General features: G+C 39.5%; 1 protein-coding gene and 1 long non-coding RNA gene across 2 annotated transcripts; one reads left to right on the top strand and one right to left on the bottom strand.

The window, feature by feature from the left end:
* Positions 1-21,916: 21,916 nt before the first annotated feature.
* Positions 21,917-44,237, bottom strand: tmem170b (transmembrane protein 170B). Its single transcript, XM_007241261.4, has 3 exons — positions 43,716-44,237; positions 28,861-29,031; positions 21,917-22,140 (listed from the first exon to the last, which is right to left on the bottom strand). Exons 1-3 carry the CDS (start codon positions 43,894-43,896, stop codon positions 22,010-22,012), a joined length of 483 nt encoding a protein of 160 aa, XP_007241323.3. The 5' UTR covers positions 43,897-44,237; the 3' UTR covers positions 21,917-22,009.
* LOC125799274 (uncharacterized) lies at positions 25,892-26,480 on the top strand. Its single transcript, XR_007438121.1, has 2 exons — positions 25,892-25,976; positions 26,406-26,480. It is a non-coding gene; the product is annotated as an uncharacterized LOC125799274 (long non-coding RNA).
* Positions 44,238-72,089: the final 27,852 nt, after the last annotated feature.

Raw genomic sequence — 72,089 nt, 5'->3', positions numbered from 1 at the left:
CCTTAGTGACAAGCTATCTAAAATGCTAATGCTATCAGGGAAAGAGCTATCATTAGTAATAAGCTAGCTAACCTTAGTGATGAGCTAGCTAAAATACTAATGTTACCTGGGAGAAAACTAAAGCTAGTGACGAGCTTGCTAACCTTAACGACAAGCTGGCTAAAATACTAATTCTATCAGGGAAAGTGATGAGCTAGCTAAAATACTAATGCTACCGGAGAGAGAACTACCATTAGTGACGAGCTAGCTAACCTTAACGATGAGCTTGCTAACCTTAGTGATACGCTAGCTAAAATGATAATGTTAATAGGAATGTAACTAAAGCCACAGATGAGCTAGCTAACCCTAGTGATGAGCGAAATTACACACTAATGTTACGTGGAAGAGAACTTAAACTAACAACGAGCTTGCTAACCTAATGCTACCGGGAGGGCGGGAGAGAACTACCATTAGACAAGCTAGCTAAAATGCTAATGTTACTGGGGAAATAACTAAAGCCAGCGACGAGCTAGCTAACCTTAATAATGAGCTAGCTAAAATACTAATGCTACCGGGGAGAGAACTACCATTAGTGATGAGCTAGCTAACATTAGCAATGAACTAGCTAACCTTAGTGACAAGCTAGCTAAAATGCTAATGTTACTGGGGAGAGAACTACCATTAGTGATGAGCTAGCTAACCTTAATGATGAGCTGTTTAAGGGCAAATTGTTTTTTCATTTAAGAATAAAAATGCATGGAATTTGAATTTAATTTTTTTATTTTTAAATCTTAATCTTTTTCCCAGTCTTGGTCTCGGTTTTGAACTTGGTCTCCAGTCAGTGTATTGTTCTATCTAGCTGATTTAATTGTTTGGTGCAGAGAGTCTGATTATATTAGCAGTACTTTTCTCTCTATAGGGGTGTATTTTATATCACGCTGTTCTCTGAATGAGGTCAGTCTCTGCAGATCATGTGACGGTTCTAAAGATCTGGTTGGATTCCAGACATTGTTGAGGAGCTCCTGAATGCGAGTGACTCTTTGTCTGGGACTTCAGTCAGCAGAGCTTCCCCTCCGGAAACTATCAGACAATGGAGCCGCCGGGACGCAGTAAATAAAGCAGAACTAAGCCTCCTCTAACGCTATATATCAAAAACTTAATGACAAACTTACCTTATTTGGAGGAATTCTGAGTCGGACTCGGGCCTGTGTTATGTAAAAGGGTCGTAACACAGCTCTGCTGGAGTTATGAGGTTTTATCATGAAGAAAACAGCACTACAGTGGAGAGTCTGGACTCTAACTGTCCCTTTGTGTGATAATATAAACAGACAGGGTGTGTGTTCATATATCTTCCATCACATTCCTGTTTATAATTATATTATATATATATATATATATATAACAGATAAAAACACATTGTTTCTTACTTTTAAAGTGGGCATGAAATAGAATTAAAAGTATTTAGTATAATTCACAATTTATATAGTATATATTTTTTTACTCTAACACATCTTATAAGTTTTAACAGCTGTCAGTGAAACTGAATTAAAATAATAAGCTAATCTAAATGTCATTTTTTAAGTAAGTGTAGCGCCATCTTAGCTAGCTAATTAGCTAACACTAGCTATGTTAAGATAGCTAGCCAACTAGCCAACGCTAACTAAATGAAGCTAGTTCAGTTTGGAAGTCTAGTTAGCCTTGGCTAACTTAACAAAGCTAGCGTTAGCTAATTAGCTAGCTTAAGAGGCGAGATATGAAAGTGAAGTCTTTTTCTCATTCTTCACTCTGTAAAATACAAAAGTGCCCCCTTTGCATCGATTTTTGGTTTGGCTTTTATTATCGAATGAGGATCATAACTAGTGTAGGCTCATAGTTCATGTTAGTTAGGTGTTTAAGAACCAACCTCGTGACGTTTGGAAGCTAGCTCAGTTCAGTTTGGAAGTTAGAAGGCTTGCTGGGTAGCTAGCTTCATCTAGTTAGTGTTGGCTAGTTAGCTAGCATTGGCTAGTTAGCCTTGGCTAATGCTTCAGCGCCGCTAGCCAATGCCGAAAAAAAACAACGTCCGCTTAAGAGGCGAGATATGAAAGTGAACAGTATTTTTCTTATTCTTCACCCTGTCAAATACAAAAGTGCCCCCTTTGCATCGATTTTTGGTTTGGCTTTTATAATCGATTGAGGATTATAACTAGTGTAGGCTCATAGTTTATGTTAGTTAGGTGTTTAAGAACCAACCTCGTGACGTTTGGAAGCTAGCTCAGTTCAGTTTGGAAGTTAGGAGGCTTGCTGGGTAGCTAGCTTCATCTAGTTAGCGTTGGCTAGTTAGCTAGCTTTGGCTAGCTATCTTAACATAGCAAGTGTTAGCTATTTAGATAGCTATCTTAGCTAGCTTCATCTAGTTAGCGTTGGCTAGTTAGCTAGCTATCTTAACAAAGCTAGTGTTAGCTAATTAGCTAGCAGGTAAGGATTTAATTAATTAATTTAATTAATTTAATTAAGCAGGTAAGGATTTAATTCTGACAGCGTTTATTTAAAGCGACGGAACGTTTATTGTCTTTGCAGCGCAGTAAACTTACAGACCAATCACGTGTGCTGTAAGATCAGCAAACGCTCTCCTCTACCAATCAGATCTGTGCAGATGCCAGAGGGCGGAGCCACACAGGCGAAGCAGGCGGTGAGAAGTGGGAGAATAAAGCGAGAAAAGATGAGAATACAGATGGTGCGCACCAGAAAAAAATTTAAATACTACCTTTATAGAACATATTAACAGTAATGTAACCTCGTGGTGTTACTTGGAGGAATTAAAGAGAAACAACCGAGACAAGAGTCCAAAATATTCCACTTTACTCCACCTGATCAGAAAAACTCTCTCTACTCCCAAAACAACCCTACCTCAAAACTACGGCAACCCCCAGGGGACAAAAAGTATTGGCAACTTCCCCCATCAGTTTTACCCACAACATAATAAAGTCTGATACAGTAATAATATTAAATAAAACTAATGTTTTTAAAAAAAGCTGATATTTTGGGCAAGTTTAGCAAACATTTCTCCATATATTGTACGATTTATCATTCATGTAATTATTATCATGACAGGCAGGCCTAAATCTAATATAAATAAAAATTAAATAGAATAAATGTAGCATTTTGAAACAAAGTTAACATCCAGATTCACATTAATAGACTCGATAAGTTCAGGCTGTTTCCATTTATTTTATAATAGGTTGATAATGTAATTATTGTGACAGGTCTATTTAAAACAATACATATTGTTGAAATATACTAGTATGTGTAATTTGTTTTGTCTTTCAGTTGTTGATAGAACACTGACTGAACTACTATAGGCTTCTTCAGTAAACAGAATTAAAACACTGAATCATAACGCAAGTTAAAAATGGCGACGGTCCGGACCTTGGACTGAAGAAATTAAAAAGTCTCTAACAGGACCAAACTGAAATCTAATTAAATACCCCTGGTCTACAAAACAAATAAAAAAAATTAAAATTAAATGTAGGAGATACGTTTTTTAATTGTATTTTTTATTTTTTAACAATATTTTTCCACATTTTCTCAATATTTTCTGATTTAAAGTTGTAACTCCACAGATTTTACTGGAGAACTTTTGCTAGAAAAACTATGTATTTTAAGAGACTACTTATATCAGAAGCCATAAAACTTCTTAATCATAATTTATAGAGTTGTTTTTCTGGAAATGGTGAAGATCAGTGCAAATACAAGTTCTTAAAAAACATCTCATTACTTGTATTTGGATTTATAGTGCAGACAAATAGCTTTTTAAGAGTCCTTCTCATTCCGAGGGTATAAATTCTGGATAGTAGATCATCTTAATCTTTAATTTTGCTCTTATTTATTGATAAACATGATTAAAAACACAGAAAACATGTCACTCTAGATTTTATCTGATTAATAATACAAATGTAAGGAATGTCTGGATCTGCTGCCTGGAATGTTTAACTAATAAAATGTGATCTACACCAACAATAATAGAGGATTTTTGACAAGAGTACACTTTTTAGGCTCTATCTTACATCCTGCACGAGGTGTGTTGTGATGCTTATTGCTATCTTTCACTCCACTAACAGTCTATTTTCACTTCTTTCGCCTGAATGTTTTAAATAGCAAGATTTAATTTTTTTCTGTGGAATCTCTTCAGTATCGGTATTACGATATTTAAGCAGGTATCGTTGGTTGCTCTGCACAGTGTGAGTTTAAGAAATGAAACTTATTTAGTAAAGGAACTCAATTGGTCGTGAGGATGTAAGAGAGGTATTTTATACGATTGTCAGTTTTTGTCAGTGTAAATACTGTATCTTCAGTGTTGGGAAGTAACGTATTACATGTAACGGCGTTACGTAATCAGATTACAAATTATGAGTAACTGTAATCCGTTACAGTTACTGCTTCAGTAAGTGGTAATCAGATTACAGTTACTCTGCTAAAATAAAAGGGTTACATTGCGGTACTTTCCTATTTTTGCTCTTCCAATCCACATACCTGTCAAGTCTCCCGTTTTGGCCGGGAAACTACCGTATTTTACTCCTCTTTCCCGCCGTCCTCCCGTATTAGTATTTTCCCGTAAATTTCCCGTATTATATTATAATAAAAAAATATATATTATTGAGGATACAGGGAGCTGACTGCTCTGTGTCTCTTAACCAATCGTGCAGCCGGTTCAAGGAGAAAGTCCCGCCTTTCAGGAGAAACAGCCAATCAGCTTGCAAAGGAGGGTCAGTGTGGGGAAGCCACAGGCAGCTAGTCGGAGCTGCTGATGTTAAAACAGATCTGGATATACAGCGATTTTTCTAAAAGAAAGGTAAGGGTAGGCTAATCATGTAAACTGTGATGAGATTTTTCTGATAGCTGCTTAAAAATACTCCGAAATAAAACACACAGATTAAACCTTTTAAAATAAAAAAAAATACAGCTTGAACTAGAAATGTTAAAAATGAACTAAACTGATCAGGGGTGGAGTGATCAAAAGATTCAGTTTGCAGAATTTGTGCACCCTTTGTTCAATTTTAAATCCATTAAATAAATAAAAAATATATTATAAAAAAGAGTGCATTTATGCCAAAAAGACATGAAATCTTAACTTTTAAAAAAATATTTGGAAAAGTGTTTTTAATTTGGCTGTATTAAAAGAATGACATATGTAGGAATGTCCACAACATGTTCAGATTCTGATAATCTAATTGTAGTGTGTAAATGGTTCACATGTGGTTATTTTAGATTTTTTTTGTAAACCTGTCTTAAAATGAAAGGGATACTGAACCTTCGTTGGGCTGGTGGGACAACTTTAAGCGGACAGAGGAAAATATCCCTTATTTTTTAATCTAAAATTTGACAGGTATGGAAGTCTCTCAGTACATCCTGAGAGCATCTCTACAGGACAGTGTGTGAATGTGTGTTTTTGATCTCATTTATAGACTGTAGCTCCAGTAGGTGTGCTGGGTTAATGCTGGAGATAAAACTAGATCATTTAAAGGCTGTTTTTGCATCTACAACTCTGTTTAAACTATAATTTAACTATTCAGATGTTTTATGACCTGATTTCTAGAGCAAAATTTTAAATGTAAAATATGTATAGTCACACACCTACAATAATAATAATATACATTAAATCATATATAAATATATTTCATTTTCAAACATTAACAAAATTACTCAAGTGGTTATTAAACGTTTCATTTCGTATAAGTTGTTAGAGCCATAAATAAGATTTTATATTTGTTTTATTTGTTTTTGAGTATTTTGTAATATTTGTATTATTTCAAGAAGGTAATCCTAATGCCAGTGGAACTGTAAATTTATTACAGGACTCTTATTTTGATAGTGAGCAAAAGGATGCTCTTGAGCTGGTAGAGCACTAGCTGATTTAGTGAAGGATTGGAGAGCACGGATTCACACAGTTTTTTGACAGTTACATTTTTCTTATATAAAGACTCTTTTTTTGTTGAACTCACAGTTTCACGCGTCCATTATTTTTCTGAGTGCTCTTAAATCCTGAATGACACAGATACTGGATCTGCTGCCATAACATAAGTGTATAGTTAATAATTCAAGGGAACTGACGAAAAAGCATTTACATTTACACCCTTTACATTTTAGTCGACTAAATTTACTGTAATTTTAGTAGACTATATTCTTATAACATTAAGTTGACAAACATTTCAGATGACTAAATTGTGACTAAAACTAAATGCTATTTTCGTCACAAGACTATGACTAAAACTAAATCAAAATTTGTTGTCAAAATTAACACTGGTGGCAAACCTGCAAGTAGATAGCGTACAGTTGTTGTTACATTGTTTGGTTTTAAATTGTTTTATCATCAATTTATAGAAGTGTTTCATAAAACTGTTTGATGAAATGGTTTCATAAGTATTTTTATAGAGTGATTGAAAAGGCTGTTTTATTTGTTTATCTATTTGTTAACTGGAAAGAAAAATAAAATAATAATATGCGATATGTGGTTGCTACATTCATTCAGGCTTAAAAAAATGACAATATTTAAAGTAATCCAAAGTAATCAGATTACGTTACTCACTTGAAGTAATGTAACTGATTACGTTACAAATTACATTTTGAGTAATGTAATCAGTAATCTGTAAGGGATTACATTTTAAAAGTAACCTTCCCAACACTGTGTATCTTAAAATATTTTTAATTCAGATACATATTGTGATTTTTAGTTTAGGGTAAAAGTGTTTGTAATGCAGGTTAATGTAGAATCTGGAGAGCCCTGGCATTTAAAACGAGGCATTAATAACTTAAAAAGTGCAGAAGAAGCTTCTTAAAAACACTGTTTACATCCTCCGAGCGCCGCCATCACTGTACTGATAATGACATAGACATATATATATATATACATAGACTTTACATAGCCTGCCTCCTGGCCACGGCTGCTACGCTATGTGGAGTCTATGTATATATATATATGTCTATGTCATTATCAGTACTGTGATGGCGGCGCTCGGAGCTCCTCTCGGATTCTAGTAAGGAGGTGTGGAACTACTTTGAGCTGGATAACGGTGTAAAAAGTGATTTATCAGGGTAAATTATGCCCCGTATCTCCCAGTCTGAAGGGTGTTTGTTGGATAAACTGTTAAAATTCATCAAAGATAAGAACTTTTTATCATGTTTTACTACAATAAAAGTACATTTTACACCTTTAGAGTTCTCCTTTAACCTAGTAAAATATGTTTTATCTGATTACTCAAGGGAATTTTCAGTGGAACACTGGAGTACTAAAATATTTAATAGCTGCAACCCAACATTTAACTTTATATTTAACTTTTTACAATTAATTTTACTAAGCAATCAGAGAAATCCTCAGTTTCAGAGTCTCAGTCTGCTGATTTCCTAAATTCCTGCAGTGTGTCTCTATTGTCCTGATCCAATACTCTCTGAGGGCCTGTGTTTAGACTAATGAGCGCTGTGCCCGCTGATGGGCGCTGGTGCCAGGCGTCGGTGCCAGGCATTGTGCGGTAAACAGAGCCGGGTTTCAGAGGCTTCAACACAGGATGCTTCTCCTGCGGTTGATTGTGTTTCTGGATCATTTTAACCAATTCTTTGATCAGCTGAACTCAAAACAGCTGAAGACAAAACAGCTGCAGGGAGACTGAGCTGCCCTGAAGAATGCCAGCGTTAAAAAGTGTCTCCTGGGTCTATTAGAGGGCATTCTGCTCTCTGATTGGGTGGCTCTGACCCCTGGTGACCTGGGCCGGGCCAGTAAACGTCTTTACTGTAATAAACTCCAGACTCCAGCAGCAGGATGCAGGACACGTATCATACAGGACGCTCTATAAATAGCCACACCCCCTCCCTCCTGAAGACTCCAGAGGTGCGGGTCCTCCCCCGGGACTCGACACAGGACTGTTGAGGGGCGAGGCGGGCACACCATGGCACTGCCATCCTGCACGTCTTGAGGAAACCAACCGCTCACCTTAGGCCTTTAGAGGTGATATATTTATTACAAAAAATCCACCCTGTTACTGGCACTCAGTCGTTACTGGAACTCATTCCTGTTACTGGCACTCACTTCTGTAACTGGCACTCATTCCTGTTACTGGCACTCACTCCTGTTACTGGCACTCATTTCTGTTACTGGAACTCACTCCTGTTACAAGAACTCAGTCCTTTTACTGGCACTCACTCCTGTTACTAGAACTCACTCCGGTAACTGGCACTCATTGCTGTTACTGGAACTGACTCCTGTTACTGGCACTCATTCCTGTTACTGGAACTCACTCCTGTAACTGGCACTCACTCCTGTAACTGGCACTCACTCCTGTTACTGGCAGTCACTCCTGTTACTAGAACTCACTCCTGTAACTGGCACTCACTCCTGTTACTGGCACTCACTCCTGTTACTAGAACTCACTCCTATTACTGGAACTCACTCCTATTACTGGAACTCACTCCTGTAACTGGAACTCACTCCTGTTACTAGAACTCACACCTTCTACTGGAACTCACTCCTATTACTGGAACTCACTCCTGTTACTAGAACTCACACCTTTTGCTGGAACTCACTCCTGTTACTGGAACTCACTCCTGTTTTTACATTGAATTTACATTACATTTGGCAGACGCTTTTGTCCAAAGCGACTTACAATAATTCATGTTACTGGAACTCACTCCTGTTACTGGAACTCATTCCTATTATTGGCACTTATTCCTGTTACTAGAACTCACACCTTTTACTGGAACTCATTCCTGTAACTGGCACTCAATCCTGTTACTAGAACTCGCCCATGTTACTTGCACTCACTCCTTTTACTGGCACTCACTGCTGTTACTAGAACTCACTCCTGTAACTGGCACTCATTCATGTTACTGGAACTCACTCCTGTTACTGGAACTCACTCCTGTTACTGGAACTGGAATCTTTATTTATAGTTGATTTTTAGATGTTTAATGGTGTTTCAGTGCATTATAATCAAAAGACGAGCCCTAATGAACTCATTATGGTGCGAAAATGATCACAGGACACCAGCGCTGGTTCGACTTTACTGCAAAAGGTTTTATTGTATAATTTCAATCGACAGCAGATTATTTACAGGAGAGCTATTTGTACATAAATAGGCAAGTTATAAATCCCAGCTGTCTGCTGATACAAAATTAAAAAAAGGAAAGGAAAAGAAAGGTATATTACACTATCTACACGTGCCGCTGCGCTGGCTTTACGTACGGCAACGGTAAAGGAGGATTATACGAAGTTCGGTGTCGTCGTTGACGTCATCATCATAGTCGTCATCGTTTTTGGAGTTTGTTCTGCATGCAGTCACTCCAACACCATCACCTGTACTGTACTGACCATACCGGACGGTGGGCGTGGTCAGATTTACAGTAGTATATAGTGTAGTGTACATGTGCAGATTGGAACACGTCCTTTACAACGAGAATCACGTACAAAAACACACACAGGCAAGGAACCGGGTTCAGGTTTGTTTTTTTTTAAAGGGGAACATATATAGCTAAATATAGCTTTTATGGCATATCTTTTTCTCATATGGCGTTACACTGAGCATTTATCAATAATAATCAATAATAATCATTAATAATCGTTAATAATTGTTAATATTGCTTAAAAAATGAATACTTCAACCTCCATCTGCTGCTTTCAGATTCTTTATATCTTAAAAATAACGATGCTACCAAGGGTTAATTGGGCGACGCCATTAAAGAACCAATTTTTTATATTTTTTTCTTCCATTTTTTCTCAATTTATCTTGGCGAATACTCAACTAGTGATGCCCCAACACCAGGATAATAAAGACTAGCACACGCCTCCTCTGATACATGTGAAGTCAGACTCCGCCTCTTTTTAAACTCTTTTTGCCGAGTAGCATCACAGAGCTAACGCTCGGAGGAAAGCGCAGCGACTCTGGTGGTTCTGATACATCAGCTCACAGACGCAGCCTTGTGCTGATCCACATCACCCTAGTAGTGATGAATAGGGGAAAGAGTGCCATCTACTGTACTGTACCCACCCAGAGAGAGCAAGGACAATTGTGCTCTCTCGGGGCTCCGGCAGCTGATGACAAGATGATGGCAAGCCATATAAGCACCTAATGTGGTTCTTCTACAGCATCCTCCAAAGAACCCAGAAAGATGCAGCTAAATAGGGGGCACACTGACATGCCAAAAGTCATGGGACAGCAGTCTGTAATCCTGTATAAGTTGTGAGGTGCTATCTAGTGAATGAGGTTGATTGGGGTTGACTGGCGTCTGGCTCGATATATAGTACATATATATACACAGATTCTACATCCACATTCAATGCAGCAGACCCCTCCCAAATCCACATATCCCACAGGTCATGGGGCATTACATAATAAAAGTCCCCGTCCCATGATTTTTGGATTTGATAGTGTAATTGAAATTGACAACACAACGCACAGAAAAAGTGTTTAAAAAATTATATTATAAAAGGTATTCCTTAATTTAAAAACCATTACTGCAAATAGTTACCACAGCTTCAGCCAATCACACGCCAGTCTCTCCACAAGCCACGCCTCTCCACAAGCCACGCCTCCAATCAGGGCACATTAAATCGCATACGTACTGGAAATGGGACAGACGGAATGTAATACTGTATAAACAGTACAATAAGCATATTTCAGAAACACCCCATTAAAAAAGTCCCATTCACTGTGCAAACCAACACAAAATAAAGAAAAAAATACATAAATAATATAAAATAAATTAAATAAATAAAATAAAATAATGGCCCTTAGGACTCTGATTAGGAATTGCAAAAAAAATTGCAAACTGACTAAAAAAAAGTCCAGTGTTTTCGAATGCAACTCTTTTTTTTTTGTTAAAAGTAGCTCTTTAGTTTTTGAGTTAAATAAAAGAATTGAAACCCTTCAAACACCCTGATATACAGCTATAGCAGTAGAGTGCTAAAGTTTAACTAGCTAATTTTAATAGAGCTCTTTTATATCTCCTCAGAAAGGGGTTAGATGATGCAGTATTATTAATTATGAATGAATTATTGTCTATTCCTTAATTTTTTCCTTAACTCCTTAATTTTATTAGCTTTTATTTTATTTGATTACTGTTGCACCATTTAAGGTGGAACAGGAAAGTTAGCTATCTAGCTACTGAGATGCACTGCTCTTCGTAACTTTGTAAATCTTGTTATAAAGAAAATGGTAATATTGTGGTTATTGTCATTTTTAACCAGGAAAATACTCAAATTTGTGGGTTTCTTTGGTCGATTTGGTGCTGCACCATCCTGTCACTGATTTTCATAACCCTCTGTTTGGAGTGTTCCTCTGAAAAAATTCCCTAAAAAAAAAGCCCTAACACTCCCCCTAACCTACTAATGCATCTACCAACTGGTACTTTTGGCAGTGTGTGGGCAGTGTGCCAAGTCCTGCTGAAAAATGAAATCCGCATCTGAATTTCCTCTGCTGACAACTTTTATGGAGGTGTGGATTTCATTTTCCAGCAGGATTTGGCACACTGCCCACACTGCAGAAAGTACCAATTGGTTTTATATAATATTCAAATTTTCTAAGACAATGATTTTTAGGTTTTCATTGGCTGTAAAATTAGCTGTAAAAATGATGCAAAATAGCTGTAATTTTTTGGTCAATAGAAAAATGGAAGAGATGTTCTCATCAATGTTCTTTATGAGCAAATTCCTGATCAGGGCCTTCAAACTCAACCAAAATCATCAATAAATAAATCAAAAATAACAAAAACAGAGAGGAATATGGTATATATGAATGTTGAACTCTCATACTCAGCTCACTTTAGTATAAAAGGCATTTAGAATTAGTTTTAATCAAATTCTAAAGGAACATACATGGTTTTTCGGCGTTAAAACTAAATCTGACAAATCCAAATTACATCAAGTTACACACACCACCACATACACACCTACTTACAAACACACACTACACACACACACACACACACTAATCATCTCAACACCACTGAAAGAAAACGCTAGTGCTCCAACACTTAGTCCTTTACCAGAAACACACACTTCAAATCATTAAATATTCTCATTTTTTATAGATATGCTGAAATTCTAATATGTAACCCCACAATCTTGACCCTGCTTTACATATACCAGGAATTTACACCATCATCAATCATAATTCAATATTTGTGTTTTTCCTAGATATCAGATCAATAATCAATACAAAATTTACGATTTTTAGAGGTTTAGGTGCTCCAATCACTTCAAAACCCCCCTCAATCCTTACTTTTAGTAAACTTTACTTCATTTATTTTTACTGAATCAATCCTTTCTTTTAGTAAACTTTACTTCATTTATTTTTACTGAATCAATCCTTTCTTTTAGTAAACTTTACTTCATTTATTTTTACTGAATCAATCCTTTCTTTTAGTAAACTTTACTTCATTTATTTTTACTGAATCAATCCTTTCTTTTAGTAAACTTTACTTCATTTATTTTTACTGAATCAATCCTTTCTTTTAGTAAACTTTACTTCATTTATTTTTACTGAATCAATCCTTTCTTTTAGTAAAGTTTACTTCATTTATTTTTACTGAATCAATCCTTTCTTTTAGTAAACTTTACTTCATTTATTTTTACTGAATCAATCCTTTCTTTTAGTAAAGTTTACTTCATTTATTTTTACTGAATCAATCCTTTCTTTTAGTAAACTTTACTTCATTTATTTTACTGAATCAATCCTTTCTTCTCAACACATGGATGGCATGTTTTTAGTATACTAAAAAGAGTGTATTAAATGCCATCCATGTGTTGAGGCAGTGTAATATGTGTGTTTTAACTAATAATATTTAAATTATAATATATTATGTATCATAAATTATTTGAGTAATACTGTATGAAATTAAGCAATTGTAATTAGGTAATATTGTATGCAGAAATGAAGTAAAGTTTACTAAAAGAAAGGATTGATTCAGTAAAAATAAATGAAGTAAAGTTTAATAAAAGAAAGGATTGATTCAGTAAAAATAAATTAAGTAAAGTTTACTAAAAGAAAGGATTGATTCAGTAAAAATAAATGAAGTAAAGTTTACTAAAAGAAAGAATTGATTCAGTAAAAATAAATGAAGTAAAGTTTACTAAAAGAAAGGATTGACTGAAGTTCAGTTCTCTTATTTACTCTGTGTACAATTTGAAACCGAGTTGAAGTTACTTATATTTATCTGAAATTAAATTTACTTTAATAAAAAGGAAATGCAGAAAGTTGTGAAACTTTTTTAAAGTAAATTTTACTCATTTTTCAGTGTACACCAGGCTTCTCAGCAATTCTTATTCATCAAAATAAATAAAAATTAATTTTAACACTGTCTGTCTGTCCTAATAATGTTTTCTACACAATAAAACACATGTATTAACTAAGAGAATCAGAATCTACAATCATTATCCATCTCTCTCTCTCTCTCTCTCTTTCTTGTTCTCTCTCTCTCTATTTCGCTCTATCTATCATTCATCTAACCGGCTCTATTCTGCACGTTTTCACCCCCCTCTACTGAACACTGCCGGTACTGAAGGTGAACAGTGACGGTTATATAAATACAGAAATAATAAACACATGTCCTCCAGCATCCAGTGCATTCATTCACAAAACTCAACCACGAGCAAAAACATCTGAAAAGTGGCTCAAAGTTTCAAAGTAATAAAATATGCAACATTCATACATGATTTAAAACTTAAGAAATGGCTAAAAACACTGAAGAATTAAGGAAGAATTAAGGATTTCTAAAAAAAAGAATACTAAAAACACTTTGGCTTAAATAAATACTAATTCATGATTAAAGTCACTTCTGATGTCACAAAAGTAAAAAAAAAAAAAGTTTTGTAGAAAAAAAAAGTAAAATTTAGTAAAAATGCAGAAATTTAAAGAACGGCAGATAAAAGCTAAAAAGTATCCGGAGCCCCTAAAGTGACAGCATGCAACAAAAAATAATGCGTGGAACGAGATCCTAAGGCGTGGGGATGAGATAATTAAGGCATGGGAACAGTGTTGGGCACGTTACTTTGAAAAAGTAATTAGTTATAGTTACTAGTTACATCTCCAAAAAAGTAATTGAGTTACTAACGGAGTTACTCCACTATAAAAGTAACTAGTTACCAGTAAAAGTAACTATTGCATTACTTTTGTGTTACTCGCCGTAGCAACGGCGTTTATTTCAACGCCGTTATTCCCATCACTGCATGGGAACGAGATAATTAAGGCGTGGGAATGAAATACTAATGCATGGGAACGAGATCATTAAGGCGTGGCCATGACTTATTAAGACGTGGGAATGAGTTAATTAAATGGAAGCTATTACGGTGTGGCAGCTCTCAAAGTTTGTGCATCTGAGCCAATCAGCTTTTAGTATTAGAATTAAGAGTCTTTTACTTAGAATTATAACATGTTTTACTGCAAGAGACTCTAAAATATCACTACAAGAAATTGAAATAAAAATAGATAAAAATAATCCAGTTCACTTTCCATTTTTTTACTAAAGATTATCCTTGGTTTAAAAGAGCTTTGATGTGATATTCAGCTTCTTCATGAGCATTAATTTACCTTTTTTTATCCTCCGGCTAAAGTTCCCACGCCTTAATTATCTTGTTCCCACAAGTTAATTAAATGGAAGCCGTTAAGGCATGGCCAAAAGTTCCTTTTGTTTCACAGCGAACAAATTGAGCGTAAGGAAGCTAAACAGGTCTGAATACTGTCTGCATCTGAGCCAATCAGCTTTTAGTATTAGAATTAAGAGTCTTTTACTTAGAATTATAACACATCTCACTGCAAAAGGCTCTAAAATATCACCATAATTCATTCAGAGATTAAAATAAAAATAATCCAGTTCACTCTCTGTTTAATTTTACTAAAGATTATCTTTGGTTTAAAAGAGCTTTGATGTGATATTCAGCTTCTTCATGAGCATTAATTTAGCTTTTTTACTCTCCAGCTAGATTTAATTAACTCGTTCCCACGCCTTAATTATCTTGTACCCACAAGTTAATTAAATTGAAGCCATTAAGGAGTGGCCAAAAGTTCCTTTTGTTTCACAGCGAACAAATTGAGCGTAAGGAAGGTAAACGAGTCTGAATACTGTCTGCATCTGAGCCAATCAGCTTTTAGTATTAGAAATAGGAGTTTTTTACTTAGAATTAAACCACGTCTCAATGCAAGAGACTCTAAAATATCACCATAATTCATTCAGAGATTAAAATAAAAATAGATAAAAATAAATCAGATCCATACTAAAGATTATATTTAGATAAAATAGCTTTGATGTGATATTCAGTTTTTTCATGAGCATTAATTTATAGAAATGCAAGCTTTATTATTCTCCGGCTAGATTTAATTTAAATTGTTCCCACGCCTTAATAAATCGTGGCCACGTCTTAATGATCTCGTTCCCACGCATTAGTATCTCATTCCCACGCATTAGTATCTCGTTCCCACGCCTTAATAAACCTTTCATCCAGTCGAAAGTTTGGACAAACATTCTCATTCAATGTTTTAATTTTTCTCTACATAGTAAATGAATAGTGAATCTATCAGATTATGAAGGAACACATAAGGAATCATGTAGTAACTTAAAAACAGTGTTAAACAAACCTAAATACTCTGTTTCTAAGGCTGGTAACTCTGAAGAACAGAGAGGGAACTCTTGCTCTTCTATCCTTTCCTGGGGTGGAGTCCTGATGAGTGCCAGTTCCATCATTGTAATGTTTTGATGGTTTTTGCAGTGACTGCACTTGAGGATACTTTCAAACTTCTTGAAATTCTTCTTTTTGTATTAACTGACCTTCATTTTTCTTTAATTAAAAAATATATTTTTTAATTCTTTATTTAGATTAGTTATTTAGTTAGTTGTTGTTTCTCATAATCTGAATTATTATAGAACATTACTCAAATATTCACTATTCACTGTATACCTGTAACTCTACCTCTTCACTACTTTACTTTAACTGATGCTCTCAAACACTTTATTAAGAGACAAGAAATTCAAGTAATTAACTCTTGATGAGTTCAGCACAGCTGTTAACTGAAAGCCTGAATTCCAGGAGACTCTACCTCATAAAACTGAGAAAATCCAGCAGCAAGAGGTTTAAAATATAAAACATATTTTGGTTTGTTTAACACCTTTTATTATTTACTAAACAATCCCATATGTTTTTCTTCATAGTTTGGATCAGTTTAGTATTAATCTACAATACAGAACATTTTAAAATAATGATAAAACACTAAATTTAAGGTGTGTCCGGACTGTCCAGAAGGTGGCACTGTTTCAGCAACTTTTGAATTGAATCATAAAACAGATACAGAATTTGTGAATGTGAACCGTTAAGATCTGAGCAAAATAAAAGGATGTGAACTCTGGGATTATACTTGGATTTCTGCATAAATTGGTGATTAAATGTGTTCTGAGCTTCATCTACATCACAACAATAGACAAACACAGTCTCCTTAAACTAAAACCATTTTTTTGTCCTAATTTTTTTATATATTTGCATGTTTTTATTGAACACAGCATGTTAATATTCACAGTGAGAGTAAATAAAAGTATGTGAATCTTTGGATTTAATAACTGGTTGATCCTCCTTTAGCAGCAAAAACCTCAACCAATGGTTTCCTGTAGCTGCAGATCAGACCTGCAGAACGGTCAGGAGGAATTCTGGATCATTCCTCTTCACTAAACTGTTTCAGTTCAGCTATAATATTATGGGATATCTGGTGTGAATCTCTCTCTTGAGGTCATGATGCCGCAGCATCTCAGTTGGGTTCAGGAGGTCAGGACTCTCCAGAAGGAGGATTTATTTATTTTCTTCTGTTGAAGTCGTTCAGTTGTTGATTTACTTCTGTAATTCAATGTTTTGGGTCGTTGTTCTGTTGCATCATCCATCCTCTGTTGAGCTTCAGTTGGAGGACAGATGCTATTGAGTTTTCCTGATATCTATAAAATATCTTGGTAAACTTGGGAATTCATTTTTACATTGATGACGGCAAAATCTGTCCAGATCCTGAGGCATCAAAGCAAAGCAGCCTCAAACCATGATGCTCCCTCCACCATGTTTCACAGTTGGCATGAGGTTTTGATGGTAATGGTGTGCTGTGCCTTTTTTATTTTTGTCTCCACACATAGCGTTGTGTGTGTTTTCCTTCCAAACAACTCAATTTTAGTTTCATCTGTTCACAGTAGTATATTTAGCCAGTAGTGCGCTAATAGTGAAACATCCAGGTGCTCTTATCAGGTGCAAACTTCAAACGTGCAGCAAAAAATGTTTTTTTTTTTTTTTTGGACAGCAGTGTCTTCCTCCGTGGTGTCCTCCCATCAACTCCACTCTTGTTTAATGTTTTTCTTATTGTATTTATTGATTTGTCATTAAGTCTGTATTAAGTCTTCAGCTGACACTCTAGGATTCTTCCACACCTCATTGAGGTGAGGCTCATTCTGCATGTGCTGTGCTCTTACAGTCATCTTTACAGGACTTTACCACGCCTAGAGAGAGTAGCTCCAGTAACAGTGCTGAACTTTCTCCATTTGTAGAGCGTCTGTCTTGTAGACCGTGGACACGTGAACATCAAGGCTTTTAGAGATTTTAGAGACTTTTATATCCCTTTCCTGCTTCATGCAAGTCAAAAAAACTCATTAGCCCAGGGGTTCACATATTTGTCCACCTTGCACTGTGAATGTTAACATGTTGTGTTCAATAAAACCATGCAAACATATATATATATATATATATATATCATTGTTTGTGTGGTATTAGTTAAAGCAGACTGTGTTTGTCTATTGTTGTGACGTAGATGAAGATCAGAACACATTTAATGACCAATTTATACAGAAATGTTAGAGTTTTATGCAGAATAAGGTTTGCATACTTTTTCTTGAACTGTATATGAACTAAACAATCCTTTCTAACCGTTCTTATCCTTTCTAAAACACCCTGAAAAGGAGGGAAGGTAAAATCAGCAGTGCAGTTTTACAAGGTCGTACATCTAAACTGTGTACCGGCGAGGAGAAACGAGGCGGCGGCTGTTTTATTACAACCAGACAGTAAAAATCACGATGCTCAGGTAAAGGGAGCGGAGTCACATCGCTGAAGAGTGAAGAGAAGGTGCACGATCTTCTATAAAGAACTTTTTTTATAAAGCAGCAGTGCACCATTTATACACAAGAAGACGCACTAAATTCATACTGGAGTCGAACACAAAACACTGAAACTCTGCAGTCACGCCTTTAAGGCTCGAGGTAAAATGAAAAAGATATATATATATATAAATACAGAATATAGTCTGCATATGCAATCAAGCCTCATGGAACTCATTCAGACTATAGAAAAAAAATTCAACTTCCTCTGAGAGCCACAAATATACAGAATTATCCAACAAATCCACATTCATTATAGCAAATAATGTGAGCAAGGAGAGCAATAAACTGCTGGTGATTCACTGTAGCTCAATCGCTAATGATTTTTGGGAATACTCTGATGGATAGTGATTAAGCAGAACTGCTGTAAATGCTAATTTTGGGATTTTTAGCCTGATCTCTGTATGAACGTTTAAATATACAGCTCTGTAAAAAATGAAGAGAGCACTTCAGTTTCTGAATCAGTTTCTCTGATTTTGGCTATTTACTGGTTTATGTTTGAGTAAAATGTTAGAAACAACATTGTTGTTTTATTCTATAAACTACAGACAACATTTCTCCCAAATTCCAAATAAAAATATTCTCATTTAGAGCATTTATTTACAGAAAATGAGTTTTCATGCATCTCGGCATCATGTTCTCCTCCACCAGTCTTACACACTGCTTTTGGATAACTTTATGCTGCTTTACTCCTGGTGTAAAAATTCAAGCAGTTCAGTTTGGTGGTTTGATGGTTTGTGATCATCCATCTTCCTCTTGATTATATTCCAGAGGTTTTTAATTTGGTAAAATCAAAGAAACTCTTTTTAACAATTTTTAAATTGTCTCTTATTTTTTATTTCTAAATACCAGATTAGCATGACTCAAAGGGGACCTCAACCGTTTAGCTTAATTGCTAGCGAACACAGTTAATGGTAAATTTAGCAATATAGCACAAAAACGAGCAGTTAGCATCATTTTAGCTTCCACTTCTTGATTTACTCTCATTTTAAAATGTTGACGTCTTAATCAGTGTGTGGAAAATAATAAAAAAATAAAAATAATCCAATGTCTTGTTATAATACTCGATTATTAATGTTGAAAAATAGCAATTAGCCATTACTAGCAATGGTCTAAATATCAGATTTCATCACTTACAGGAATAGTTTAGCCACAAATGCTAACAAGGCTAAACTTAGCATCGTTATGCTAACTGTTGGAGCTGTTAGAGCTAAACCTGCAGGCAGACTGCAGAAAGATTATTAGCATTTTAAAAGTGTGTTGTTGAGCATTAGCGACACTGTGATACTGGAATGGAAAGAAGCCTGAATGATTAACTGATACACAAAACAAGCTCATCACCTGACCTTTACCTGACCTTCACCTGACCTTGACCTGACCTTCACCTGACCTTCACATCACATCTTATCTTCTTATGTTCAGTTTTTTTTAATAAAAGAATACAGTATAGTTCATCAATACACTCAGTGTACTGTATGATTGATCTTTGTGTGCTATTTGTGTACTGTTTATTTAATGGGGTGTTGCTTCTTAATGTATGGGTATAGTATACTGTATATATTTATATAGTCTTATTCTGGATTACCATATATTTTTCGCACTATAAGGTTCACTAAAATCCGTTAATTTTCCCAAAAATCATCAGAGCTCCTTATAATCTGGTGCTCCTTATGTATAAATTCTTTCAGTCAGGTATTAAGGAGCAGTAAAGCCACTCTGAACACTGAAGTACAGAGTTATACAGGAGTTTCAGTAAAGTTTCTCCAGCACTAAGGCTGGAGCAGTATTAGCATTAGCATTAGCCACTAACTGTGATAAGCGCTAGTTAGCTTTTTCTCCGTTCAGAGGTGAGTATATCAGCTTGTAGCCTGCTGCTCACCATGGCTAGCACTGCTAGAGCAGCATTAGCATTACCCGCTAACCACGTTAAGCGCTAGTTAGCTTTTTTGCCATTCAGATGTGAGTATATCGAACTGTAGTCTGCATGTTTACTGTGTTAAAACAAGCTACATGGAACAACCCGCTAGCTAACATCACCCTAGCTTACCTGAACACTCAGGGTTCCTCAGTGTAGCCATGGTTAGCGCTAGCTGCTTATGCTAATGCTGCTGCACCCAGCCTTAGTGGAAATCTGTAAATCTAAGCTTACTGTAAGCAAATGGAAGCGCTACTTTTTTCTCATCCAAATAAACAGTTTTCAGGAGAGAAATCCGTGTAGATTAACATACAGTTAGAAATACAGTTTTGTTTACTTAACTTATTTACCTCCTAGAAGGGAAACATGGCGACGCCCTTATTCCTTACTAGTGTCGCATGATGCACGATATAATCCGGTGCACCTTATTTATGAAAATAGACCAGAAAATAGATGTTCATTGCTGTCAATAAACCAATAGTATGGCAACATCCATACGTCCACATGTTAGAGTTTGAGTATGTTTAGGTAGGTCTGGGACAGTGACAAATATTTTGCATTTAGAAAGTGCAAAGCATTTGAGCCATTTATTCATATATATATATATATATATATTTATACAGGGTTTGGAGAATGAAACTGAAACACCTGGTTTTAGAGCACAATAATTGATTGTGGTGACGGACAGTTCTGGTGGAAACAGGAGAGTTGAGGTGCACATTGAATTCTGCGTGATTTGATCAGCCGTGATTTTATGTTTTTTGGATACAATCCGGGTTAGCACCCGAACATCCCTTTCAGACAGCTTCCTCTTACAGTATCCACAGTTAATCCTGTTGGATGTGGTTGGTCCTTCTTGGTGGTATGCTGACATTACCCTGGATACCGTGGCTCTTGATGCATCACAAAGACTTGCTGTCTTGGTCACAGATGCTCCAGCAAGACGTGCACCAACAATTTGTCCTCTTTTGAACTCTGGTATGTCTCCCATAATGTTGTGTGCATTGCAATATTTAGAGCAGAACTGTGCTCTTACCCTGCTAATTGAACCTTCACACTCTGCTCTTACTGGTGCAATGTGCAATTAATGAAGATTGAACACCAGGCTGCTCCAATTTAGCCATGAAACCTAAAATCCCACACTAAAATGATGACAGGTGTTTCAGTTTCATTGTCCAAGCCCTGTATATACACATTTTGTAGATATGTGGGTATCCACACTGCAGTTGTACTGCTGTAAAATGTATAAATCACACAAATAGAAATGGTTCAGGACGTCCGGTTCGTTATATGTGTTGTAAGAAGGTTAAGTATGGTTGGCGCATTGCTCATAACCTTTCAGTAGGTCCTCAAGTGAAAGCTCTGGTTCTGGTTTTACTTCTGGTTCTACAGGTGAGACGAGATTATCCAAAACAGTTTGGACAGAAGGTATTTCCGGGAAGTGAGACAGATAAGAGACAGATAAGAGACAGATAAGGACAAACTTCCAAAGTATCAGTAGCAACAACTCCAGCGTTCCTCTTTCGGTTTCGGTATTAGTCAAGGCAGTCGGCACGTTAATTGAGTTTCCTTAATTGACTTTCCATAATTGAGTTTCTTTAATTGACCATCAACCTCTAAAACATCGTGTTCCATCCAGAGAGACGTCGATCCTCCTCAGATCTGCTCAGTTGCAAATCTTCACGAGTTCACAAGGTCCGACTTCCTTGGCGTGTGATTCGCTCTGCTCTGCCATCTACACCGACCCTACATGTCTCACCTGTGGCGTCTTCGCCACGCCCACATCACCTAGAAGAGATGTGTCTTATTTAGAGAGAGAGGCCCATGTGTCACGACTCGTCGCGTCTTCTCGCATCTCGCCGCATCTCGCCGCGTCTCGCCTCGTCTCATCCCGTCTCGCCTCTCATTAGCTAACAAGCTAGCTAATTAGCTAGCTAGCCGTCTGGCTGTAGTTTGGGTCCTCCAGTGGCGTAGCGTGTCCTCTCAGAGCGTGGCGAGGACTCGGGAGAAGGAGATGATGATGGAGAGCGTGGTCTGACCCACACCAAACACCAGAGCTTCCAGAGGAGCCATGTCCTTCCCCGCCACTCGGTACACCCACGCCACCGCTGCACCTGAGAATAACAAATTAAACACTCTTTAAAAAACATTATATTCTCACTTTTTAGTTTTAGTCAAACATGTGCGTCCACCCTTTTACAGCAAACTGAGCGACAGGATGGACAATTTGACCAAAATCTGATTTTTTTTATTTGATGGAAGCATCGTTGAGCTAGAGATGCAGACATATTGAATATATTGAATAGATTGTCCATGATGTTTTACTTCTGTTTCAAAGATACATTGTATACCGCGACAGGATGGACACTTTTACCTAAATTTTACCCAAAATTAATGGAATTTGAATTTGTTCTGTTTTAAAGATACATTAATATTTATATACAATTATTATTACTGCCGTAATAAACTGTATACCGCGACAGGATGGATAATTTTACCAAAAACTTTAATGGAAATTAAAGAAAACGTCGTAAAGCTACAGCTACAGAGATACATTTATATTATACAATACTACAGTTATTATTTATATATAGAATAGATAGAATTTGATGGAAAAGTGGTTGAGCTAGAGTTGCAGACATAGTAAATTGTTCATTGTATTTTTGTTACATTTAATATTTACTTCAATTATTATTAGTCCCGTGATAAACTGTACACTGTGTACTGCGACAGGATGGACAATTTTACCAAAACCTAATGGAATTTGAGGAAAATGGTGTTGAGCTAGTGTTGCAGAAATATTAAATTGTTCATCATGTTTTCATGTTTTTTTCAGTTTCAAAATACATTTAAATATTAATATTTACTATAGTTATTATTAGTCCCGTGATATACTGTATAACGTGACAGGATGGACAATTTTCTCAAAAAAAAATACGTAAATTGTAAGTTAATTTCCCTCACATGTGAATTGAGTAGCACTGCTGAGGTAAATGTACAGTATTTAGCTTAAAAAAGGTTAAAATGTATGTAATTAATATGTATATATTTGCATTATTTTTTTAAATATTGGTCAATTTTACTTGTGTAATTGCTGTTTATTTAAAAAGCAATACAAAACACATTTAGGTCATTAAGCTCATTAATCAAATAGTGAAAAAGTGGCATTTTGTTTTATTCACCTAACTTAAGTACAGTAAGTGAAATAAAGCATCATCCTCTTTTCCTTCATTCTTCATCCCCCCATCCGCTCTCTTCCTCTCCGGTCTTTATTTAATGGAAAGACTATTAATGATTTTATCTCTTTGTGTTTAAAGGTCATAAATCAGCCGTATCTGTTTAATGTCTCCTAATTCATATATTCATAACTGCAGCTCATCTCAATCCATTATCTCTCTCTTACACACACACTACACACACACTACACACACACTACACACACACTACACACACTACACACACACACTACACACACTACACACTACACACACACACTACACACACACACTACACACACACTACACACACACTACACACACTACACACACTACACTACACACACACTACACACACACACTACACACACACACACACTACAATACACACACACTACACACACTACACACACTACACACACACACACACTACACTACACACACACACTACACACACACTACACACACTACACTACACACACACTACACACACACACACTACACACACACTACACACACACTACACACACACTACACACACACTACACACACACTACACACACACACACTACACACACACTACACACACTACACACACACTACACACACACTACACACACACACACACTACACACACTACACACACACTACACACCACACACACTACACACACACACACACTACACACACACTACACACACACTACACACACACACACTACACACACACACTACACACAAACTACACACACACTACACACACACACACACTCACACACACTACACACACACTACACACTACACACACACACTACACACACTACACACACACACTACACACACACACTACACACACTACACACACACTACACACGCACACTACACACACACTACACACACTACACACACTACACACACACTACACACACACACACTACACACACACACTACACACACACTACACACACACTACACACACACACACTACACACACTACACACACACACTACACACACTACACACACACACTACACACACACTACACTACACACACACTACACACACACACTACAATACACACACACTACACACACTACACACACACACACACACTACACACACTACACACACACACACACACTACACACACACTACACACACACACTAACTACATTACACACACACTACACACACACACTACACACACACACACACTACACACACACTACACACACTACACACAAACTACACACACACTACACACACACACACTACACACACTACACACACTACACACACACACTACACACACACACACTACACACACACACTACACACACACTACACACACTACACACTACACTACACACACACTACACACACACACTACACACAAACTACACACACTACACACACACTACACACACACACTACACACACACTACACACACACTACACACACACTACACACACACACTACACACACACACTACACACACACACACTACACACACACTACACACACACACTACACACACTACACACACACTACACACGCACACTACACACACACTACACACACTACACACTACACACACACACTACACACTACACACACTACACACACTACACACTACACACACTACACACACACTACACACACACTACACACACTACACACACACACTACACACACCACACACACACACACTACACACACTACACACACTACACACACACACACACACACTACACACACACACTACACACGCACACACTACACACACACACACTACACACACACTACACACACACTACACACACTACACACACTACACACACACACTACACACACTACACACACTACACACACACACACACTACACACACACTACACACACTACACACACACACACACTACACACACTACACACACACTACACACTACACACACCACACACACTACACACACACACACACACTACACACACACTACACACACACACTACACACACTACACACACACACACTACACACACACACACTACACACACACACTACACACACACACACTACACACACTACACACACACTACACACACACACTACACACACACACACACTACACACACACTACACACACACTACACACACTACACACACACTACACACACTACACACACTACACACACACACTACACACACTACACACACACACTACACACACTACACACACTACACACACACACTACACACACACTACACACACACTACACACACACTACACACACACTACACACACACACACTACACACACACTACACACACTACACACACACACTACACACACACACACTACACACACACACTACACACACACACACTACACACACTACACACACACACTACACACACTACACACACTACACACACACACACTACACACACTACACACACACACACTACACACACACTACACACAAACTACACACACACACACACTACACACACACTATACACACTATACACACACTATACACACACATTACACACACACACACTACACACACTACACACACTACACTACACACACACTACACACACTACACACACTACACTACTGAGTCACAGTTCAATGGAGTTAGTTTGGTCAGGGAGAGAGAAGTACAAGCTGTGTGTGTCTGTTCCTCCATGTTTTACCCCCTTTGTGTGTGAAGTATGCGTCCTTGACTTGAAGTGAGTGGATTACCTGATGTTTAAAGTGGTCAAGAGTAGATGTTTTGATACTGTTGATATTTTGGTTAATATTCTAATGTTAGCTATCTGTTATAAATGTGTAAAATCCTTTCTAGTAATGTCTTAAGGCCACCTAGTGTGGATTAATCGTTAATGGGGAGTTCTATTAAGTGTATGGTGTGTATTTTGGCTTATAAAATGTGTGTTAGCTCCATGTTGTACTACTAGCAAGAGTTCTAGAACCTTCTGTGCAGAAAATAGGTGAATTACCGCCTTTACCCCACTAGGGGGCACTGTTAGGCCACTCAAGTAGCTGTTTCCTGTATTATTTGCCAAAGAGGTTATATGTGAATGTAACTGCCACAAATGTTATGCTTAGTTCATTCTAAACATTTATGTAAATGTTTTTGCTATTTTCTTTTGTTCCAGACCATACTTTTCATACTTTACAAGCTCTGTATTCCACTAAGCCTGTGTGCAAGTAAAGTGCTGCTGTGTAACACACCTGAGGTGTCAGTACAATTAATCCTTAATCACCACTAACACCAGTGTTCTGACCGACACTCCGAAGGAGGACAAATCATATAGAGCCAGCCTTATTATACAGTCCATTTAACTAACCTCTATCGAACACACACACTACACGCACTACACACACTACACTACACGCACTACACACACACTACACTACACGCACTACACACACACTACACTACACGCACTACACACACACTACACACACACTACACACACACACTACACTACACACACTACACACACACACTACACTACACACACTACACACACACTACACACACACTACACACACACACTACACTACACGCACTACACACACACTACACACACACTACACACACACACTACACTACACGCACTACACACACACTACACACACACTACACACACACACTACACTACACGCACTACACACACACTACACACACACTACACTACACGCACTACACACACACTACACACACACTACACACACACACACACTACACACACACACTACACACACACACACACACACTACACACACACACTACACACACGCACTACACACACACTACACACACACTACACACACACACTACACTACACGCACTACACACACTACACACACACTACACTACACGCACTACACACACACTACACACACACTACACACACACACACTACACACACACACTACACACACACACACACACACTACACACACACTACACACACGCACTACACACACACTACACACACACAACACACACACACACACACTACACACACTACACGCACTACACACACACTACACACACACTACACACAACACACACACTACACACACACTACACACAACACACACACTACACACACACTACACACACTACACGCACTACACACACACTACACACACTACACACAACACACACACTACACACACACTACACTACACACACACTACAAACACACTACAAACACACTACACACTACACACACTACACACACACACACTACACACACACGCACTACACACACTACACACACACTACACACACACACACTACACACACACTATACACACACTACACACACACACGCACTACACACACTACACACACACTACACACACACACTACACACACTACACACACACTACACACACACTACACACACTACACACACACACACGCACTACACACACACACACGCACTACACACACACACGCACTACACACACTATACACACGCACACACTACACACACTATACACACACACTACACACACACACACACTACACACACTACACACACACACACTGCACACACACTACACACACACTACACATACACTACACACACACACACTACACACACACACTACACACAGACACTACACACACACTGCACACACACTACACACACACACTACACACACACACACTCACACACACTACACTACACACTACACGCACACTACACACACACACTACACACACACACTACACACACAGACACTACACACACACTACACGCACACTACACACACACACTACACACACTCACACACACACTCAGCTTGTTCAGTTAATGGAAATATAAAACAGCTGTTGCCGCTGTGAGCTCAGACAGAATGATCTCTAGCGCCTCTGCTGGCTGGTTGCAGTATTATATTGCATTTCATTGAATTTTATTTGTGTATTATTCATTTCTATTTTTATATTCATTTCTATTGTGTTTTATTTATTTCTGTTTTATTTAATTTTATTTGTTCTTTATTAATTTCTATTTTATTTATTTTCCATTATGTTTTATTTATTTGTTTTGTGTTTCATTCATTTTTATTTGTGATTTATTAATTTCTATGTATGTTGTATTTATTTCTATTTGTGATTTACGTATTTCTGTTTGTGTTTTATTTATTTCTATTTGTATTTTTTATTTATAATTGTTTGTATAATGTGTATTATTTGTGTTTTGTGATTTATTTTTTCTATATATGTTGTATTCTTTTCTATTTGTGTTTTATTTTATTTTTTTATCTGTGTTTTATTTCTAGTAGTTTTATTTATTTTTGTTTGTGTTTTTTTGTTTGTGTGTGAATTTAAGTAATGGCACTGTTCTCTAAAAAAGGAAACTAATTGGTCATTCATATTTAAGTGAAATGTTTTATATTCTCTTGTGTATTGTGTTCATACATCCATTATTTACATAACTCCGCCCACATATCCCACAGGTCAGTGCGGCGTTCTTTAGCTTCTATAGGAGATGCCAAAAGTCACGGGACACACTACTAGCACTACTTCTGTAGTTTGTGTGTTTTAACAGGGGCGTGGCTGTGAGTTGGGGGCGGGGCTATACTCACTGGTGATGACTCCTCCAGTGAGCGAGGCGATGAAACCGGCGCTGATCAGCACCAGCGTGATGAGGCGGCCGCGCTTGTGTCTCTGCAGCATCACGCACATCAGCAGCCCCACGGCGCCGTGCACGAACAGCGAGGAGAACAGGCACCACAGGAACACCCAGTACCACATCTCTGTAACACACACACACACACACACACACACACAAATACATACAAAATAAAGAACTATTAACTCAACACGTACAACAAGAGCATACTAAACGCATATTGGTGTGTCTTTGATATTGTGAGACGTGAAATGTGCAAAATTATAATTAATCATGGGTGTGGTTCATTTTGGGCGTAACGTGAAATAAACCAATCAGTGTACCAGCTGTCATTCCCTTTAAGAGTCAGGTGAGCTCTGACTTTGGCGCGTTCGTATCTTAACATGCGAACATCATGGCTAAACTAGGATTGGATAGCGGACTGTTGTCAGGGTTTTAATCAGTCAGTGGCGCACCTGTTTTTCCCACTGACAAGATACAAGAAACACACCAGAAACTTACCTGAACACACCTCACTTCCAGACCACCACGCCAAACCATCAGTGTAGATATATTCCTAAACTCTGACGCTATTTTATAGGTGCAGGAGCAAGACTTGTAAATAGACTGCTGAAGGAAACTATAAAGAAAAACATATGGAATTATTTAATAAACAAAAAAAAGTGTTAAACAAACTAGAAAATATGTTTCATATTTTTAGATTCTTCAAAAAGTAGCTCCTCTTCTGGATTTTCTCAGTCAGTTTTATGAGGTAGAATCTCCTGGAATTCAGGCTTTCAGTTAACAGCTGTGCTGAACTCATCAAGAGTTAGTTACTTGCTTCAAGTTAAGAAAAAAATACATTAAGAAAAAAAAAAGAAAGCCAATCAATCTGAAAAAAAAAACTTTGAAAGTATCCTAAAGCGCAATCACTGCAAAGACCATCAAAAAAATTATAATGTTGGAACTGGCACTCATCAGGACCACCCCAGGAAAGGGTAGAAGAGCAAGAGTTTCCTCTGTTGTACAGGATACGTTTATCAGAGTTACCAGCCTCAGAGAGCAACAGTTCTGTTTCTCACATCCTCAGGAGAGTTCTTTGCCATGAGGTGGCATGTCGAATATCCAGTGGCCAGTATGAGAGAATTGAACCCAAAACACCAAATTTAACACACCTGCTCCTCATTCACACCTGAGACCTTGTAACACTAACGAGTCACATGACACAGAAACACAATTCAGATATATTCAGAGGACAGTAAATTTATACTGCTTTATGAGCTGTACACTGACTAATCTAAGATTCTTTTCTATAGTGTTTCCCATAAATAGATATAATAAAATTAAATATTCACTGCAATATTTTCTTGGATCCTGTACATCAGGGGTGTCCAAACTACGGCCCGCGGGCCATTTGCGGCTCGTTTCCTTTTTTGGAGCGGCCCGCGAGGTATTTTAGAAATAGAATGAAAGTTGGCCCGCTGTTAAGCAGGTTTTTATAATGTGAGATTCAAAGTTTGAACGCTAGGTGTCAGAAACGGACCAAAGAGTCTAAAAGCGGAGAGAGTGCGCATTTCTAGCGCAGAAAAACGGGCCAGAGAGTCTAAAAGCGGAGAGAGTGCGCATTTCTAGCGCAGAAAAACGGGCCAAAGAGTCTAAAAGCGGAGAGAGTGCGCATTTCTAGCGCAGAAAAACGGGCCAAAGAGTCTAAAAGCGGAGAGAGTGCACATTTCTAGCGCAGAAAAACGGGCCAAAGAGTCTAAAAGCGGAGAGAGTTCGCATTTCTAGCGCAGAAAAACGGGCCAAAGAGTCTAAAAGCGGAGAGAGTGCGCATTTCTAGCGCAGAAAAACGGGCCAAAGAGTCTAAAAGCGGAGAGAGTGCACATTTCTAGCGCAGAAAAACGGGCCAAAGAGTCTAAAAGCGGAGAGAGTTCGCATTTCTAGCGCAGAAAAACGGGCCAAAGAGTCTAAAAGCGGAGAGAGTGCGCATTTCTAGTGCAGAAAAACGGCCAAAAGAGTCTAAAAGCGGAGAGAGTGCGCATTTCTAGCGCAGAAAAGCGGACCAAAGAGTCTAAAAGTTGTCGTAATTAAGGAGTTTAATATTAAGAGACATCATGAAATGAAACATCAATTTGAAAAATCTTAGTTTACACAACACTGTCAAAGATAAAGATAGTGAGTCAAGTAAAATGGTGTGTAAATGAAATAATCAGGAAAATGTATTATTTAAAGTGGTATATTTCATTATTTGTTTTATTATAGAGTCTGTGGCCCCTGACTTCAAATATATATCTGGCCCCCAACAAAAAAAGTTTGGACCCCCCTGATCTAACGGTTATAAAAAGCTTCAACCACCAATCAGATCGATACGAGTGCATTCTGGGAAGGCAAGTAATACACACACATACACACACACACACACACTACACGTACTATAGTACACATCCTGTCAGAAGCATTGATTTTAAAATCCTAAATCTTAATTTGAATGATTCGATATTGATTAATATAAACCTGAATTTATTTTTTAGAAATCGGCCCATTTTCCTTACAGTTTTAACATCACGCATTTTATCTCTGGCTGGGGTGATCTGAGCAGAGGAGTCACACTGCAGGGAGTTTCTGTGGAAATGTAAGTAATTTTTTATTAATAATATTTTTATTAATTATTTTAATTTGCATTTCCACTCAATGCTGCCTGTTTTTTTTTAAACTAGTACATTTAACCTGTTTTAAGATGTTTTCCAGTGTTGTTTTCACCTGTATTTTATTTAAAGTAAGACCTGACCAGCTAAATCCACCGTTAGCTTAGCGGGTTAGCCAAATCACCGGGAAAGCTAATCCCCCTTTAGCCTTATATGCGGCCGACACGCTAAACTACCCCCCCCAACGCCGGCGCGCCATCTACTGTCCCCATCCAGAGAGAGCATGGACAACACGGGGCTCTGTGTTGTAGGATATAAGAGCAAGTTACTGTATTTTGTGTTGTTAGGTTTATTTAGACTCTATGCTGTCCGTGTCCAACTGATCATATTTACATTACCATAAGCTTATATAACTGACAATAAGACAAAGTCATAAATTGTGATCATTATGTGAGTTCGGTTTATGTAAAACACGTGATTGACATGTTTTAAGTTAATATTTTTAGTTGATCTTAAAGGATAATTAGCAGAACTAACAAAATACATTTTATAAAACCTAAACGAGGCCATCTAACAACACAAAGTAAATTATTAGGTTGGTGAAAATTAATAATAAAGTTCTTCTGCATATGAAAAGATTTCTAGTTGGCACAACAGTCTTTTTTTCTCAAAACTTAAAAGTTAGAGTTGGCCTCAATACTCAAAAATCTGGTGCAGTAATTTGCCTTGAACTTTTACAGTCATTACAGAATTTTTAAAGTGTAATTTCTGGTCTCTTCACAATCTTTTGAAGGTATACAAAAGCCTTAAGCTTCGATTAAATGTACGCTCATTTTTCGCCAATTATTTCTTTATAAATCACAGTTTTTGGTGTGAGTATTGCGCTTTTCTTACATATTGTGATCATTATGTGAGTTTGGTTAATGTGTCACAGAGGGGGTGACCCAGGCCAGGAGACGAGGAGGCAGACACAAGTGCAGGTAGGGGAAATAACTAATTTATTAAATAACAAATAAACAAAGAAACAAGGAACGAGAAACACGAAACAAAGAAACACAAATAACCAGTAACCAAAACAAACGAGCGATAATAATAAACAAACCAAACAGGGCAGGGAAATATAAACAAGGGAATAAACTAATAAACACAAAGCAGGGGTATATACAAGGAACTAGGGAACACGGAAATAAACAAGAAACTAGAAACATTAAACAAGAGATAAACACAGAGACTAAGGCGCGAGGAACAGAGGCTATGAAACACTGAATAAACACGGAGAGACAAAACAACAGGGGAAGGTGCAAAGACCGACGGAGGACAAGTGGCACAGGGGATCTATTTAAAGAAACAGGACACACACTAGAATTGGAAACACCTGGGGAACCTGTACATTCGTTACAGGTTTTTTTAAGTGTAATTTCTGGTCTCTTCACAATCTTTTGAAGGTATACAAAAGCCTTAAACTTCGATTAAATGTACGATCGTTTTATACCAAGTATTTCTTTATAAATCACAGTTTTTGTTTGAGTATTGAGCATTTTTTGAGCTTTATAATGAGGAGCCTGAATCGGACGCCCTGGGCTGAGTACCATCATCACAGCCTCGGCTCATCTTCACTGCTGGACCAGTAAAACAATCCCAAAATTCTGTTCAAATCCTCCAGAAGCTTCCAGAAGATTAGAGCAACACGCCGACTGATTCCATAACATTTACAGAGAAATCAGAGCTGCGTTTATTAAAGATCTCGGAGGAGCCTGTGATCAGACATCCTGCTGTCTCTACTGCTCATCAGATCCACAGTAAACTAAACACCAGACTGACACAGAAATGCTGACATTCCTTCTCATCACTATCTTACCCCCCACCATCAGTGTATTATCACTCCTTCCTCCTGCCTGGTTTAAACAGCAGCAGATCTTCTGAATATATCTACACTGATGGGCGTGGTGTTCTGGAAATGAGGTGTGTTCAGGTACATTTCTGGAGTTTTGCTTGTTTATCTTGGTAACAGAAAACACAGGAGCTCCACTGACTGAATACAACCTAGACAGACGCCAACAGTCAGACGTTTATCGCTATCTTGGCAACTTTTACATCAACAATAAACAGAATAGTAAATAAAATAACATTGCTGTTCCTGTAAATGAGCTGCTGGAGCTCCTTCACAGCGTCAACCAGCAGCTCAGTTTCCTCTGCTGAGAAGAGTTTGTTGAACACGTCCAGGTAGCTGCACCGTTACAATAGCAATCCGCCAAATCCGTCAGAGCTCACCTGGTTTTACTCTTAAAGAGAATGATGAGCAAGAGACGCTCTGATTGGTTTATTATTTCACGTTACGCCCAAAATTAACCACACCCATCATTAATTAAGACAATTAGTACATTATTTTTGCTTTGCGTTAAGTCGAGCAAAGTGTACTTTTCCTGTCGTTACGATAGCAAAGAAACACTGAAACGCCCTAAATCAAGCATCAATGCACACTGTCTGGTAGACGGCTTGAGTATATGTACAGTATACAGCTTTAGAAAAAATGAAGAGATCAATTAGGTTTATGTTTGAGTAAAATGAACATTGTTGTTTTATTCTATAAACTACAGACAACATTTCTCCCAAATTACAAATAAAAATATTCTCATTTAGAGCATTTATTTACAGAAAATGAGAAATGGATAAAATAACAAAAAGATGCAGAGCTTTCAGACCTCAAATAATGCAAAGAAAACAAGTTCATATTCATAAAGTTTTAAGAGTTCAGAAATAATCAATATTTGGTGGAATAATCCTGGTTGGTTTTTAATCACAGTTTTTTTTTTCATGCATCTTGGCATCATGTTCTCCTCCTCCAGTCTTACACACTGCTTTTGGATAACTTTATGCTGCTTTACTCCTGGTGCAAAAATTTAAGCAGTTCAGTTTGGTTTGGTTTGATGGTTTGTGATCATCCATCTTCCTCTTGATTATATTCCAGAGGTTTTTAATTTGGTAAAATCAAAGAAACTCATCATTTTTAAGTGCTCTTTTATTTTTTCAGAGCTGTTTATATTAATTCTCTAACCCTCAGGTGTGTATATGAAGGTTCACACTTTATAAGGGAATAATAATGTTGGGGTTGAGGGGATTAAATATAATCGGCTTTGTGCGGATGATGACCTGAGCGCACCGTAACTCCGTCATCCTGTAACTGCGACGCTGTGGACTGATCTACCGTCAGTACTGTAAGTACAGTAACTTTACAGCTGCACCAGACAGCATCAGCTTTACTGCTCACTCAAGTGTGTACACACACACACACACACACACACACAGACTATTGATCGAGTCCAGGCATCAGGTGCCGCTCACACACTGAGAGAGATGGATAATGAGTGGAGGAGACAAAGGCCTCTGTGCAGCCAAGCCCATAAACAATAGAGTATACACACACACACACACACACACACAGACAGGGGCATTGTTTCATTTAATTAATCAATCAATAGGTTTAATTCTCAGTACAGTGTCTGTACTGGCATACGTATATATCAAATATATATCATTTATCATATTTCTTTATTTTAATCATTGATTATTTATATATCCTTCTGTTTTCACCAGAATATATTATATAATATGTAAAACTAAAACAATAAAATAATGAATGTAAGAACAATGTTACTTTTGTGGGTTTCTTTTGCTATTTGCAACGCCATTCTTTTCTTCTTCTCTGTTGTTTGGGTATAGGTATAGGTGATGATAGCCTGACTCAACCTTCTGGAATACCCTAGCAACAGCACAAGAACTCCATAGCAGCCACATAGCAACATTATAGTAGTCAGCTGGGATACCATTGCAATACCACAGGAAGTCTTTAGAAGCCACATAGCAACATTATAGAAACTCTGTAGCAGCCACATATCAACATCATAGCACTTAGCTGGGATACCATAGCAACACAGCAGGAACTCTGTAGCAACCACATAGCAACACCTTAGGAACTCTGTAGCAACCACATATCAACATCATAGTATTCAGCTGGGATACCATAGCAACACCATAGGAACTCTGTAGAAGCCACATAACAACATCATAGCACTTAGCTGGGATACCATAGCAACACCTTAGGAACTTGGTAGCAACCACATAGCAACACCTTAGGAACTCTGTAGCAACCACATATCAACATCATAGTATTCAGCTGGGATACCATAGCAACCCTGTAGAAACTCTGTAGCAGCCACAAAGCAACATCATAGTACTCAGCTGGGATACCATAGCAACACCTTAGAAACTCCATAGCAGCCACATAGTAATATCATAGTAGTCAGCTGGGATACCATAGCAACACTGTGGAAACTCCATAACAGCCAAATAGCAACATCATGGTACTTAGCTGGGATACCATAGCAACACCATCGGAACTCCGTAGCAGCCACCTAGCAACATCATAAAAACTCTGTAGCAGCCACATCATTGTACTTAGCTGGGATACCATAGCAACACCTCAGCAACTCTTTAGCAGCCACATAGCAACATCATTGTACTCAGCTGGGATACCATAGCGACATCATAGGAAATCTGTAGCAGCCACTTAGCAACAACATAGTACTCAGCTGGGATACCATAGCAACATCATAAAAACTCTGTAGAAGCCATCTAGCAACATCACTGAAACTCTGTAGCAGCCACATATCAACATTATAGTACTTAGCTGGGATACCATAGAAACAATGTAGGAACTTCATAGCAGCCACATATTAACATCATAGTACTTAGCTGGGATACCATAGCAACACTGTAGAAACTCCACAGCAGGCACATAGCAACATCATGGTACTCAGCTGGGATCCCATAGCAACGCCACAAGAACTCTGTAGGAGCCACATAGCAACATCATAGTAACCAGCAGGGATACCATAGCAACACTGTAGGAACTCTGTATCAGCCACATAGCAACATCTTAGCAACCACCAGGGATACCATAGCAACACTGTAGAAACTCCACAGCAGGCACATAGCAACATCATAGTAACCAGCAGGGATACCATAGCAACAACGTAGGAACTCTGTATCAGCCACATAGCAACACCTTAGCAGCCACATATCAATATCAATGTACTTAGCTGGGATACCAGAGCAACACTGTAAGAACTTTGTAGCAGCCACATAGCAACATCATAGTACTCAGCTGGAACACCACAGCAAAAATATAGGAACTTTGTAGCAGCTGCATAGCAACATCATAGCAACCATCGAGGATCCCATACAGTGGCTTGCAAAAGTATTCATACCCCTTGAACTTTTCACATTTGTATCATTTCTAGTTATTGTTGTTTAAAATAGTTTTAACTTTTTTTTAACACATTTCATAAAACACAATTTAATGTATTGTTAGATTAACCGATAGAAAACTCAATAACTGATCAATAATCAATAGAGTGATTCTCAGTTTTGTCACAGAGAAGAACAGAAGTGTTTATCACTCTCTGAGGGGATGAAGCAGCACAGTGTTCTCTCTCAGTGCCAGTCTGTACCAACCCCACTACCCAACACACTGGCACCACCCGCCCACTGAGGCCTGGATCCACTAACTCAGAGATACATCCCATAATACTGTACATACACACACACACACATGTGTATATATATATATATATATATATATATATATATATATATATATATATATATATATATATATACACATAAACACACATAGAGGAAAGCAGGGTTTAAAGAGAGGCAAGGACAAAGACACATTGTAAATGGTGAAGCTCTTACTTTCACTATTAACCATATCTCTGAGTTCCCGTGCTGTTTAACTATCATTTGTACGATTTTACCTTATTTTAGTATTTTATTATAATAAAATAATTTGACTCTTTTGAATCAGATGAACATTTTTTTTCACATGATTGTTCAACTAGTGAGAAGCTACTCCCTGCATCAGTTAGGGTTGAATTTAAACTTGTTGCAGCTGATACATAAAAATCAATTACTCATGCAGTAATTGTTATTATCCAATGGGAGGCTCTTACCTGTTTGCTTAGTTAAAAACACAAAAACACATAGTGTGAGTGGTAAAGCTCTTACTTTCACTTTTAATCATATCTCTTGAGTTCTAGTGCTGTTTTATATGTTTTGCACCATTTTACCAAAGTGATCACTAATCACCATCATTCCTTCCTAGAAGATGACGTTCCTCCATTGTCCTTCCACTGTTTAATAATAATGCATTGGGTATTTCTTAACCTGATTTTAGTAGTTTCAGCTACAATATTCTTAGATGTTTCTCTGCATTATTGATGTATGATGATAATTTGACCCTTCTGAAACAGATGAACATCTTTCCACAGGGTTGTTTAACTAATGAGAAGCTACTCCCTGCATCAGTTTAGGTAAAATTTTAACGTGTTGCATCTAAAACATAAAAATTAATCACCCATGCAGTAATTATTATTATTCAATGGGAGGCACTTACCTGTTTGCTTAGTTAAAAACACAAAAACACAATTTGTGAGTGTGGTAAAGCTCTTACTTTCACTATTAAACAACATAGCCCTGAATTCTAGTGCTGTTTTTATACATTTTGTAGGATTTCACCACATTTTTAAGTGAACGCCAATCACTATCATTCAAAATAATTTTTCCTGTCACATTCCTTTATGGAAGACGATGTTCCTCCACTGTCTTTCCACTGTTTAATAATAATGCATTGGGTATTTCTTAACCTGATTTTAGTAGTTTCAGCTACAATATTCTTAGATTTTATCTCTATTTTTGATGCATGATGATAGACTCTTCTGAAACAAATGAACATCTTTCCACATGCTTGTTTAACTAATGAGAAGATACTCCCTGCATCAGTTAGGGTTAATGTATGTATGCATGTATGATCAATATTAAAATGTTCTTAAATAAGGCAATACTATCATTTGTTGCCATAATTTCTGTGATAATAATATATAATCCAAAAATAACAGAATTCATGAGTAAGCCTGGAGCAGCGTAGCGAATAGAATCGCTGTGTCAGCAGACGGTGAAGCTGGAAACTGTGTATATTAGATTTTTCTTTAAGCTGAGTCTGAGGGAATTAAAAATAGAGGCAATTATTTTAAAAGTCAGAGAGAAAAGGACACGAGGTCCCGGCCTGAGATTCTTCAGAGCCAGGAGGAGCTTCTATAATGAGAAGAGCTGAGAGCTAAACACTGATCCTGAGCTCCAGATTACAGTTTTAACGTTTTTTTTTAGTGGTGTCAATCGATTAAAAAATTAAATCCGATTAATCACAACAAAATTCTGTGATTATATGTGTAAAAATAATAACGTTTTTAATAATCGCTGTATCTAAACTAGAGACTATAATTCCTACACACACTGCGAAATGAAAGTCCTAACAGTGCAGCTGTAGTATAAGTATTGGTTGCTAAGGTGTTGCTCTTGGTATAGTTGATGATGGCTGGAAAGTCACAGCCAAGCTGTTGTATTAGTTATAGTACAGGTAATATAAGCATTGGTTACTAAGATGTTTTTTTTGTGTGGCAAAGTGGTTGCTAAGTTGTTGTCATGGTATATGTGCTGGTTACTAAGGCATTGGTTGCTGAGGTGTTGCTTTGGTGTGGTTTGCTAAGGTTTCACTTAGCAGTTGCTAAGGTATTACTATTACAAAGCTCACAAAGTCTCTGCCAAGGTGTCATTGGTATAGTATAGGTGCTGGTTACTAAGATGTTTTTTTGTGTTGCAAAGTGGTTGCTATGTTGTTGTCATGGTATATGTGCTGGTTACTAAGGCAGTCTCTGCCAAGGTGTCATTGGTATAGTATAGGTGTTGGTTACTAAGACATTGCTAGGTGGTTGCTAAGGTGTTTGTATGATATAGCTGCTGCTTAGTAAGGCATTGTTGGGTGGTTGCTTTAGTGTTGCAAAGTCACTCATAAGATGTTACTGGTATAATATATGTGGTGGTTACTAAGACACTGCTAGGTGGTTCCTAAGGTGTTTTTATGGTACAGGTGCGTAGATTTTAGAGTAGAAACATTGCTCCTAAAAAATGCACTTTCCCAATCTTTCGTCATGGGTGTATTTCACTCAGTTTTTAATGGTGCGCATCAAAGTGCTATTTCTGCTTTCTAAACTATGCTAAATTAAACTACAGCTGTATAGATCTTTAGATGTGCATTTTCTACTGTGTGTTTTTTATTTTACTAACCAATTATTATTATTATTTATTTATTTATTTATTTTTTTGATAAATTGTTTACCTGGAAAAATCAGCCCATGCTTCATGGCCAGGCGATATTGTAAGGAAAATAAATCTCATTATTCTTCATATATATGAGCGAGTCTCGATTAAGATTTGGATTTTCAGATCTTGCATAGTAACTTCAGTTCTTTATGTGTAAAAACAAACAGCACTATTTGACGTGATGCACAGTAAACAACAGCGATGAGCCTCCTTTAACCTTACATTCGGTTTTTATATTAAACACAAGGGACATTCCTGTCCCACCACTTAAATTTCAAATGCATACATCCAAAATCTTTAAATGACTATTTTTTGTGAACAATGTACTTGTTTTAAGACAAACTGTAAAATATGGGGTAAAAATAAGCTCCTTAGATATTATTCAAAAGACTGAATACCTTTGGACCACCTCAAAAAATAGCCGTTTTCTCTTGTCCCACTCATTGGGTGACCAACTCCTTTGGCAAATTTAACAATTAAAATAAGCTGTAAATAAATGACTTCCTCTTGTATATTGTTGATCAGCATCTCCTTTACTTATGAAAACAACTTCTTTGGTCTACATTGTTTTGCATGTTACAGTTTTTATGCTGTTAAATTGTTAAGTGTCCCACAACATGCGCTCAACCCTGTTACCATAAGGAATTTTACCTGCAGAGAAAGAGTTAAAAAATATTTATCTACTGGCTCAAAGGAAGTGACATCACAAGGACATTTTCTGCCCACATGACAAGACCAAGCGTAAGTGCTCTAACAATTTTTTTAAAAGTTTTTTTTTTCAAAATATGTTTTAGTCCAGGTTGTGTGTGTCACTCAGTGAACTCAACCCTGTTACTCATACTGTAAGACTAATAATGAGTAGAGTCAAAATTTACTTTATATACTTATATAACCATGTTTGTGCTTGATCTTGTATACATAGCTACATTTTACAGTTAGCATCTGTTCCTGGGGTAAACCACAACTTAGCCTAGATTTACAACCCTGTTACTCACAACCCTGTTACTGTAAGTTACCAAATATATTGCATAATCTAATTTAAAAAACTGCTTTGATACCTGAGCTTGACCAATCAAACTTTTTGATAGTCTATTACCTGTATTTAATAAATATACGACTAAAAATGATCAAATTAAAGATCAAATTTTCAGAAGTGACCACCCCTGAAATATATACCAAAATCCTGAAATGTCCCACATACATTTATTTATATAAAAATATATATATTTATATAAAACAGTAATTTTATTAACCTTCCAGCCCTAGCGAGAGTTATAAAGTATAGTAATAAATAAAGCAGTATCGTCTGTGCTCTCTACACTTAGTTATATATGTTTAAAGTGTGTGAGTTAAGAGGAAATGACACGTTATCTTGTTTTTATTCAGTTTCCCTGTTTAAAATCAGCCCATCAGCACATTAACCACATATAAACACATCATCTCTAAACTACACAGCCTCTCACAGTGCTGAGAACACAAATACAACTTTAAGCTACAGAATAAAATGGAATAAAGCGTAACTTAGCAATGCGGCTAAGCTAAATTAAAGTGATTAAAGTTAAATGAGCATAAGAGCTGTAAAAAACTGAGACAAATTTCTAAGAACATGTTCTGGACGTGGCTCAAGAAGAAGTGGAACTTGAGGGCACAAATAAAGAAGGGCAGGAGGAAGTGAATGTGCTAAATGTGCTGCTTTTACACAGCAAAAACAGGAAACGCCATTCGTTTAGAGCTTACAGTCTAAAATTTTAGAAAAGGTTTATAAAACTGAATGTTACAGTGATCTCAACATTATTACCACACAAAAATGTGTAAAATAATGATATTTCTTATGTTTTACACTTATGAAACAGCCTTAATAAAACAAACATTGACATTAAAACATTTGAAACATTTTATTTTTTATGTATTGTCTTCGTCAAATTAAGAAAATACAATATATTTAAATCATAAAAACTTATCTCAACCATTTTTTCAGAGACTTTAAACACTGAATGGGGTCAAATTGACCCAAAAGATAATAGAAGGGTTCATTAAAATACTAGTATATACTTGTTATATATGTCTGAGGGGAGATAAAGACGTAACGTGGAGCGCTGGAGTAAAGAATGCATGATAAATTAGATAAAGGAAACTTTTTTTTTTTTACTTTTTTATAAACATCTCAGCTTGTTTGTAAGAATTTATGATTTAGATCTTAATTATCTGAGTATAAAAGAGTGTTTTCACGTTTTCACACCTGCAGTTGTGAAAGATTCTATGGTCCGGATCAGTTAATGAGTTTGTTTATTTGTTTAAGCGTTTCTCCCTCTGTTTGGTTTGTTTTCACACAGGCATAAAAACCTAAACACACCAAAATGTGCACCAATAAACCACACAAGCACATTGTCACATCGTCTCCTCTGATTGGTCAGAGCTGTCTGGCTCGGGAGTGAGAAAGTAAATATGTCTAAAACCAACTACCAGCAGAAGATCATATGTAGCTAAACTGGTCTAATGTTATTAACCATACTAATTACTAATGCAATCAGCAGAAGACCATCTGAATAGACCATCAGACCTTCTAAAACCAACTACCAACAGAAAACAATCACCAGCAGAAGACTGTCTGAAACCAACTACCAGCAGAAGACTGTCTAAAACCAACTATCAGAAGAAGACTATCTAAAACCAACTACCAGCAGAAGATTGTCTAAAACCAACTATCAGAAGAAGACTATCTAAAACCAACTACCAGCAGAAGACTGTCTAAAACCAACTATCAGAAGAAGACTATCTAAAACCAACTACCGGCAGAAGATTGTCTAAAACCAACTATCAGAAGAAGACTATCTAAAACCAACTACCAGAAGAAGACTATCTAAAACCAACTACCGGCAGAAGATTGTCTAAAACCAACTATCAGAAGAAGACTATCTAAAACCAACTACCGGCAGAAGATTGTCTAAAACCAACTACCAGCAGAAGACTGTCTAAAACCAACTATCAGAAGAAGACTATCTAAAACCAACTACCGGCAGAAGATTGTCTAAAACCAACTACCGGCAGAAGATTGTCTAAAACCAAATATCAGAAGAAGACTATCTAAAACCAACTACCAGCAGAAAACAATCACTAACAGAAGACAATCTAAAACTAACTACCAGCAGATCATCACCAATTTAGATAATTTAAAACCAACTACAAGCATAAAACCACCACATTACCAGATTAGACAATCTGATTCCAGCTACCAGAAAAGGACCATGACCACCTTAGACCATCTAAAACTAACTATCAATAGAAGACCATCACCAACAGAAGATTATCTGAAACCAGCTGTCAGCAGAATATTATAACCAAGAGAAGACGATCAAAAACCAACTACCAGACCATCACTAGCACAAGACTGTCTGAAAACAACTACCAGCAGAAGACCATCACCAGCAGAAAACTAGTTAAAAACAACTACTAGCAGAAAACCATCACCAACAGTAAACTATCCAGCTCAGACCTTCTAAAACTAACAACCATCAGAAACCAGCTACCAGCAGAAGACCTTTATCATTAGCAGGTTGGACCATCTGAGTGGGCTAATATTATTAGCAATGCTCTCAGAGAATAGAGAGAATAATGAAAGCTGACTGTGCAGCAGATATCCTCATACAATCCCCTACAGGCAGGCAGGAGCCTGGGATGCTGGGATACTGGTGCTGATGCTGGGATGTATGGCCAGATGCTGGTGCTGGTACTGATGCTGGGATGCTGATGCTGCTGGATCTCTCTTTACAAATTAATGCTTTTTTTTAATAGTCGCCCATCCCATCCTGTGCTGCACCAGCAGCAGCATCATCACACCACACTAGCCGGTGTTAGCCTAGCTACTAGCTAACACAGTGGATGGATGAATGAATGGATGGATGGAGGGAGGGGTGGATATAAGGATGTAAGGATGGATGGTTGGACCCCCATCAAGGCCACGTACCTGTGAAGTGCTGCAGCGTGGGGACGGTGCCCTGCACCCATAGGCTCAGCACTTGCTGCACGGAAAGATTAGTGGTGTAATCCTTGCTCATGGTTCTGGTTCTGGTTCTGGTTCTGCTTCCGCCGCCCGGGCTCGCGCCCCTCTTTGTCGAATGGCTGGTGGAGAGTCTGGGCGAAGGCATGGAGGAGACCGGGCGGCATGAGGGGGCTACTCCCTTCCCTCCCCCTCCGGCCCTCCGCCCTCACTCCGCCCCGCGGCTTTACCGGTGCCTCTGCCGGGGCTTGACGCTCTCCGGCCGTGGAAGGGAGGCGCCGCTGCCGCCGCTTCGGTTCTCCACAGCTGAGCGCAGCGGCGGCGGCTTGGGGGCCATCATGGCTACGGTGATGCGCGCACAAGCACACACACACGCACGCGCTCTCTCTTTCTCTCTGTCATACACACACACTCTCTCTCTCACACACACACACACACGCACACACTCCAGCACGGTCGCCCTACATCCCCTGCTTCTGTCTACATAACGCTTAAAGGCGCCGCGCGCCGGATTAACGGGGAGTGTGCACCAGTTACGCACACTGCTCCAGTGCGCGCGTGTGTATAGTGTGTGTGTGTGTGTGTGTGTGTATAGTGTGCGTGTGTGTGTTTATGAATGAAAAATGACTGACTTTGTGCTGAAGATGTGCTTACCTCACTACACACTCACTACAGCTATAACCACGCCCCTCCATCACTCCAAAACACAGGTCAAAAAAATAAAAATAAATCAAGAAGAAAAAATAAATAAATAAAATTAATTCCATGCACGTGTTGGATATTTAGGGTGTATAATTATGTATAATTCAAATATTAGTATAGTGAGTGCGTGAGGTTGTGTTTGATTGGGTGGAAAAAAGATCCCTCCATCATTACACAATCCACATAATTCAATATAACTCAAGATTTTATAATAATTCAAGATACAATACTGTGCAGTATTGGTTAATTAATTGCTTAATATAAAATTCGTGCATATATTTGTGCATAAAATCTCATAGCACTTCTTGCTTCTCTCTGCTGACAACTTTGATGGAGATGCAGATTTCATTTTCCAGCAGGACTTGCCGCACTGCCCACACTGCAGAAAGTACCAATATATAATCTAATTTTCTGAGACGCTGATTTTTGGGGCTTGATTGGCTGTTAACCATAATCATCAACAATAAAAGAAATAAATATATATATATATATATATATGACATATATATGACATACACTGCAAACAAAAGAATTTTCACCTTATTTTAAGTAATTTAAGTCTAAAATAAGCACAAAAAGCCACCAGTCAATTTCTGATTTTTGTGTGCAAATTTTGGCCATTTACTTCACTCATTTTGAGACTTTGTGATTACAGCTTATTTTAAGAAATCATACTAAGAAAGATTTACGGATTTTTTTTTTTTTGCATAATATAAGCATATTTGCCCTAATTTACATATATTTTTTTGTGCAGTGTATGAGCTGAATTAGTGAAATAAATTAAATTTTTATTATTTTAGATTTGCACTAGTATATATATATATATATATATATATATATATATATATATATATATATATATATATATATATATATATATAGGTGTACAATATGCTCATATGTGGTTTAATAAGAAGACTATACACCATCTTTTTATCCACCTTATTCTGCGTAATGACAAATAACCACACTAATAATAAATGTATAGAACATAATATAATATAATATACTCAGTTAGTTAGAGGAACATCAGGGTTTTTAACAAAACAGAAAGAACAAAAAGTGTTGAGGAGCTCCATTTAACTTCCATCCTCCACCTTCCACAGAGAGGGAGCTGCGTCTGTGGTTGAAGTAACTAAATTTAAAGACCCACTCAAAAAGTGGGTGAATTACATAAATTAGTTTTTTGCCGTGCACACTAAGAAAAGTAAGTACAGATTTGTACTTAAAAGGGTACAAAGCTTGTCGCTGGGGCTGTACCTTATATCGAGGTACAAAAAAGTACCTTTCAGTGGGAGTCCTTTTTTGTACCCATGGTTTTTGTGCCAGTAAAGATTATAAAGATTATAAACATTATCATCAACTAAATGTGGCTCAAAAACTTGATGATCTAAAATTGTCTGGCTTTCAAATGAAAAATTTGCAATTAAAATATATATTGTTTATTAGTACAGTGGTACAGAATACTGAATGTACCCTTTGGCTGCTTAAATGGTACAAATTTGTACTTATTGCTGGTAGAAATTACTTTGTACTTCAGAGGGAACAAAATTGACCCTGTAAAGACCAATATTATACCATTGAGGGTACAATTATGAAGAGTGTACCTTTGAGTACAAAAAAGTACTCATATCGTACCTCTGTTTTTTAGAGTGTGTTCTTAAATGTTATTATAAGAGCAGCAGTTAGCTGGAACTGTTATTCTACGTTTTTTTTTTTTTTAGTTTGTTTGTCTTATTTTATTTTAATTTTTTTTACGTTTTCTTAAGTTTTCTTTATTTTTAAACCTATCATAGACACATTGTTCAATGGTTCAATAGATATTTAGCTTTGTTTTATTAAATCAGAGTCGCCAAAAGTCTCCAATAACACCACAAAAACTCACTAGATTTGTCGCTATTCGCTTTTTTGCCAAAAAAGTCGCTAGAGGGTCTGAAACGTCGCTAAATATAGCGACAAAGTCGCTAAGTTGGCAACACTGGAGGAGAACAGGGACAGGGGGGCGGGGCCTGACCTGAAGGTCCATTCAGACAGAGCAGGTCTGGGTCTTTATATCAGATCAGGAGATGAAAGAGCTTCTGCAGGAGCTTTGAAGCTCCACAGAGACCCAATTCACTCAAAGCACATCAGATCTGACTGATCTCTCCCACGTCTCCATCTAATATCATACACAACACACTGATCTCAGCTTCACCTACAGCACAACCACACACAGCAGCTTCAAATACCATTAATACTGCACAAATTATTACATATTTAACTCAATTTTTACTCTGTCTAAAAGAAATAATCATAACCAGCATCACATATTTACACTGGATCTGATCACATCCTAAATAATAAACAAATGAATAGAAAAGAACCTATAGAAATGTCCTAAATTACATAATAAGTGGATCTTATCACATATTTTGTAGGAAGAAAGGAAAGACCAACAGAAATGGAGCAATAGAAAGACTCCTTCTCCAAACTAACAATGAATCAATCAATAAAAATAAAAAAAATCATATCCTAATAACTGAACTAATAGAAATGCTTGAACCTTTAAAGTAATTAAATCAGTGAAATTAGGCCAAAAGAAATTATTATTTATTCATTTTAAAGAATGAATAAAACAATAAAAATAGTCCAAACTAAAAATGAACAAATGAATAGAAAGGAACCAATAGAAATACCTAAACTACAAAATAAATGAATCAATAGAAATTGCCCAAACTACAAAATAAAAAGATTATAATAATTGAACTAAAATAAATGCTCCAAAGTATGTGATTGAATAATGTGATTAAATCATATGTGGAATCAAACCAATAGAAATAGACATAATAGACAAACAGACAAATAGACAATAAACTACAGAAGGAATGGAATTCAGAAAGAACTGAGCCAAAACATAAATCCAAAAAAAAAGAAAAGCTAAAATAATTCGATCAAACTACAGAATTAATAGACAAGAACCCATAAAAATGTTCCAAACCTAAAATGAACAAATGAAAAGAAATAGAATAGAAACAGAAATTTCCTAAACTACAGAATAAATAACCAATAGAATAAACAATAACCAATAAAAACTGCCAAAACTACAAAATAAATGGATCATTATAATTGAACTAATAGAAATGCTCCAAATTATATGATTGAATAATGTGATTGAAACATATATGGAATTAGACTAGTAGAAATTGTCCAAACTACAAAATGAACGGATCAGTAGAATTGGGCCGAAACAACGGACCAAACTACGGAATAAAAAGACGCAAAATAAAGAAAAAATAAAGAAAAGATTAGTAGAATTGGATCAAACTACAGAGTTAATAGACTAATAGAATTTAACTAATACAAAATAAAAAAGGAATAGAAATTAACCAATGGAAATTTCCTAAACTACAGAATGAATGAACCAATAAAAATTGCCCAAACTACAAAATGAACGGATCAGTAGAATTGGGCCGAAACAATGGACCAAACTACAGAATAAAAAGACGCAAAATAAAGAAAACATAAAGAAAAGATATTAATACAGAATTAATAGACTAATTTAGAATAGAATTTAACTAATACAAAAGAAAAAAAGGAATAGAAATGAACCAATAGAAATTTCCTAAACTACAAAATGAATGGATCAGTAGAAAACAATGGACCAAACTACACAATTAATAGACCCAAAATAAATGTCCGAGACTACAGAAAGAAACGATCGATAGAATTGGATCAAATTACAGGATTAATACACATGAACCCATAAAAATGGTCCAAACTAAAAATTTAACAAATAAATAGAAATAAACCAATAGAAATCGCCCAAACTACAAAATTAATGGGTCATTACAATGGAACTAATAGAAATGCTCCAAAATTATGTAGTGAGATTAGATTTGAATTGGACCAAACTATAGCATTAATAGACTTATAGATTTGGACCAGTAGAATTTGTGCAAAACACAGAACAGAGTGAAAGAACCAATATAAACTGTCTAAACTTTAAAAATGAATGGATCAGGATAATTAAAACTAAAATAAAAGCTTCAACCTATGAAGTGATTTAATCAAATGGAATTGGACCAGTTTACAGAATGAATGGACAAATAGAAATAACTATAGAATAAATGGAGCAATAGAACTAGACCTATAGAAATGATCCAAACTACATAATGATTAGAACAAAATACTTTCCCAAACAAAAGAATGTAAAGACCAATAGAATTACACAATTAATGTCCCATGCTACTTAATGAATTAAATATTTAATTAATAGAAATGCTCCAAAATATAAAGTAATTAAATTTATGGAAATAAATGAATAAATTAACCATAATACACAAATAGAAATGATTCAATCTTTTGAAAAATTTAAACTACTTCTCCAAATTCTGAAGATAGGATATATTCCTTAATATTTAATTTAATTCTAAAATAAAATTAAATGCAGATGCATTTATGCACTGCTGATCTGATTCAGGCCGGGCTAATCTGATCTCATTAAAATAGTTATCATAAAGATCAGAACGCTCATTTACATATTACATACACCTCCCTCATTAGCATTCTGTGACCCTGGATTTAATGAAGCGGTGTGAATTATTATAAATAAATATATAAATAAATACAGTACTTTATTCTGCTACTGTGGGATATATTTAATGGAAATATAGATGTGAGGGATGTTCTCTTCATGTCCAGACAGAAGGGGGCGCTGTGGGATAACATCACTGAGCTGTGCCACATAGACATCACATAATGCTCATTACAGACCATAATAATACCATGATTTATTTACAGATTTTAAGTTTTTAACTTTTTTTATGTAAAAAAACCTTTTCCACCACTATAACATAAGAATGCCCTTAAAAGTGTTTATAAACTGTTTTAAAATGAGTTTATTATTTGTTATTAATTCAGTTTTAAATGCCCTAAAATTAGTATTAAGCAGTATCCACCCCTGTAATATATTTAAATATGTGAGATTTTCATATATGAAATGAATGGTCAAACTATATATGCAAACTATATACAGATTCTGAATCAGTTTCTCTGATTTAGCTATTTATAGGTTTATGTTTGAGTAAAATGAACATTGTTGTTTTATTCTATAAACTACAGACAACATTTCTCCCAAATTCCAAATAAAAATATTCTCATTTAGAGCATTTATTTACAGAAAATGAGAAATGACTGAAATAATAAAAAAGATGCAGAGCTTTCAGACCTCAAATAATGCAAAGAAAACAAAAAGTTCATATTCATAAAGTTTTAAGAGTTCAGAAATAATCAATATTTGGTGGAATAACCCTGTTTTTTAATCACAGTTTTCATGCTTCTCCTCCACCAGTCTTACACACTGCTTTTGGATAACTTTATGCTGCTTTACTCCTGGTGTGAAAATTCAAGCAGTTCAGTTTGGTGGTTTGATGGTTTGTGATCATCCATCTTCCTCTTGATTATATTCCAGAGGTTTTTAATTTGGTAAAATCAAAGAAACTCATCATTTTTGAGTGCTGTATATAGCTACATTTTATTATATATACAGATAAATGTATCTAATAAAATTACACATATACAGATTTTATTATTGGTGTTTTATATACGTTAAGAAACATTATCTAGAAGATGTAGTTCAAATCCTGGAGTCTGAGAGAGAGAGAATACAGTAGGTCGTACTAAAGTGGCAAAGTGATGCTGCACTGATTGGTCAAAGTAAGGAAAGAGGCGGAGTCTTAACTTCCTAGTGTTGGTATAGGGGGATTGTTATAGGTGAGTAAAGATAAACTAAGTATTATAATATTATTTTAATTATTATTATTACTTTTTTTTTGAGAATACTGTACACACACTCTCTCACACACACACACACACACACACACACACACACACACACACACACACACACACACACACATACTGGTTTTGGTGGTTTACAAGGTCATTTCCAAATTCCGGTACTGGACATGGTTTAAAAGGACACATATTTCTTTCAATCTTTGCAACATGATAAATATTTAAAAAAATAGTATAAGCTTAAGATATGATACATCCAATTTAAAATTTCAATTCTGTGCATTTTCTTTCATGATATGATGTATCTGACCTTTTGGTGGTTTACAGAGACATATCTGTAACGCTGATTATAAGGTCAGACATGGTTTAAAAGGACAGTACATTTTACACTACACATACCTGGTAATAATCTGTTTTAGCAGACCAACCATGAATAACAAGGACAGCCTGAACACCACACACATACCTGGTAATAATCTGTTTTAGAAGAACAACCATGAATAACAAGGACAGCCTGAACACCACACACACACCTGACAAGACTCAATAGGAGGAACCACCCATTGGGCTATATCTACCCACCACAAAAGCCCAAATAAGACATCGAGACCTGCCTTGCATTTCAAGCTGTGCTGCTGTGTATAGAGAAACAAGATCCATAGGCCTGAACAATAAGATTGTAAAGAAAAATAAAGAAGATTCTTTTAGTTTATTTTTGGGGTAGTAGTGTTGCCTACTACCGAAAGGTGGAGGGTTAGTTTAGCAGTGATTGTGGGGAGACCACAAACGTTCAATAACAGAAGAGCCATTTTCTGGAAATGGAGACATTAAATCAATAAGAGGGTCTGGAGTACAACAGAGCACAATAATATGAACATTGTGAATAGTAGCAGCAATTGAAATTAATATGATGTTCAGCTAAATCAGACCTGAACTTTCCCGATTCTTATTTAAAGACCAGTAGATGTGGGAGAAAACAAAAGTGCTGCAGGAGTGGATATGTTCTGAGATGCAGTGTCTAAACAACAACAAAAAAGTGTGATGTGCTGTACTTGCTCAGTGGACAATTGCAGGTGACTCTCTTGTCTTGCTCCCAGAGCTGCCAGTGTAAAAAACAAAAAGTTACCAGCCAAAGTGTTCAGTGACAAGTTACAATTTGCAAAGAAAATCAGGCCCATTTGATTTCAGAATATTAAATACCTAGAGCCCTGACAAATTATCTTGAATGAAAGGAAGCAAACCATCAATACAATGAACAAAGTCCAGATTTGCTCAGCACTGCCACCAAAACTAAATGCACTAAAGTATTTATGACCCTGATCAGAAGCCAAGCTGGCCAGTGGTCACTTTGGAGCACTTATAAAGTGCAAGCAGACATTTTGTCTGCTTGCATATTATAGACTCATATATACACAAATTTCTATTAAAAAGTTGTGGTCCTGTGCAATAAATAAATAAAGGAGCTCAATGATAATTTAATAACTGTATTTAATTGAAAAGACATCAAGATATCCAACTTCAAACTCTCTAGTTTGTATGGGCTATTAGGTTTCTTTTATATTTGGCATTCTAGTTCAATTAAGTTAAAAAGTTTCATTGTTAAAATGTTTGTTGAAAACAGATAAACTTCACAAATAAGAAAACAGTAACTGACTAAAAATTACTGAAATTCATGCTGTGAGTAGATCAGATATAGCAATGCTGCTAGATTTTAAAACACCTCAAATTTCAGTCTAGTAGTGACTGTCAACCAACCAAAACTTTCCAGCCAACAGCGTCCTGTACAGTAGCAGAGGAGCTATAAATTCTCTGACTTCTACAAAATGGATCAACAACAAAGGATTGTTTAACAGAGTGGATACAGTGTGTAAAAAAACTAGCAGCACTGTTGTGTCTAATCCACTCACACCAGCACAACACACAATAACACACCACGTCAGCCGCTCCACCAATCGGGTACTTGCCCTATGGTCGTACTGTGGGAGTCCTGACCAATGAACAACAGGGCATAAAAGTATACAGTGACACAGGCAGTAACTGTACAACTATGCAGTGCTAATATACAGTACATGGATCTGATCTACATATATGGTAAAATTAACTATTAATTAGAAACAAGAACGTGTTTTTAAATGTTAAGGCTTATCTGTGTATCTAGAAATATATGGGAAAGTTTCTCAGACCGGGATTAAGCCTAGTCTTAGACTGTATTTTCAAGTCAATGGGAAAACTCCATTTAAAATGTAGTGTAAATTAGTCACTTGTGAAAATTAGTGAAATGTCCGTTCAATAAAGCCCTAACATGGGACCATTGTTGACTGTTGTTGACAGGACAGAGGCAAAAACATCTAATATTTTTTTACTGATCCACATCAGTCTTCATTGTCATGTCTCCTAAGGGATATACCCCTATTTCTCACAAAGTCTCGGATATTTTGAACTGTTCTGGCTGCTAATACCGGATGCTCTGCCATTTTGCATTTTTCACAGTCCTCTTTGGAGGCAGTACGTCCATCCATGATGTGACCCTTTAGGTGTCTAAAGACAGCTTTAGTCTCATCCTGGGACCATGGCCTCTTCACAACAGACCTCGTCTTCTTCGCAAGAATGCTGGATGAAACACTGGGTATACCTTGCAGAAACAAAAACAGATTTGGAACAAACTCATTGACAATATAAGCACAGCATTAGTTACGAAAAAGTATATTAAACATGAAATTCTGCCAAGTTATAGTAAAAAAGAACAGATTATATTCAAATTAAAGTCTGTTCATGTTTATCATTCATTTCCAAAATATAACAGCAATATGTATAGAGAAAATTCTATCAAGTATGCTATTCACTGAGGAAAAAACAACAATCAAAGCCCATTGACTCCACGCATCTAGTGTTAGTATAGGTTGCTATGCGTGTGCATTGAGTGTCCTACATTGTACTAGCATATGCTAAAGCTAGCGTTAGAATAGCTGGCTAAAACAGCACTGAAAGTGAATGAATGCACTGCGCCAGAGTAAAACGCTCAGACACCACCAGCATCTCAGTCTACTACCCTGGATTTAATTACCGGACGAGGATCAGCTTCACTCGTGTGGAGCTCGGTTTGGACTCGAAAAGCCGGACATTATTCTAAACACGGTGACATGTAAACTCTGTAAAAACTGCTTGACATTAAAGATAGCTCGACAACTAACTTAACCTGTTCCATCATCTCCGTACAAACCATCAGACAGAGTATGAGTAATATGAAAAGCTTCTGGATCCCACTGTCCAAGACGAACCTAAACCACCTAGGTAAGGTATCCAAAACACGAACTCAGCAAACTTCAGAGTCACTCTATAAAAAAAGTGCCTACGACAAAAAAGGCAGCAGATGGCAAGAGAGAACAAATGCAGTTAAGTACAAATGAAAATGTATAAGAGATTACTTGTCTTCTAAATATAAGGCAGCTAAATAAATAGAAATATTTTATTACGATTAAGTTTATTACGATTTAAATAGCCATGTTCTCTATTTCAGTTATGAAGAGTACTTATCTTGGACACGTGTTCATTTTAAAGTGTGTTTAAAATGTTCTTTGATTTGTTGTAAATTTTTGCGAAGAAAATCAGGTAGGCCACATGCCTTGCACATTCTTGAAATGATCTGTATACTGATCTGTACACTGTTAATAAGTAAATAAATTGCCTTAAAATTGTTTTGTGCGCGCGCATAGAGACATATTTAACTCCTGACAAGAAATCATTGTGCTGTTTTAAAATCTCTCAAGATCTTGTGCCATCTATATATATCTATATATATCTATATATATCTATATCTATATATATATATATATATATATATATATACATACAGGGGTTGGACAATGAAACTGAAACACCTGGTTTTAGATTGACCCTGTGGAGCTCCCGACGGACAGTTCTGGTACCCTGGATACCGTGGCTCTTGATACATCACAAAGACTTGCTGTCTTGGTGCACGTTTTGCTGGAGCATCTGTGACCAACAATTTGTCCTCTTTTGAACTCTGGTATGTCTCCCATAATGTTGTGTGCATTGCAATATTTAGAGCAGAACTGTGCTCTTACCCTGCTAATTGAACCTTCACACTGCTCTTACTGGTGCAATAATGTGCAATTAATGAAGATTGGCCACCAGGCTGCTCCAATTTAGCCATGAAACCTCCCACACTAAAATGACAGGTGTTTCAGTTTCCTCTATGTATGTATGTATGTATGTGTGTATATATATTTTCTGATTTCTGCCCTAAACGTTTCTGTTATCTTGACCCGCAAGTTGCGTGGCGCAGCGATATGAATGACGTGCGGAGCTGCGGAGAAGTTCGCGTGTAGCATGGCCACAGACCAGCGCTACGTAATTATAATACCATACAAGTACATTACATTTATCACCTGTGCAACATCACAAAGATCACGGTTTGCTTTGTTACTTTGCTGTATTGTGATTATTATCATTCAAAGCGTCATAGACCGTTTTCCTGAAAGCGGTGGGAATTCGGCTCGGGCAGACAGTCTAATCACATGTGAAGCCTAGTGATAGGTAGGTACTCATTGCTGGATCTTCCTTGTTTGGATTTATGCTGCTTTTCTCGGTTCTTTAGGTTAGAGATTCAGTGGCTGCTTCACCTGAAGCTTCAGGGTATTTTGCTGTTAAAGACTCATTTATCTATGATGTGTAAAACACATAGCACAGGACAACCCCTCCCCTCAGACTCTCGCTAATAACACAGTACCTCCTGTGACTGAACTACACCAAACCAATCAACCAGCTCCAACTAAACATGCTTTATTTTACAAATAAATTAACTGTTTATCAACTTCGCATCTTACATTACATTTGCTGAACTATTTTTTTATTTAAAATAATTTTTACTTTGTAAAATAGAAATAGAAAATATTTTGCCCTATGGCCCCCTTTTAGATATTTTAGGCACTTTTTCATGGTAATGCTTACATCATTTGTAATGTAGCATCTGCACTTAAAACAGAGTACATGTACAGTGTGGTGTGTATGTGTGTGTGTCATAAAATCCGAGGTGAGCGACGCCCGCTCCGACCGGTGTTCTGTCCTGCTTCCCTAGTGTATATTTAAGGTCTCGGTAAAACGCATAATCCACCAGAGATCAGATTTAAACCTGTAATAACTTACACAAGACAGCTAACGTTAACTAGCTAATGTAAACACAGCAGTAGCTCTTTGGCTGAGATACGGTGTCTGCTCTGGGGCTGCTAGTTCAGCTCTACCTCTGGGTGTTTCTCGAGCCAAGGAGGGCGGGGCTATGAACGGCCATCTACGTAGTCAGCCCCTGTGCATCAAAACAGATTGTTTTTCTGAGGGGTTTCTTTCCTTAGCTACTGCCGACAGTGTGGGCTGCAGAACAGTTTAATGTGCAATTGTACACATACAACTCTGAGAGACCTACTGTATTCCACAAAGAACAAGAAAACTTGGATTTTATCGGAAGGGGACCTTTAATACACCAGTACACCTCACGTAACTGATTCATACAGCAGTACCCCTCACAGAACTGATTCATACAGCAGTACACCTCACAGAACTGATTCATACAGCAGTACACCTTTACTTATCTATCTACTAATGTGAGTTTGGTAACAGATCAATACTGTACTCTGTCCAGACTGTGTGAGATGTAAAGATAAATACATGGTATGTGAGGACAAGGTGGTTAGGAAGGACCACTACTAATGTGAGTTTGGTAACAGATCAATACTGTACTCTGTCCAGACTGTGTGAGATGTAAAGATAAATACATGGTATGTGAGGACAGGGTGGTTAGGAAGGACCACTACTAATGTGAGTTTGGTAACAGATCAATACTGTACTCTGTCCAGACTGTGTGAGATGTAAAGATAAATACATGGTATGTGAGGACAAGGTGGTTAGGAAGGACCACTACTAATGTGAGTTTGGTAACAGATCAATACTGTACTCTGTCCAGACTGTGTGAGATGTAAAGATAAATACATGGTATGTGAGGACAAGGTGGTTAGGAAGGACCACTACTAATGTGAGTTTGGTAACAGATCAATACTGTACTCTGTCCAGACTGTGTGAGATGTAAAGATAAATACATGGTATGTGAGGACAGGGTGCTTAGGAAGGACCACTATTTCGAGTTTGGTCACAGCATCCACTTAAAAAAAACACTTGGCAACATAATATCAACCAGCTAACAGTCACCTAACAACCACATTGGATACCACAGTCACTGCTTAGCAACATCGTAGCAACCAACCAGAAAACTGCATCAACCACCTTGCAATGCCCTAGAAAACTGCAGTACATTAGCAACCACAGCTAGAAGCTTAATGTCAAAGACACAGAGCTTACTTAGGGCGAGACTGACTTAGGGCGAGACTGACTTAGGACGAGACTGACTTAGGGCGAGACTGACTTAGGGCGAGACTGACTTAGGGAGAGACTTAGGGTGAGACTTAGGGTGAGACTTAGGGTGAGACTTAGGGCGAGACTGACTTAGGGCGAGATTGACTTAGGGCGAGATTGACTTAGGGCGAGACTGACTTAGGGCGAGACTGACTTAGTGAGAGACTTAGGGAGAGACTTAGGGAGAGACTGACTTAGTGAGAGACTTAGGGAGAGACTGACTTAGTGAGAGACTTAGGGAGAGACTAACTTAGGGCGAGACTGACTTAGTGAGAGACTTAGGGAGAGACTTAGGGCGAGACTGACTTAGGGCGAGACTTAGGGAGAGACTTAGGGCGAGACTGACTTAGGGCGAGACTTAGGGTGAGACTTAGGGTGAGACTGACTTAGGGCGAGACTGACTTAGTGAGAGACTTAGGGAGAGACTGACTTAGGGAGAGACTTAGGGAGAGACTTAGGGGAGACTGACTTAGGGCGAGACTGACTTAGTGAGAGACTTAGGGAGAGACTTAGGGCGAGACTGACTTAGGGCGAGACTGCCTTAGGGAGAGACTTAGGGTGAGACTTAGGTAGAGACTGACTTAGTGAGAGACTTAGGGAGAGACTGACTTAGGGAGAGACTTAGGGCGAGACTGACTTAGGGAGAGACTTAGGGGAGACTGACTTAGGGCGAGACTGACTTAGTGAGAGACTTAGGGAGAGACTTAGGGCGAGACTGACTTAGGGCGAGACTGACTTAGGGAGAGACTTAGGGTGAGACTTAGGTAGAGACTGACTTAGTGAGAGACTTAGAGAGAGACTGACTTAGGGAGAGACTTAGGGCGAGACTGACTTAGGGCAAGACTGACTTAGGGCGAGACTTAGGGAGAGACTGACTTATGGAGAGACTTAGGGTGAGACTTAGGAAGAGACTTAGGACGTGACTGACTTAGGGCGACACTGACTTAGGGCGAGACTGACTTAGGGCGAGACTGACTTAGGACGAGACTGACTTAGGGCGAGACTGACTTAGGGCGAGACTGACTTAGGGAGAGACTTAGGGTGAGACTTAGGGTGAGACTTAGGGCGAGACTGACTTAGGGCGAGACTGACTTAGGGAGAGACTTAGGGTGAGACTTAGGGTGAGACTTAGGGCGAGACTGACTTAGGGCGAGATTGACTTAGGGCGAGATTGACTTAGGGCGAGACTGACTTAGGGCGAGACTGACTTAGTGAGAGACTTAGGGAGAGACTTAGGGAGAGACTGACTTAGTGAGAGACTTAGGGAGAGACTGACTTAGTGAGAGACTTAGGGAGAGACTAACTTAGGGCGAGACTGACTTAGTGAGAGACTTAGGGAGAGACTTAGGGCGAGACTGACTTAGGGCGAGACTTAGGGAGAGACTTAGGGCGAGACTGACTTAGGGCGAGACTTAGGGTGAGACTTAGGGTGAGACTGACTTAGGGCGAGACTGACTTAGTGAGAGACTTAGGGAGAGACTGACTTAGGGAGAGACTTAGGGAGAGACTTAGGGGAGACTGACTTAGGGCGAGACTGACTTAGTGAGAGACTTAGGGAGAGACTTAGGGCGAGACTGACTTAGGGCGAGACTGCCTTAGGGAGAGACTTAGGGTGAGACTTAGGTAGAGACTGACTTAGTGAGAGACTTAGGGAGAGACTGACTTAGGGAGAGACTTAGGGCGAGACTGACTTAGGGAGAGACTTAGGGGAGACTGACTTAGGGCGAGACTGACTTAGTGAGAGACTTAGGGAGAGACTTAGGGCGAGACTGACTTAGGGCGAGACTGACTTAGGGAGAGACTTAGGGTGAGACTTAGGTAGAGACTGACTTAGTGAGAGACTTAGAGAGAGACTGACTTAGGGAGAGACTTAGGGCGAGACTGACTTAGGGCAAGACTGACTTAGGGCGAGACTTAGGGAGAGACTGACTTATGGAGAGACTTAGGGTGAGACTTAGGAAGAGACTTAGGACGTGACTGACTTAGGGCGACACTGACTTAGGGCGAGACTGACTTAGGGCGAGACTGACTTAGGGCGAGACTGACTTAGGGAGAGACTTAGGGTGAGACTTAGGTAGAGACTGACTTAGTGAGAGACTTAGGGAGAGACTGACTTAGGGAGAGACTTAGGGCGAGACTGACTTAGGGCAAGACTGACTTAGGGCGAGACTTAGGGAGAGACTGACTTATGGAGAGACTTAGGGTGAGACTTAGGAAGAGACTTAGGACGTGACTGACTTAGGGTGAGACTGACTTAGGGCGAGACTTACTTAGTGAGAGACTTAGGGAGAGACTTAGAAAGAGACTTAGGGAGAGACTTAGGGAGAGACTGACTTAGGGCGAGACTGACTTAGTGAGAGACTCAGGGAGAGACTTAGGGCGAGACTGACTTAGGGCGAGATTTAGGGAGAGACTTAGGGTGAGACTTAGGGTGAGACTTAGGAAGAGACTTAGGGCAAGACTGACTTAGGGCGAGACTGACCTAGGGCGAGACTGACTTAGGGCGAGACTTGGGGAGAGACTGACTTAGGGAGAGACTTAGGGTGAGACTTAGGAAGAGACTTAGGACGTGACTGACTTAGGGCGAGACTGACTTAGGGCGAGACTTAGGGTGAGACTTAGGGAGAGACTTAGGGCAAGACTGACTAAGGACGTGACAGACTTAGGGCGAGACTGACTTAGGGAGAGACTTAGGGAGAGACTTAGGGAGAGACTGACTTAGGGCGAGAGTGACTTAGGGAGAGACTTAGGGCGAGACTGACTTAGGGCGAGACTTAGGGAGAGACTTAGGGTGAGACTTAGGAAGAGACTTAGGGCGAGACTGACTTAGGGCGAGACTGACTTAGGGCGAGACTGACTTAGGGAGAGACTGACTTAGGGAGAGACTTAGGGTGAGACTTAGGGTGAGACTTAGGGCGAGACTGACTTAGGGCGAGATTGACTTAGGGCGAGATTGACTTAGGGCGAGACTGACTTAGGGCGAGACTGACTTAGTGAGAGACTTAGGGAGAGACTGACTTAGTGAGAGACTTAGGGAGAGACTGACTTAGTGAGAGACTTAGGGAGAGACTAACTTAGGGCGAGACTGACTTAGTGAGAGACTTAGGGAGAGACTTAGGGCGAGACTGACTTAGGGCGAGACTTAGGGAGAGACTGACTTAGGGAGAGACTTAGGGCGAGACTGACTTAGGGAGAGACTTAGGGGAGACTGACTTAGGGCGAGACTGACTTAGTGAGAGACTTAGGGAGAGACTTAGGGCGAGACTGACTTAGGGCGAGACTGACTTAGGGAGAGACTTAGGGTGAGACTTAGGTAGAGACTGACTTAGTGAGAGACTTAGGGAGAGACTGACTTAGGGAGAGACTTAGGGCGAGACTGACTTAGGGCGAGACTTAGGGAGAGACTGACTTATGGAGAGACTTAGGGTGAGACTTAGGAAGAGACTTAGGACGTGACTGACTTAGGGCGAGACTGACTTAGGGCGAGACTGACTTAGGGAGAGACTGACTTAGGGAGAGACTGACTTAGGGAGAGACTTAGGGTGAGACTTAGGTAGAGACTGACTTAGTGAGAGACTTAGGGAGAGACTGACTTAGGGAGAGACTTAGGGCGAGACTGACTTAGGGCAAGACTGACTTAGGGCGAGACTTAGGGAGAGACTGACTTATGGAGAGACTTAGGGTGAGACTTAGGAAGAGACTTAGGACGTGACTGACTTACGGTGAGACTGACTTAGGGCGAGACTGACTTAGTGAGAGACTTAGGGAGAGACTTAGAAAGAGACTTAGGGAGAGACTGACTTAGGGCGAGACTGACTTAGTGAGAGACTCAGGGAGAGACTTAGGGCGAGACTGACTTAGTGAGAGACTTAGGGAGAGACTTAGGGTGAGACTGACTAAGGGCCAGACTTAGGGAGAGACTTAGGGTGAGACTTAGGGAGAGACTTAGGGTGAGACTTAGGAAGAGACTTAGGGCAAGACTGACTTAGGGCGAGACTGACCTAGGGCGAGACTGACTTAGGGCGAGACTTGGGGAGAGACTGACTTAGGGAGAGACTTAGGGTGAGACTTAGGAAGAGACTTAGGACGTGACTGACTTAGGGCGAGACTGACTTAGGGCGAGACTTAGGGTGAGACTTAGGGAGAGACTTAGGGAGAGACTTAGGGCAAGACTGACTTAGGGCGAGACTGACCTAGGGCGAGACTGACTTAGGGCGAGACTTGGGGAGAGACTGACTTAGGGAGAGACTTAGGGTGAGACTTAGGAAGAGACTTAGGACGTGACTGACTTAGGGCGAGACTGACTTAGGGCGAGACTTAGGGTGAGACTTAGGGAGAGACTTAGGGCAAGACTGACTAAGGACGTGACAGACTTAGGGCGAGACTGACTTAGGGAGAGACTTAGGGAGAGACTTAGGGAGAGACTGACTTAGGGCGAGAGTGACTTAGGGAGAGACTTAGGGCGAGACTGACTTAGGGTGAGACTTAGGAAGAGACTTAGGAAGAGACTGACTTAGGGCGAGACTGACTTAGGGCGAGACTGACTTAGGGCGAGACTGACTTAGGGAGAGACTTAGGGTGAGACTTAGGGTGAGACTTAGGGCGAGACTGACTTAGGGCGAGATTGACTTAGGGCGAGATTGACTTAGGGCGAGATTGACTTAGGGCGAGACTGACTTAGGGCGAGACTGACTTAGTGAGAGACTTAGGGAGAGACTGACTTAGTGAGAGACTTAGGGAGAGACTGACTTAGTGAGAGACTTAGGGAGAGACTAACTTAGGGCGAGACTGACTTAGTGAGAGACTTAGGGAGAGACTTAGGGCGAGACTGATTTAGGGCGAGACTTAGGGAGAGACTTAGGGCGAGACTGACTTAGGGCGAGACTTAGGGTGAGACTTAGGGTGAGACTGACTTAGGGCGAGACTGACTTAGTGAGAGACTTAGGGAGAGACTGACTTAGGGAGAGACTTAGGGGAGACTGACTTAGGGCGAGACTGACTTAGTGAGAGACTTAGGGAGAGACTTAGGGCGAGACTGACTTAGGGCGAGACTGCCTTAGGGAGAGACTTAGGGTGAGACTTAGGTAGAGACTGACTTAGTGAGAGACTTAGGGAGAGACTGACTTAGGGAGAGACTTAGGGCGAGACTGACTTAGGGAGAGACTGACTTAGTGAGAGACTTAGGGAGAGACTGACTTAGGGAGAGACTTAGGGAGAGACTTAGGGGAGACTGACTTAGGGCGAGACTGACTTAGTGAGAGACTTAGGGAGAGACTTAGGGCGAGACTGACTTAGGCCGAGACTGCCTTAGGGAGAGACTTAGGGTGAGACTTAGGGAGAGACTGACTTAGGGAGAGACTTAGGGCGAGACTGACTTAGGGCAAGACTGACTTAGGGCGAGACTTAGGGAGAGACTGACTAAGGGAGAGACTTAGGGTGAGACTTAGGAAGAGACTTAGGACGTGACTGACTTGGGGCGAGACTGACTTAGGGCGAGACTGACTTAGGGCGAGTCTGACTTAGGGTGAGACTTAGGGAGAGACTTAGGGCGAGACTGACTTAGGGCGAGACCGACTTAGGGCGAGACTGACTTAGGGCGAGACTGACTTAGGGCGAGACTTAGGGAGAGACTGACTTAGGGAGAGACTTAGGGTGAGACTTAGGAAGAGACTTAGGACGTGACTGACTTAGGGTGAGACTGACTTAGGGCGAGACTGACTTAGTGAGAGACTTAGGGAGAGACTTAGGAAGAGACTTAGGGAGAGACTTAGGGAGAGACTGACTTAGGGCGAGACTGACTTAGTGAGAGACTCAGGGAGAGACTTAGGGCGAGACTGACTTAGTGAGAGACTTAGGGAGAGACTTAGGGCGAGACTGACTTAGGGCGAGACTTAGGGAGAGACTTAGGGTGAGACTTAGGAAGAGACTTAGGGCGAGACTGACTTAGGGCGAGACTGACCTAGGGCGAGACTGACTTAGGGCGAGACTTGGGGAGAGACTGACTTAGGGAGAGACTTAGGGTGAGACTTAGGAAGAGACTTAGGACGTGACTGACTTAGGGCGAGACTGACTTAGGGTAAGACTTAGGGTGAGACTTAGGGAGAGACTTAGGGCAAGACTGACTAAGGACGTGACAGACTTAGGGCGAGACTGACTTAGGGAGAGACTTAGGGAGAGACTTAGGGAGAGACTGACTTAGGGCGAGAGTGACTTAGGGAGAGACTTAGGGCGAGACTGACTTAGGGCGAGACTTAGGGAGAGACTTAGGGTGAGACTTAGGGCGAGACTGACTTAGGGCGAGACTGACTTAGGGCGAGACTGACTTAGGGAGAGACTGACTTAGGGAGAGACTTAGGGTGAGACTTAGGGAGAGACTTAGGGCAAGACTGACTTAGGACGTGACTGACTTAGGGAGAGACTGACTTAGTGAGAGACTTAGGGAGAGACTTAGGGAGAGACTGACTTAGTGAGAGACTTAGGGAGAGACTTAGGGAGAGACTGACTTAGGGCGAGACTGACTTAGTGAGAGACTTAGGGAGAGACTTAGGGCGAAACTGACTTAGGGCGAGACTTAGGGAGAGACTTAGGGCGAGACTGACTTAGGGCGAGACTGACTTAGTGAGAGACTTAGGGAGAGACTTAGGGAGAGACGTACAGTGAGATGAAAAAAGCCACAGTAAAAGCCACACTAACCTGAACAGAGTCTGAAGAATTATCCGCTGTTAAAACAGTAACAGAGAGGAAGAGTGAATGAGCGGGAGGAAAGTTAGGGAGATTAAATAACAAAACTTTCAACGTGAATGTAAAGATAAATACATGGTATGTGAGGACAGGGTGCTTAGGAAGGACCACTACTAATGTGAGTTTGGTAACAGATCAATACTGTACTCTGTCCAGACTGTGTGAGATGTAAAGATAAATACATGGTATGTGAGGACAGGGTGGTTAGGAAGGACCACTACTAATGTGAGTTTGGTAACAGAACAATACTGTACTCTGTCCAGACTGTGTGAGATGTAAAGATAAATACATGGTATGTGAGGACAGGGTGGTTAGGAAGGACCACTACTAATGTGAGTTTGGTAACAGATCAATACTGTACTCTGTCCAGACTGTGTGAGATGTAAAGATAAATACATGGTATGTGAGGACAGGGTGGTTAGGAAGGACCACTACTAATGTGAGTTTGGTAACAGATCAATACTGTACTCTGTCCAGACTGTGTGAGATGTAAAGATAAATACATGGTATGTGAGGACAGGGTGGTTAGGAAGGACCACTACTAATGTGAGTTTGGTAACAGATCAATACTGTACTCTGTCCAGACTGTGTGAGATGTAAAGATAAATACATGGTATGTGAGGACAGGGTGCTTAGGAAGGACCACTATTTCGAGTTTGGTCACAGCATCCACTTAAAAAAAACACTTGGCAACATAATATCAACCAGCTAACAGTCATCTAACAACCACATGGGATACCACAGTCACTGCTTAGCAACATCGTAGCAACCACCCAGAAAACTGCATCAACCACCTTGCAATGCCCTAGAAAACTGCAGTACATTAGCAACCACAGCTAGAAGCTTAATGTCAAAGACACAGAGCTTACTTTGGGCGAGACTGACTTAGGGCGAGACTGACTTAGGGCGAGACTGACTTAGGTCGAGACTGACTTAGGGCGAGACTGACTTAGGGCGAGACTTAGGGCGAGACTGATTTAGGGCGAGACTGATTTAGGGCGAGACTGACTTAGGGAGAGACTGACTTAGGGAGAGACTGACTTAGGGAGAGACTTAGGGTGAGACTTAGGGAGAGACTTAGGGAGAGACTTACGGTGAGACTTAGGGTGAGACTTAGGGTGAGACTTAGGGTGAGACTTAGGGAGAGACTTAGGGAGAGACTTAGGGAGAGACTTAGGACGTGACTGACTTAGGACGAGACTGACTTAGGGAGAGACTGACTTAGGGCGAGACTGACTTAGGGCGAGACTGACTTAGGGCGAGACTTAGGGAGAGACTGACTTAGGGAGAGACTTAGGGAGAGACTTAGGGTGAGACGTACAGTGAGATGAAAAAAGCCACAGTAAAAGCCACACTAACCTGAACAGAGTCTGAAGAATGGTTGGGCACCACTCTAAGCTGAGTCAGTGATCTGATCTCAGTGATATCAGTTAAACTGCTCGGTCCACACATCTCAGGATTTTCACAGCCAGCCTGGTGATTCTCCTGACCAGTAGCTACAGAATAAAACAGCAGAAACATCAATGAAGTAAAAGCAGCTTCAGTGATTTTACCATTGCTGAACATTACAGCCTGCAAACATATGATGGTGTTGCTTTCAAAGAATAGTTTTCCAATAGAGTGCATCACACAAAAAGGTTAGGCCACAAATATGTCACAAAGTTTTGTGGAATTCATAATTAGAAATAGCCTTATTGTTTAACTAACATAAAATTACTAAAACATCTTACTTTCAACAGAGACTGATGACTGTGATTCCTGGATTATCCGCTGTTAAAACAGTAACAGAGAGGAAGAGTGAATGAGCGGGAGGAAAGTTAGGGAGATTAAATAACAAAACTTTCAACGTGAATGTAGAGATAAATACATGGTATGTGAGGACAGGGTGCTTAGGAAGGACCACTACTAATGTGAGTTTGGTAACAGATCAATACTGTACTCTGTCCAGACTGTGTGAGAAATAAAGATAAATACATGGTATGTGAGGACAAGGTGGTTAGGAAGGACCACTACTAATGTGAGTTTGGTAACAGATCAATACTGTACTCTGTCCAGACTGTGTGAGATGTAAAGATAAATACATGGTATGTGAGGACAGGGTGGTTAGGAAGGACCACTACTAATGTGAGTTTGGTAACAGATCAATACTGTACTCTGTCCAGACTGTGTGAGATGTAAAGATAAATACATGGTATGTGAGGACAGGGTGCTTAGGAAGGACCACTATTTCGAGTTTGGTCACAGCATCCACTTAAAAAAAAACACTTGGCAACATAATATCAACCAGCTAACAGTCACCTAACAACCACATGGGATACCACAGTCACTGCTTAGCAACATCGTAGCAACCACCCAGAAAACTGCATCAACCACCTTGCAATGCCCTAGAAAACTGCAGTACATTAGCAACCACAGCTAGAAGCTTAATGTCAAAGACACAGAGCTTACTTTGGGTGAGACTGACTAGGGCGAGACTGACTTAGGGCTAGACTGACTTAGGTCGAGACTGACTTAGGGCTAGACTGACTTAGGGCGGGAGAGACTTAGGGTGAGACTTAGGGTGAGACTTAGGGAGAGACTTAGGGAGAGACTTAGGGAGAGACTTAGGGAGAGACTTAGGGAGAGACTGACTTAGGGAGAGACTGACTTAGGGAGAGACTTAGGGAGAGACTTAGGGAGAGACTTAGGGAGAGACTTAGGGAGAGACTTAGGACGTGACTGACTTAGGGAGAGACTGACTTAGGGAGAGACTTAGGACGTGACTGACTTAGGGAGAGACTGACTTAGGGAGAGACTGACTTAGGGAGAGACTGACTTAGGGCGAGACTTAGGGAGAGACTTAGGGAGAGACTTAGGGAGAGACTTAGGGAGAGACTTAGGGTGAGACGTACAGTGAGATGAAAAAAGCCACAGTAAAAGCCACACTAACCTGAACAGAGTCTGAAGAATGGTTGGGCACCACTCTAAGCTGAGTCAGTGATCTGATCTCAGTGATATCAGTTAAACTGCTCGGTCCACACATCTCAGGATTTTCACAGCCAGCCTGGTGATTCTCCTGACCAGTAGCTACAGAATAAAACAGCAGAAACATCAATGAAGTAAAAGCAGCTTCAGTGATTTTACCATTGCTGAACATTACAGCCTGCAAACATATGATGGTGTTGCTTTCCAAGAATAGTTTTCCAATAGAGTGCATCACACAAAAAGGTTAGGCCACAAATATGTCACAAAGTTTTGTGGAATTCATAATTAGAAATAGCCTTATTGTTTAACTAACATAAAATTACTAAAACATCTTACTTTCAACAGAGACTGATGACTGTGATTCCTGGATTATCCGCTGTTAAAACAGTAACAGAGAGGAAGAGTGAATGAGCGGGAGGAAAGTTAGGGAGATTAAATAACAAAACTTTCAACGTGAATGTAAAGATAAATACATGGTATGTGAGGACAGGGTGCTTAGGAAGGACCACTACTAATTTGAGTTTGGTAACAGATCAATACTGTACTCTGTCCAGACTGTGTGAGATGTAAAGATAAATACATGGTATGTGAGGACAGGGTGGTTAGGAAGGACCACTACTAATGTGAGTTTGGTAACAGATCAATACTGTACTCTGTCCAGACTGTGTGAGATGTAAAGATAAATACATGGTATGTGAGGACAGGGTGCTTAGGAAGGACCACTACTAATGTGAGTTTGGTAACAGATCAATACTGTACTCTGTCCAGACTGTGTGAGATGTAAAGATAAATACATGGTATGTGAGGACAGGGTGCTTAGGAAGGACCACTACTAATGTGAGTTTGGTAACAGATCAATACTGTACTCTGTCCAGACTGTGTGAGATGTAAAGATAAATACATGGTATGTGAGGACAGGGTGGTTAGGAAGGACCACTACTAATGTGAGTTTGGTAACAGATCAATACTGTACTCTGTCCAGACTGTGTGAGATGTAAAGATAAATACATGGTATGTGAGGACAGGGTGGTTAGGAAGGACCACTACTAATGTGAGTTTGGTAACAGATCAATACTGTACTCTGTCCAGACTGTGTGAGATGTAAAGATAAATACATGGTATGTGAGGACAGGGTGCTTAGGAAGGACCACTATTTCGAGTTTGGTCACAGCATCCACTTAAAAAAAACACTTGGCAACATAATATCAACCAGCTAACAGTCACCTAACAACCACATTGGATATCACAGTCACTGCTTAGCAACATCGTAGCAACCAACCAGAAAACTGCATCAACCACCTTGCAATGCCCTAGAAAACTGCAGTACATTAGCAACCACAGCTAGAAGCTTAATGTCAAAGACACAGAGCTTACTTATGGCGAGACTGACTTAGGACGAGACTGACTTAGGGCGAGACTGACTTAGGGCGAGACTGACTTAGGGCGAGACTGACTTAGGGCGAGACTGACTTAGGGAGAGACTTAGGGTGAGACTTAGGGTGAGACTTAGGGTGAGACTTAGGATGAGACTTAGGGCGAGACTGACTTAGGGCGAGACTGACTTAGGGCGAGACTGACTTAGGGCGAGACTGACTTAGGGCGAGATTGACTTAGGGCGAGACTGACTTAGGGAGAGACTGACTTAGTGAGAGACTTAGGGAGAGACTGACTTAGGGCGAGACTGACTTAGGGAGAGACTTAGGGCGAGACTGACTTAGGGCGAGACTTAGGGAGAGACTTAGGGCGAGACTGACTTAGGGCGAGACTTAGGGTGAGACTTAGGGTGAGACTGACTTAGGGCGAGACTGACTTAGTGAGAGACTTAGGGAGAGACTGACTTAGGGAGAGACTTAGGGGAGACTGACTTAGGGCGAGACTGACTTAGTGAGAGACTTAGGGAGAGACTTAGGGCGAGACTGACTTAGGGCGAGACTGACTTAGGGAGAGACTTAGGGTGAGACTTAGGTAGAGACTGACTTAGTGAGAGACTTAGGGAGAGACTGACTTAGGGAGAGACTTAGGGCGAGACTGACTTAGGGCAAGACTGACTTAGGGTGAGACTTAGGGAGAGACTGACTTAGGGAGAGACTGACTTAGGGAGAGACTTAGGGTGAGACTTAGGAAGAGACTTAGGACGTGACTGACTTAGGGCGAGACTGACTTAGGGCGAGACTGACTTAGGGCGAGACTGACTTAGGGTGAGACTTAGGGTGAGACTTAGGGCGAGACTGACTTAGGGCGAGACTGACTTAGGGCGAGACTGACTTAGGGCGAGATTGACTTAGGGCGAGATTGACTTAGGGAGAGACTGACTTAGTGAGAGACTGACTTAGTGAGAGACTTAGGGAGAGACTGACTTAGGGCGAGACTGACTTAGGGAGAGACATAGGGCGAGACTGACTTAGGGCGAGACTGACTTAGGGCGAGACTGACTTAGGGCGAGACTGACTTAGGGAGAGACTGACTTAGGGAGAGACTTAGGGCGAGACTGACTTAGGGCGAGACTTAGGGTGAGACTTAGGGTGAGACTGACTTAGGGCGAGACTGACTTAGTGAGAGACTTAGGGAGAGACTTAGGGGAGACTGACTTAGGGCGAGACTGACTTAGTGAGAGACTTAGGGAGAGACTTAGGGCGAGACTGACTTAGGGCGAGACTGACTTAGGGAGAGACTTAGGGTGAGACTTAGGTAGAGACTGACTTAGTGAGAGACTTAGGGAGAGACTGACTTAGGGAGAGACTTAGGGCGAGACTGACTTAGGGCAAGACTGACTTAGGGCGAGACTTAGGGAGAGACTGACTTAGGGAGAGACTTAGGGTGAGACTTAGAAAGAGACTTAGGACGTGACTGACTTAGGGCGAGACTGACTTAGGGCGAGACTGACTTAGGGCGAGATTGACTTAGGGCGAGACTGACTTAGGGAGAGACTGACTTAGGGAGAGACTTAGGGCGAGACTGACTTAGGGCGAGACTTAGGGTGAGACTTAGGGTGAGACTGACTTAGGGCGAGACTGACTTAGTGAGAGACTTAGGGAGAGACTTAGGGGAGACTGACTTAGGGCGAGACTGACTTAGTGAGAGACTTAGGGAGAGACTTAGGGCGAGACTGACTTAGGGCGAGACTGACTTAGTGAGAGACTTAGGGTGAGACTTAGGTAGAGACTGACTTAGTGAGAGACTTAGGGAGAGACTGACTTAGGGAGAGACTTAGGGCGAGACTGACTTAGGGCAAGACTGACTTAGGGCGAGACTTAGGGAGAGACTGACTTAGGGAGAGACTTAGGGTGAGACTTAGAAAGAGACTTAGGACGTGACTGACTTAGGGCGAGACTGACTTAGGGCGAGACTGACTTAGGGCGAGTCTGACTTAGGGTGAGACTTAGGGAGAGACTTAGGGCGAGACTGACTTAGGGCGAGACTGACTTAGGGCGAGACTGACTTAGGGCGAGACTTAGGGAGAGACTGACTTAGGGAGAGACTTAGGGTGAGACTTAGGAAGAGACTTAGGACGTGACTGACTTAGGGTGAGACTGACTTAGGGCGAGACTGACTTAGTGAGAGACTTAGGGAGAGACTTAGGGAGAGACTTAGGGAGAGACTGACTTAGGGCGAGACTGACTTAGGGCGAGACTGACTTAGTGAGAGACTCAGGGAGAGACTTAGGGCGAGACTGACTTAGTGAGAGACTTAGGGAGAGACTTAGGGCGAGACTGACTTAGGGCGAGACTTAGGGAGAGACTTAGGGTGAGACTTAGGAAGAGACTTAGGGCGAGACTGACTTAGGGCGAGACTTAGGGAGAGACTTAGGGCGAGACTGACTTAGGGCGAGACTTAGGGTGAGACTTAGGGTGAGACTGACTTAGGGCGAGACTGACTTAGTGAGAGACTTAGGGAGAGACTGACTTAGGGAGAGACTTAGGGGAGACTGACTTAGGGCGAGACTGACTTAGTGAGAGACTTAGGGAGAGACTTAGGGCGAGACTGACTTAGGGCGAGACTGACTTAGGGAGAGACTTAGGGTGAGACTTAGGTAGAGACTGACTTAGTGAGAGACTTAGGGAGAGACTGACTTAGGGAGAGACTTAGGGCGAGACTGACTTAGGGCAAGACTGACTTAGGGCGAGACTTAGGGAGAGACTGACTTAGGGAGAGACTTAGGGTGAGACTTAGGAAGAGACTTAGGACGTGACTGACTTAGGGCGAGACTGACTTAGGGCGAGACTGACTTAGGGCGAGACTGACTTAGGGTGAGACTTAGGGTGAGACTTAGGGCGAGACTGACTTAGGGCGAGACTGACTTAGGGCGAGACTGACTTAGGGCGAGATTGACTTAGGGCGAGATTGACTTAGGGAGAGACTGACTTAGTGAGAGACTTAGGGAGAGACTGACTTAGGGCGAGACTGACTTAGGGAGAGACTTAGGGCGAGACTGACTTAGGGCGAGACTGACTTAGGGCGAGATTGACTTAGGGCGAGACTGACTTAGGGCGAGACTTAGGGCGAGACTGACTTAGGGCGAGACTTAGGGTGAGACTTAGGGTGAGACTGACTTAGGGTGAGACTGACTTAGTGAGAGACTTAGGGAGAGACTGACTTAGGGAGAGACTTAGGGGAGACTGACTTAGGGCGAGACTGACTTAGTGAGAGACTTAGGGAGAGACTTAGGGCGAGACTGACTTAGGGCGAGACTGACTTAGGGAGAGACTTAGGGTGAGACTTAGGTAGAGACTGACTTAGTGAGAGACTTAGGGAGAGACTGACTTAGGGAGAGACTTAGGGCGAGACTGACTTAGGGCAAGACTGACTTAGGGCGAGACTTAGGGAGAGACTGACTTAGGGAGAGACTTAGGGTGAGACTTAGAAAGAGACTTAGGACGTGACTGACTTAGGGCGAGACTGACTTAGGGCGAGACTGACTTAGGGCGAGTCTGGCTTAGGGTGAGACTTAGGGAGAGACTAAGGGCGAGACTGACTTAGGGCGAGACTGACTTAGGGCGAGACTGACTTAGGGCGAGACTTAGGGAGAGACTGACTTAGGGAGAGACTTAGGGTGAGACTTAGGGTGAGACTTAGGGTGAGACTTAGGACGTGACTGACTTAGGGTGAGACTGACTTAGGGCGAGACTGACTTAGTGAGAGACTTATGGAGAGACTTAGGGAGAGACTTAGGGAGAGACTGACTTAGGGCGAGACTGACTTAGGGCGAGACTGACTTAGTGAGAGACTCAGGGAGAGACTTAGGGCGAGACTGACTTAGTGAGAGACTTAGGGAGAGACTTAGGGCGAGACTGACTTAGGGCGAGACTGACTTAGTGAGAGACTTAGGGAGAGACTTAGGGGAGACTGACTTAGGGCGAGACTGACTTAGTGAGAGACTTAGGGAGAGACTTAGGGCGAGACTGACTTAGGGCGAGACTGACTTAGGGAGAGACTTAGGGTGAGACTTAGGTAGAGACTGACTTAGTGAGAGACTTAGGGAGAGACTGACTTAGGGAGAGACTTAGGGCGAGACTGACTTAGGGCAAGACTGACTTAGGGCGAGACTTAGGGAGAGACTGACTTAGGGAGAGACTTAGGGTGAGACTTAGAAAGAGACTTAGGACGTGACTGACTTAGGGCGAGACTGACTTAGGGCGAGACTGACTTAGGGCGAGATTGACTTAGGGCGAGACTGACTTAGGGAGAGACTGACTTAGGGAGAGACTTAGGGCGAGACTGACTTAGGGCGAGACTTAG

This window comes from Astyanax mexicanus, chromosome 3, assembly GCF_023375975.1.
Source record: "Astyanax mexicanus isolate ESR-SI-001 chromosome 3, AstMex3_surface, whole genome shotgun sequence".
Classification (NCBI taxonomy): domain Eukaryota; kingdom Metazoa; phylum Chordata; class Actinopteri; order Characiformes; family Acestrorhamphidae; genus Astyanax; species Astyanax mexicanus.
This window is presented reverse-complemented; position numbering and strand designations above follow the sequence as displayed.

Bases quoted from the DNA above. Each gene is read 5' to 3' on its own strand.
- tmem170b (XM_007241261.4), bottom strand. From the start codon at position 43,896: ATGCCTTCGCCCAGACTCTCCACCAGCCATTCGACAAAGAGGGGCGCG. The intron at 29,032-43,715 runs GTACGTGGCCTT...TGTGTGTTACAG, and splicing joins CACGCTGCAGCACTTCACAG to AGATGTGGTACTGGGTGTTC. The intron at 22,141-28,860 runs GTGAGTATAGCC...TGTTATTCTCAG, and splicing joins CACTGGAGGAGTCATCACCA to GTGCAGCGGTGGCGTGGGTG.